This window comes from Bidens hawaiensis, unplaced genomic scaffold (assembly GCF_021521415.1).
Source record: "Bidens hawaiensis isolate Kalapana, Puna unplaced genomic scaffold, B.hawaiensis_p1.1 tig00002442_1, whole genome shotgun sequence".
Lineage (NCBI taxonomy): Eukaryota > Viridiplantae > Streptophyta > Magnoliopsida > Asterales > Asteraceae > Bidens > Bidens hawaiensis.
This window is the reverse complement of record NW_027491135.1, coordinates 2,643,166-2,715,254: the sequence shown is the minus strand read 5'-3', so window position 1 is coordinate 2,715,254 and position 72,089 is coordinate 2,643,166. Positions and strand designations below refer to the sequence as shown.

Genomic DNA, 72,089 nt, shown 5'->3' with positions numbered 1-72,089 from the left:
ACCTCTTCTTTCATCTGATCCTGAAGGGAACTCCGTAGATCAAAATACTATCGATCGATGATCGGATCCCTGATGTATCTCACTGCCAGTCGTCCATACATCATGTTTGTAGTCTGTCAATGCGCGCGTTTCCAGGCTAATCCTAAACTTTCTCATTTAATTTTTGTTAAACGAATATTTAGATATCAAAAAAGGCAACCAAAGCTAGGTCTTTAGTATCCCAAAAATTCAGAATTTGATTTATATGCTTTTGCTGACAGCAATTATGGAGGTGATGATATCGACAGGAAATCTACGTCTGCTGGATGTCAATTCTTGGGTGATCGACTCATCTCATGGCAATGCAAGAAACAAAAAATGGTGTCCACATCGACTATTGAGGCTGAGTATGTTACTGCTTCTGCCTGTGTTCACAGGTTATCTAGATGCAACATCAATTGCTGGATTACGGTTTAGAATTTATTGACACTCCAATCTTTGGTGATAATGATGTTGTTATTCTATTGTTAAAAATCATGTTCAGCATTCTAAAACGAAGCATATTGACATAAAAATTCATTTTATTCGTGACTGTTACGATTGAAATTTGATTCATCTTGAACAAGTTCACACTGATAATAATGTGGCAGACTTATTTACAAAACGGTCGGAACAGCCAGATTTAATGTGATTGTATGGTTTCTTAAAATGCTTCATTTTGACGATTGAGTATTTTTTAGGTTAATTTGTACATAAAAGGTTTTTCTTTTTGTTAAAATTTTTTGCAGAAATTTATTGTGAGAAAATTCAAAAATACATAAAGAGTGTGCGTGTGATCTTATAAATTTAAAAAAAAAACTAAAAATATTTTTGCACTCTTTCGCTTAAAATTTGTCGGTTACTTAAGTATGAGAGACATATACTTGTATATGTTTGGTCCTGTTATCTTCTTGTAGATACACGGGATAACCATTCACCTGAAGACTGAAAGTGACTGGGGGCGACTGTTGTGTGTTTTGTTTGATTCTTTCGCTTAAAATGTGTCGGTTAGTTAAGTATGAGGGACACGTATTTTTTATATGTTTGGTCCAATTTTCTACTTGTAAATATACGGGATAGCCATTTACCTGAAGACTGAAAGTGACTGTGGTGACTGAATTTAATAAAAAAAGGTCTTCTAAATAACTACTTGGGAAGTGATATAATTATTCAGTTAAGAGCTTTATAGAAGCTCAAAATTTTTTCAAATGAAAATTTGATCCAACCTTTGGAAAATGATAGATAGATTGATTATGTGTGCCTAACGTGTGAAGTTACTAGGCTAAAAAGGCTTTTGAACAGTCATTGATTTGTATGGTAGCTTTCCATGATGCGTAAAAGTTGAAGTGATATAAATTAAATCTGCTAAACTTATTGTGGAGAGTCATTTTGAAGACGTGTACATGTCTCTAGATACATCTCTTTGAATGATAGGCAGAAAAGAAATTACCCAGTCATCCACGAGCCCGTTAGTGTCTTGAACACCAAAAATATTATGTTTCTTAGTTATTGCATTGAAATATATATATATATATATATATATATATATATATTATAATATGTGTGTCATAAAATTTGTTTTTTAAAGCTTAAAATGTCAAACTAGAACTACAAGGGTGGGGCATTCACATAAGTCCTAAACACCCTGAATGTAAGGCCAGAAGTCCGGATGGTTCGTAAGTCCAACATTTAACCTTAAAGCTTAAACTTTTTGTTTGTTTAGAGAAATCTTTTGATCAAGAACTAGGGGGGTTGGATTCAAATTAGGGTGATCTGGGGAAAGCCAAATACGCTTTGAGAAAAGATAAAAGACATCACGGGTCCATAAGTGATGTCCATCTAAGCTTTATGCCTAATTGAACCTTATGCGTATCACTGACGCAATAAAAATCATGCTATGTATCTTAATACCTGCTATCAGTATGTTTCTCTATGTCATAATAATGTTGAAAATGAATCATTGTGAAAGCATCTTAATCAATATGATTTCATGTTTGGATCTTTTCATAAAAGTTTGCTCATTTATCGAAACTGAAATCTGATCCCGAAATACGTTAGAACTACTGAAGGCCGGATGGTTAAATTACTTTGTTTTGATTTATTTTTGTCTTTATTTTTATTATTGTTTATTTTATTATTTTTTATTTATTCTTCTTATTTTTACCTCTTATTTACTCTCGTCGAAACAAAGGCGTTAAGAAATCATCTTTTAAACATGGATCAAACTTGTGTTTCAGCCCATGAGGCCTAGTATAACGTAAAATGTGTTTTCGGCCCTGATGATTGTCCCAAATGGTTATCAAAAGTATGGTTCTCGGCCCAGGCCTACATTTTGAAGCTTAAAAGGCATCGATTGTGCATTATTGGTTTTTTCATCAAAACCTGCATATAATCCTTGTCTTCCAAACCTCAAAAACAGCTCTGCTTCTATTATTATCATCTCTGATTATCTAAATTGTTTTTACTATCATTAAAGGTATATTAAACTTGAAAGACTTATTTTCGGGTCATTGTTGAAATCTCTATGGACTGAATGAGTATTTTGGGGGTTAACTGGTTGATTGAACTATGATATTTGATTGTGATGCATGTTTGTAATGAACGATTATTGTGTGTCTGAATCTGTTATGATTTTTGGTGAAGTTGCAGGTTTGTTCATCCATGGAGGTTGGCATGATTGAGAGGATGACACTGTTAAACCCAATGGTTTTCAGTGCAAGTTGACCGAATACCGTTGGTCAACCAGAGACCCATGTTGATCAACCGAGATCTCAAGAGTTCTAGGTCAAACTTTGACTGAGAACCCATCTGGTTACCCGAGAACTCGTTGTTCTCGGTGGTCCAGGGTCACCTATGAACAGTCTTGGACCGAAAACATTTATTTTTGACCGAAAACACTCAACTTGGACTAAAATCTCTTATACTTGGACAGAAAACTCACTTATTGGACCGACAACGTTTTAATCAGATTATCATTAAAGTAATTTGACCTAATTTACAAATAAAGGCTTATAATGTCTATGTTTATCTTTTTGGTCCCTGTACTATGATCAAGTTTTCTATTCTACAATATATATATTCCATATAATAACTTATTATATATTTAATGGGTTGGTTGTTTCCCATTGAATAGGATCATTCAGATCTAGGAATCTGATTCGCTCAGATGTAATGACCATTCAGAGGGTTTGGCTCTGCATCTGAATGGTTTTTCTAACCTCTGATTCGTTAAGACAAGAAATGAAGTTGAATGATTCAGACCTAATTACCCTTGTTGTTGCCTACCTCGTCCCTTCAACTTCAAATGCCACTGCCTCATCATCCCACCATCTCACCTACCACTGACCACGTACAAGATGCTCACCAACGCTGCTTCACCGCCAATGTTAGCGTTCGTCGATTGACGACCCAACAATTAAGGTGATTTAATTGTAATTTTGGTTATGCGGTTCAATTTCTATGTCTTTCAGTTTTGATTTTATGGTTTAAGAATCGATTTTGTTAAACATCTAGTATTTTCCATTTTTGGTTTTAGGTTACATATATTGATTTTAATTGAGTTATCGATTTCATTTTTGTTTTCTTACAAGAACACGAAAAAGGTCTCGTAGATTTTTCAATTGTAACAGGTTTAAACAACATGATTATTTGCAGGGAAACTAGGTAGAAAACGAAAATGAAATATATTGTTATTAAATATTAATAATTGATAATATCTATTATTAAATTATATCAATTATTAATATCTACAAAACAATTTATTTGCAGGGAAACCAAAATCTTGATTATTAAATATTAACAACTGATCGATTCATTTTCTATTTTTTAGCTCTATATATCTTTGAATAATAACATGTTAAAAAGGTAATTGTAAACCATTACTGAAACATAAGGTAAACACCACTGTTAGTATTACTTCCTTAACTGTTTTTCTTTTGACATGTTTAAAACGTCGTTGTTGGCATTTAATACGCTTCGATTTTTTTTTAAAATAAAGTTTTCTACAAGAACATGAAAATGATGAGGAAGAAAATTAGTGTTGGGTTCTTATTTTAAAATAGCAACATGCTTCCTGTTTATGAACTTTTATAGTTAACTTATGCAAGGTGTTTAGATTAGAGTGGATATGCATCCAGGTGTCAAGAAGTTATGCTAAGTGAAATCAGTATCGTTTAGTGGCGTGGCAGGATCGGAGGACGGTAAGCGCGTGGTTCTCTACTTGCAACTTTTGTTGCAGCCAATACGGTGTAATAGACAGATTTGACCAAAATGGGTCAGTTGGTAACGGGACATGGTGACTCTTAATACGGGTAAGAGTTGGGATGACAGGAAACCTTTATTAATAATAAATCACAAAGAACTATAATTAACAATTGACAGGTAAGATCAACTTATTTTGTTCTGCTTTTAATGTGTTGTTGTATTTACCCAGGTCCCAGTTACTTCAAGCACAAGTGCTCTTAAGTTGCAGCTGTGTTTGGGTTCATTTGACAACAAACCAATGGTGGATAGCATGTCTCAGGGTTATACAGCCCAAATAAACAGTCAATGGTCTAAAGAAAGGTCTTGAAATCGTTAGCGACGCAAAAGAGGTAGCCATCAAGGTGGCAGAGGCGCAAAAGAATGTGAAACCTAAAAATAAACTCTAATGGTGTTTTAAAACAACATTCATATTGCACAAGACAACAATATGATGTCGTTATGTAATCATTCGAAGAAGAACGTTGAATTCGCCGTAACGCACGTGGTCATTTACTGATTTTAGTTTAACTAATATGTTGTGGAGCCTTCAGTTCTGTTTTTAATAAATGATAACATTTTTGTTTTGTTTGTATATTGTTTTATTAAGGTAACCTTCATGTTCTTTTTCTAACTACAAAATTTTGGGTCACTATGCCGATTACCTCTTTAATTGTTTTTGTATTGTGCTTCTTCTTATGTGTTGTTTAATTTATTTGATTGTGATTGGTATTTTGGTTCACATAAATTGTTGGTTTGCTATTTTGCACTATGTATTTTGTTTGTTGGTAGTTTGGTTTAATTTGGTTCAACATATTCGGTAGATTGTTTGTTCAAGCGCTTGTTTGCTATTAGTTCAAAAAGGTAAATTAGTCATTCTGTATAGTTATTAAGATTTCCAACCAAACATCACTTGCTCGTTCAACACTTCTTCGTTTAGATACTCTTAACCATTCAGACGTCTTACTGGTTCAGCACTTAATGGTTCAGTGTTTGCCAAATAGCCCCTAAGTGAATATATTACAAACTTGACCCGTTTGTTGCAGTCATGGCTGATCAAGCACCTCTGAAGTTTGTTGATACTCATAATATTGCTGGATGCCTCTTTGATCCTCCTCCAGCTCACAAGGAGTTCAAATAAATGATTGTGGGGCTTAACACGTGCAGGATTTCTCATGCTTTACGAGAAACTCCTGTTATCTCTAAGAAGATGGTGACTGATTTCTGGAATCATGCTTCCATTAATCAAAGAGGCGTTGTGGGAGCTGCGGTAATTGAGTCAAAGATCTAGAAGAAGCCTGTTATTATTTCAAAGGCTATAATTCATGAGATGTTATTCTTTCGTGATCAACTTGATTACCCTACAAAGTATTCTCCCGAAGTTGTTGCTGAGATTTTACAAAAAAATGGATACGAGAGAGCCTACCCTCCATCCATCAAGAAGTTGTTCCATCCATACTGAAGGTTCTTTATTCATACATTTTTTATGTGTGTCTCAGGATGGAAAGGGGGTTTCTGATGAAATAAGCCACACCCAGATGTCGGCTATGGTTGCTTTGATTATGGATTGAAACTACAACTATTCCAAGTTCGATGAAATGATAAGCAATCTCAAGGTCAAGAAGAAGGAGATGTTCTTAATGTACCCGAGGTTTCTACAGATGATTTTTAACTCTTATTATCCTGACCTGATTAAATCTGTAGAGACGCTCGCCTTGAAGGCTATGGGTCCCAATATTTTTGGGTTGCTGAAGCAATAAAAAAAAGGGGCTAAAGTGGTCTATCAGGGACTTCATTAACTGGTTAAGTTTGGAAGATTTGCTAAGACAGAGGTTGTTACTGCTGCTAGTGCCTTTGTTGCTGAGGAACATGTGATTAATGCTCAAAGGCTCATAACTGCCTTTAAGACAATCTCTGATGATGATGAGCCCGATAATTCTCCACTACAACATATGGAGATTGAACACTAGGTACAACAGTCAGTACCTACTTCCAAACAAGTTAAAGAATTTGAAGCCATTAAAGAAAAACTCCAGTTGACTGCATTGAAGCCTCCTCAGTCAGTCACTGTGAAACATAATGAAGATGATGTTTATGAAGAGCCAGCCACCAATCTCATACCACGCAAAAGACGAAAGAAACATCCGAGACCAGGTGTGTTGGCTAGTGATATTCCACCAACCATTCAACCAAAAGTTACTGAGCCAGTTATAGTTGAAGCTCAAACTGATCAAGGTCCGTCTACTGTTGCCCAACAAACTCAAGATCAGATCTTTGATGATATCACGCAAGAGTTTCAGTTCGAAGCACATATTCAGTCCACCAATAAACCATCGGGATCGTCTGACCCGATTAGTCAAGAAAGTTCAAGTGCAGCTGACAAGATTGCTCATATCCTTGCTATGCAAGACAGATTCCAACAAGACAAGGGTAAGGGTATTGCTCTGTAAGTCAAACAGTTGATGTACAATCCTTAAAACGTCGAGTTTTTAAAAGTGATAATGACAATGGTGAGAAGACAGTTGGTGGTTATCAAGATGTACCTACAGACAGTGGTTCTAGCAGACGTCCTGCTTCAAACATTGTTGCCTCTGAGCCACTGGAACAATATTTGGCCGCTCCTCCAAAGACAACTGAACAAACTGAGAGGTTACAAAGAAAGATTTGATAAGAACGAACACCAATCAACTTGTCGTGTCTTCCGATCATCCGGAGAAATTTGTTTTTGAATTCAAGAAAAGCTTCGCTGATAAATATGGTGATCGCTCGGGGGTTGGCTCATTGGGTAATTATGTGGATAAACAAATGTGGTGGGTCAAGAGAAATTCAGGATACATCGAATATTATAAGAAGACGAAAAGATTTGGTTCGTGAACAAAGGTTGACTTGACAGATCTGATAAATGCTCCTTTCCACAACCTGAACAATGATCCAAAGGCCTTTAACTTCTGAAATTATTTGAGTAATCGGGTTGAACGAGGATTCCCCCAACATGTCTATTGCCGAGTCATTTCTCAAGAAAGCAAAGGGGGTACATGTTCCTCACACAAACAAGACCTTGATGAATGTGATGTGGCCTCCTACTGATAAAGAGACATCCATTCTGATCACCAAGAGATTTCCTAAGGGTACTCTTGATGGAATGAAGTTTTGTACGTGTGATGGTGAAACAGCCACTGTCATTATAAGACTCATCCAAGGACACTATCGTCTTATTGATCCAAGGGATTTATCGAATTTTGGCGAAAAGGATATAAAGACAGTTAGTAGCTTCCATATTACAGTTGAACCACTTTACGAGCCAGCCGCTAAGGAGTACACAAGAATGGTGGGGTTGATCATACGAACAGGGTTATGAGCAAGCGCTAACAAGGAAGCTGATGCTGACATACTTGTGCACTAACGATGATCAAGCAGTAAACCAACGGGGAAGATGTTGGGTTATACTTAACGGTTTACGCTTATGTAATTGGGCTGAGTTTTGGGCTATACTATGTAAACCAAAACCAGGGATTTCGGTGTGCTTATCATATGTTTGGGCTTAGAGTTTAGTCTAGACTATATATATGATGTATGTAGGTTGATTTGGGGTTGGTTTTTCACGAGAGAAAGAGACGAGAGACGTTTAATCAGTTTGTAATCATATACAAAGGGCTTAAGCACCCAACGTTATAAACGTGTGTTTTGAAGCATTACTGTGTTCATATTGTGTTTGTTTGCTTTACATTGAATCAATTTGTTGTTAGATTCTGCCTAACAACGGGTTTACGTGATATCACATTGAAAGATCCTCTCACGGGCTTACAACGGTTGTGCACAACTCAAACACGGTTGTGTTCACTTCCCTGCTATACCATCTAACAACGAGCAATCAAGACACTAAGACAAAAAAAAGAGTCAACGCGTTCGTGTTCACTTCCTTTTGTACATTCTGACAGCGAACATTAATTAAAACATGACAAAAAAGTCACCATGGTCGTGTTTTGCTAAACACGGTCGTCTTTTGCCCACCGGATCAGCCTATAAATTGAATGCTTATCTTCCACATTCAATACACCTTACAACCTCATTTACTCCACTTCAACCGCCCCTTTTCACCACCATTAATAAGGAAATTATTCCATCTATCCAACACTTGAATATTAAAGAGATTTAGCTTTTGAAAGAGGTAATTAGCATGAAATTTTATTCATCCAAATTTTTTATTTCAATTTGATTCTGTTTGTATCTATTACTTTGATAGTTAACATTATGTTTATTATTGGCTAAACTTTCATACTATCATCTAGGTTTATAGTGAACCTTAATTAAAAGTTTAATAATGTTAATTAAACATGTGATTAGTTTTTAATAAGTAATGGTTATGTTGCAATTATCACTTGACGAGTAATGTTAAAATGCACTTAAAAGATATACTATGTAAACCGAAATCAGGGATTTCGGTGGGCTTATCATATGTATGGGCTTAGGGTTTAGTATAGACTATATATATGATGTATTTAGGTTGATTTGGGGTTGGTTGTTCATGAGAGAAAGAGACGAGAGACGTGTAATCATTTTGTAATCATTTACAAAGGGCTTAATCACACGACGTTATAAACGTGTTTTTGAAGCATTACCGTGCTCTTATAGTGTTTGTTTGCTATACATTGAATCAATTTGTTGTTAGATTCCGCCTAACAACGGGTTTATGTTATATCACATTGAAAGATCCTCTCACAGGCTTACAACGGTCTTGCGCAACTCAAATACGGTTGTGTTCACTTCCTTGCTATACCATCTAACAACGAGCAATTAAGACAATAAGACAAAAAAAAAGTCAGCGCGGTTGTGCCCAATTTAACACGGTCGTGTTTACATCAACACGGTCGTGTTCACTTCCTGTTGTATAATCTGACAGCGAGCATTAATTAAAACATGACAAAAAAGTCACCATGGTCGTGTTTTTCTAAACACGGTCGTGTTTTGCCCACCTGATCAGCCTATAAATTGAACGCTCATCTTCCACACTCAATACACCTTACAACCTCATTTACTCCACTTCAACCACCCTTTTCACCACCATTAATAAGGAAATTATCTCATCTATTCAAATCTTGACTATTAAAGAGATTTAGCTTTTGAAAGAGGTAATTAGCGTCAAATTTTATTCATCCAAATTGGTTATTTCAATTTGATCCTGTTTGTAACTATTACTTTGATGGTTAATATTATGTTTATTATTGGCTAAACTTTAATAGTATCATCTTGGTTTAAAATGAACCTTAATTAAAATTTTAATAATGTTAGTTAAACATGTGATCAGTTTTTAATTAGTAATGGTATGTTGCAATTATCACTTGACGAGTAATGTTAAAATACTATTAAAAGATAACCCAAATTTCAAGCTTGATGATAAGCCGAAATTGGTAGTCTTGTGAGGCCTTGGCGAACCTTAAAATAGACACCAAGTTCCAAGCTTGACGATAAGCTGGGGAACTGCCACTCTTGTAAGGACTTGGTTATTAAATTAAGAATCTTTAAATGACCCGCCAATTTCCGAGCTTGATGATAAGTCGAGTTATTTTCGTTCTTGTAAGGGCTTGGTCGGGGGGGTACGTGAATACTAATATTGACATGGATCAAGTGGAATATTAGTAGTGATTAATTATGTTAAATGGGAACTATCAACAATGTTTGTGAAAACAGATTGTTGATATCCATCCCCTAAAATCGGTTAATTACTCCTTGTGTGAGTGGGCAACATAAGCTATTTTAAGTGGAGATCATGAAGTTATGCATATCTCTTTCTTTTGTTATCATGGAATAACACGACTTAGGAATAAGGTGTTATTCCAAAATTTAATCACCATAGCAAGCTCATATCACATGTTTACTAATTTATTGTTAAACCAAACTTACGAGGAGTTTAAACCAAGATGATACACTTTTATCTTTGATCTTCCACCTAAAAATATAAAAAACCAAAAATATTTTATTTTCATTTATGTCTTTAATTTCATTTTAGAAAACTTAATATGATATTCACTTCTAGTTAAAATAAATACAACGATGTAGTAGTAAAAATCAAACAAGTGTGTTCGTGGATCGATACTTGGTTCTTATCTATACTTTACTACATACACATTAGGTACACTTTCCTATTTGTGTGTGGTTTGGTTTAGATAATAATCAATTTTATCAAATTTAAAACTAGACATTGTGTAAACAAAACCTTTGGAAAACTTAACACTTTTTCTATACCATCTCACGCACATCAATAGTAAACCAACATAACTTGATAAAACAATTCAAAAGAAGAATAAAACTAACTTGAACCATAATCTTTTTTAGTCGGGCATGATTTGGTTGTTTGGTTAAGGTTGTTATTAGTAATAAATGGAAAAATTAACAATAAATAGTCAATCCAGAATAGTTGGAATGACAACGGTAAATAAGGGCCAGATTCTGATAACTTTAGTGGCTAAGACTTATTCTATTATGGCTAAAGTATATTTAGTTTCAAAACTAAAAGCTGATTCGGTTTTTCGAATTGATCCGAAACTTATAAGTCAAACCTGAGAACCAACCCTAATTACTTCGGTTCAGGTTCGGGTTCGAGTTAGTCTTTTCCCGGTTCATATTTTTCGGGTCGGGTTAGTTCGGGTTCACGTATGGGTTTTCGCGGGTTGGATTTCAGGTTTTGGGTAAAAGTGACAACTCTAAATGTAATTGGTCACCAAGTTAGGGTTAGATCTATTGGTTTGGGTAGAGGATTTAAACATGTGATCACTATAAAATTAAGTAACAAGTTTTTGAGTCAGTTTTCTCTTGCAATATTAATAGTGTTTGATCAATCTTATGCCTTGAAGCGGTATCAGAGCTAATTCTAAAAAGAAAACACCCATCATCAATCAAAGTGTTGATTATTATCAAAAGTCATTTTTTTTCTTCAAATAATAAAGTGTTTGGTCAATTTATGCCTTGAAGTGGTATTAGAGCTTGGTATAGTCATGGAAAAAGCTAGTGGTACCCGGGGTTGATATCAAATTCGAATTATATTTGCTGCCTAAGTTAGTGACAAGAGGACCATTGTTTGATTTTCTTGGTTAATCAATTCAGATTTGGATTTCGAGTAATAAATCATATCTAAATCGTGATAAAGGACTGGATCAAGAATTGAAGACGATCGATGGCTGATGAATAAGAAAAATCATGTTATAGTTTCGCATATGAAATTATGGAGGTGATTGTTCGTAATTCCTGGTCGTATTCACAAGTCGGTGAATATGAAATTACCTAAGCTGACAAGTTGGTCAACTTGGTTTAGTTTCCTAATTGTAACATGATTATTATAGTAATGTCTTAGTTACCAAGTTAGGGTTAGATCTATAAATATGGAACTTGGGTAGAGGTTTTAGACTTGGATCAATATTGTAAGGCCCCGGTCCCGATGCCCTACATTGGACGTTGAATTTACTCATAAACGCAGTTTTAAATATCAGAATTAATTAAAACTTTTCACAGAATAATAAAAGTCAACCATTTCTTACAAACAATAGAATACTTGTCTTAAAACTTCACAAATTGTCTCAACATAAATCATAAAATAAACATCATGTCTTCCATCTTTATATGTCAGCCATTCAAGCAATGCCATGTGTCATCCTCATGCTAGTTCTTTTAACCTATTTACATGCGTGCATACTAAAAGTCAGCTACGCTGAGTTAGTTCTAGTTAATCAGACAACTGATGTGCTTAAAACAGTCAATTAAATATTAACTAAATTAAACAAGTAATAAAAACTAGACCTAAGACTCAACCACACAAAACACCGGCAAGTGAACCGATCAATTGTACTAAAGCTAAGTAAGTCTGGAATATCGAACCCACAGGACTCCATAAATTACGTTAATTAGCTAATTAGACTCAACTTACGACACAACTATTTATTATTGATGTTTTAAGGGGGGGTTTTAAACTAATATTAAACTAAGAAATTAAATAAGCAAATAAACAAGAAGACAAGCAATCAAACACAAAATTGAAACCAATAAGAGAAGGAATCTACCTAGTTAAGAATCTCATGTATCAACAATTATCAAGCAATGGACAACTAATATGATATGGAAACTGATTTCTAAGTATATTCATCTAACAAACCCTAAAGGACCCTCAACCGCATCAAGTAAAATCCTAAAGAATGAATATTAGATTATTAAGCAATCAGTTATATTGATTTCCTCACAGTAATCATATAGGGTTAATTAATAGTATCTAAAGCAAGCAATCTTACGAAACACTAAACCCTATATAACTTGATAAGCTAAACACGACATCATGAACAAGGATCAACACAATAAGCAAGAATATTGTTACTAATCTATCCTAGCATGCGATTGACCAAGACACATAAACAACTCCTCACCTTACAGCTATTGGAATTTAGCAGTACATTTAAAACCCTAACCAACTATCAACTAGATTCTATGATCTAATAGGCCTATTCAAACATAATAATCAAAACATCAAGAAATGATTAAACATAAACCCTAAATCTAAATAACACAATCAAAAGATAAAAGATCTATGTGAAGCAATAGTTAATAATCAACCAAGATAATAAATATTCGTATGCGTCATGAAAAAAAATCAAGTCTTTTACTATTAATATAACAAAACCATAATCAAACAATTGTCCAAAGCAAGAATCAAATTAACACATGTTCATCAAACCTAGGTAGACATTAAGTCTAGCCTCTAATCATTATTAAAAACAATCCCAAACAATAAACAAAGAAGAAAGACATGATAATGAACAAGGAATCAAAGTTAGAGCGATAAAACCCTTAGTAATTGATCCTTGAACACCTCCGTGAAAGCCTTCTTGATCCTCTTTGATTTCTAGCTCCAAAAACCCTTCAAACCCTTGGTTCTCCTCCCAAAATCGACTGCTATATGTTATTAATTCGTCTAGGTTTGCAAAGAGATGCTTATATAAATGAACTGGGCTTTTACTTGCAAAATTTGGCTCATCAGAATCCTTAAGCACCACGCGACCGGGATTGGCCTCCCTCTTCGCGCGGCGCGGAGTGCATTAGAGGGGAAATTCGTTTTTTCGTTTATTTCTTGCTATAACTCGTTTGATCTCTTTCTTGAACTCCAAGAATAGATTAGGAACCTTCTAGGCCTTCTTTTCCTTGACTCTCAAGCTACCATCTACATGAAAATAAATCAAAACACTAAGTGGAGTAATCATGTGATCATCAATGAGTAAAACGAACTTAAACTTCTTATGAAATGATAGAAATAATTAAAGCTTAATATTCAAGACACCAAACGATTTAAAACAGTATAAACATAAAATACTTGACTCAAAACCTTAAATAATAAAAGATAAACAAAACTCGAACTAAAACGAACTCAAAACATTAAATAAACATAACTTTACAAGGGATTCGAGATGTATAAATAGATGTATATCAAATATCCCCACACTTACTCTTTTTTCGTCTTGAAAAACTCTGATGCAGTTGGATCAGAATCGGAAAATTACAGTCGTAAAAACATATAGGTTAATTTTTAAAGCTTAGAAGAGCGCAAAAATCGCGATCACCGATATTGTTGTCCACTTAAACCCGTGCCTTAATCTTTACCAGGACAAATAAGATCTGACAATTAGTACTCCGTGGTTTACACAATTAAGACCCGCTTATTTTCAGCTTTTGCCGGACCAGACCACCCCAACTTGACTTAAAACCTCAAAATTAGCATAATTAAAACTTTTGTTGCTCTATTTTTCATGAATAGTTAAGACGATCAAGGGTATTGTTTATCCACCTAAGCTTAAGCATCAAAGTCTACCAAGCAGCCATAATATATTATTAAGGTTCAATTAATTAATAGCTAGTGTTACCCACAACATGACATACCCCCGTTATCAAGAAATACCCCGAACCCATCATCATAGGTGAGCATGCAAAATTTCATCTGTAGGGCTTACATGTAGCGTGTCCCTTGTGGTCTGTTTCTTAATAGTAATGAGACGCGAGCAAGGGGACCCCACATGGTTAACAGCGTGGATGATCAAGTCTGTAGTGTATTTGTACTTTTGTACTTTTGTGATCATGTTTATAGACTTATAAGGGTTTGCTCTTTTTGGCTTTATTTTAAATATCCACAACCCCACTTAGGAATTGTGAATGCCCAGATGAATAGATTGCATACAGACCCATGGTCTCCGGACATGAAGCATCCCATCAATACAAGATTTAAGGTTATAAAACCATACGCCAATGAGGTGTAAAACACTAAACTAGTAGTTTAATATTTATATCACAGGCTACACGGCATACTCTAACGTTAAATAAACCTAAGCATCATATGACAACGTATTCAGATTTTTAAAATTCTATAATACTTTCACATTTCATACCAATAATTGAGGCTTGAGTATGGCCCGACCTTTCATTACTTATCTTCTACGGACAAAACGCTTTACACACAAAAGATTTCCGTTTTAACCATTTTATCAAATTGCCCTTTTCATTTTCAAGGCTGAGCCTACCGACACATCCTAAGTTAAGTGCGTTTTCTTTTATTTATCTCATATTATTACTAGTTTGAAAAACCTATTTCTGATAAATATCATCATTTCCCACTTTAACACAAAAAACTAAATTCAATGGACATTTTAAAAACATTTTTCATTTTTTTTAAGCAAAATCAATTAAAACTACAACTCAAATAGCCTATCCCCACACTTAAATTTTGCATTGTCCTCAATGCAAGGATAAGGACGACTTGAAATAAAAATAAAATTAAAAGTAAAGTCGGACTAGAAAAAACTAAAACTAAAAATTAAAAACAAAAGCAAAATAAAAAATTAACAAGCTAGAAAAATGAAAAGACTTAGTTGGTAATATGCGAATGAAACATGATGCCAAGGTCTTCTTCCGTGAATGCCCTCCAACTAAGAACGCGCTCAGCAATTGGTAACTCCTTCTCTCACACGAAGGTAAGCGGAAAAACAAAACAAACAATATCTAGATATATATCTTATCAAACTGGTAGATATTAAACATTTAAAGTATTTTACCAACCCACAAACAAAACAAGAATAATTAGCAGCAAATAATAATAAAACATAAAGTATACGGCTCGGCTGCTCCATCCCCACACTTATCTTTTTCAATATACTCTTCCTTGGGGATCGTCTCTCTAGCTCAATCAAACTCTCTACTAGCAAAACTTAAAAATGCAACAACAAAGAAGAACTACAAAAAAAACTATGTTTTCCTTGGGGATCGTCTCTCTAGCTCAATCAAACTCTCTACTAGCAAAACTTAAAAATGCAACAACAAAGAAGAACTACAAAAATACTACGTTAGTGACTCATAGAAAATTAAAAGGAAAGTAGAAATAAAAATAAAATAGAATATACAAACTCTACACTTGAGTTTTCACTCAAGAACCCATGTTATGCGAATCACGTGGCAGACCGAGTGGAGCTTCCTCCACCTCAGTAGAACCCCAATGCCCTTAAAGATTTCGAATCACGATCCGACCATTCGTCAAAATTGGTCTTCTTCTTTCGAACTCCACGAACCTTATCAAACTTACGCTTTCCACCACCTCTTTCAACATACTTCACCATTACTCGAGAACTAGAGACCTCTCGCTCCTTTTTCAAACCAATACTCACCGAACAGGAATCATCAAGACTAGAGCCCATACCCGATATAAATGATTCTATCGAGTAAAATGGGTGACATGGATCAATAAGACCCTCTTGACCACTCGGATGTCTCATGGACTTCTCCAAATAAGTGGCACTATCATCACCGGCTCTAAGAGTGATCTTACCTTCAAACATGTCAGTGATCGCCCTAGCAGTACGTAAAAACGGACGACCCAAAATGATTAGAACTCTCTCATTGGCCTCCATATCTAAAACAACAAAATCTACGGGGGAAACCAAATTATCTACCTTAACGAGCAAATTCTCTACGACACCCCTCGGATACTTAACGGAATGATCGGCTAAAGACAACGTCATACGAGTGAGGGTGAGCTCTCCTAGGTCTAGCTTTTCATATAAAGAATATGGCATGAGGTTTATACTAGCTCCAAGATCGGCCAATGTTGACACGTCGTATCACTTCCGAAAAGACATGGAATGGTAAAAACACCGGGGTCGGGAAACTTTTCTTGTACTTTATTAAGAACTACTGCGGAACACTCTCCATTTAGGGGAACAGTCAAAAGCTCCTCCAACTTATCCTTTCTTTTAAGAAGGTCTTTCAAAAATTTGGCGTACTTAGGCATATGCTGGAGGACTTCGACGAACGGAAGGTTGACATTCAATTGGCTAAATATATTAAGAAAATGCCTGTAATCTTTTATGTACTTCTGATTCCTTAGACGAGCGGGATATGGGACATAAGAAAGGTCAATGGTGTGTGGTGGTGGCCGGACTCCAACCGGCTTCTTCTCGGTGTTTTTCTTAACTTGCGGCTCAATGATTGGTGTTGTACTTTGTGACTTACCCGGAGCCTCTACCTCTATCCCCTCATCTATCAACTCATCATCCCCATCTTTCCTAATTTCTCTACTAACTACCTCCTGGCCAAAAACCCTACCACTACGAGTGGAGATGGATTTCAATTGAGCAGTCGGATTAGTTTGAGGGATACCCGAAAACTAACCTGGGGGCCTTTCTTCTAAACTACGAGTAATATCACCAACAGTTCTTTGAATATCGAGAATAGAAGATTGTTGATTCTTGAAGAGCAAATCGTGTTCGGCAAACTTTTTCTATGTAACTTTATCTCTCTCCAAGATTTGCTTCATCATCTCTTCCAAACGCCCAATTCCACCATTCGAATCCTGCACATTATTTTGACCATTAGTACCATCGGTGTTATTATTATTAAAATACTGACCTTGTCCTTGATTATAAGAATTTTGAAATCTGGGTGGGGCACCCGACGGACGCCAATTAGCATTATTCTGATTCGGGTTCTTGTAGGTGTTCCAACTCTGATTGTTGTTATTATAGTTGTTGGGAAACCTATTCTGACCAGCAACAAATTCGACCTGTTGATTCATCACCGGGCACTCCAACGTACCATGTCCACCTCTACAAAACTCACACATGTCCACCTTGGCCTTCAGCTCCTTAACCTCTTTAGTAAGTGATTCCAAAGCAGCAGCCACACTAGTATCCAGATTAACCTGGTGTACACCTCGAGCGGATGAGGATGTATTGCTAACGGGAGTTGAATTCCCGCGATGTGGCTCTTTGGCATAATCTGATGGAGCAAAGCTCTCAAACATCTGATTACATTCAGTGACATTCTTCTTTGCCAGTAAACTTCCTCCCGCGGCCGTGTTGAACCGAACCTGGGTTTCGTAGTTCAACCCATTGTAAAATTTTTCCACGATAGCCCATGGTGTGAGACCATTCTGTGAGCAACGGGCTAGCATGTTCTGAAAATGCTCCCAAGCGTGACAATATTTCTCCCCCAGTTCCATGTGAAAAGAATAAATTTGATCACGAAGAACAGCCTCTTTAGCAGGTGAGAAGTACTTCTTGATAAAAGCTGAGCATAACGCCTCCCAAGTAGTGAACGTGCCTGGTGGTTGAGTGTCAAGCCAAATAGCAGCTTTACCTGCAAGTGAAAACGGAAATAAATGTAAGAAAAGAGCATCTTCAGCAGCACCTTGTAAATTGAAATTTTTCAAAACGCGGTGAAGTCGGTTAATGTGAGCCGGTGCATCCTCGTCATCACACCCATGAAACTGATTTGTTTGTACGATGTTGTTCATGACGTATGACGAAATTTGCCACGATTTGGGGTTGTCGATCTGGGGAACGACAATGCATGACTGGTTTCCGGTTAAGCCATCGAAGGCTTAAGCAGCAATTGTTCTATCGTTGGCCATCTGAACATCTAGTTGACTTCTCGGACTTTCTGGCGGTGAAGTGGTTGGTGAAGAATTTGGTGTAGATGCGGGTTCTGATGGTTGTTTCTCTGCTGACGAGCTAGCCTCGGTCTTCAAAGGAGAAAATTCCAGATTTTCCAGCGGTGGTCCTTGCGAACGAAGATGTGGCATAAACCTTAAAGACGCAACGGACTAAGTGAGTAGACTAAAAATAAAAACTAAAACTAAATTAAACTAAAATTTAATTAGACTCCTACGACTCAAACGAAAATAAAACAAATAGTACATATATATAAAATAAGTCCAATTAACACAAATAACGCAATTGCCAAGAGTCCCTGGCAACGGCGCCAAAAACTTGATGTGCTTAAAACAGTCAATTAAATATTAACTAAATTAAACAAGTAATAAAAACTAGACCTAAGACTCAACTACACAAAAACACCGGCAAGTGAACCGATCAATTGTACTAAAGCTAAGTAAGTCCGGAAAGTCGAACCCACAGGACTCTATAAATTACATTAATTAGCTAATTAAACTCGACTTACGACACGACTATTTATTATTAATGTTTTAAGGGGGTTCTTTAAACTAATATTAAACTAAGAAATTAAATAAGCAAATAAACAAGAAGACAAGCAATCAAACACAAGATGGAAACCAATAAGAGAAGGAATCTACCTAGGTAAGAATCCCATGTATCAACAATCATCAAGCAATGGACAACTAATATGATATGGAAACTGACTTCTAAGTATATTCATCTAACAAACCCTAAAGGACCCTCAACCGCATCAAGTAAAATCTTAAAGAATGAATATTAGATTATTAAGCAATCAGTTATATTGATTTCCTCACAGTCATCAAATAGGGTTAATTAATAGTATCTAAAGCAAGCAATCTTACGAAACACTAAACCCTAGATAACTTGATAAGCTAAACACGACATCATGAACAATGATCAACACAATAAGCAAGAATATTGTCACTAATCTATCCTAGCATGCGATTGACCAAGACACATGAACAACTCCTCACCTTACAGCTATTGGAATTTAGCAGTACATTTAAAACCCTAACCAACTATCAACTAGATTCTATGATCTAATAGGCCTATTCAACCATAATAATCAAAACACCAAGTAATGATTAAACATAAACCCTAAATCTAAAGAACACAATCAAAAGATAAAATATCTATCTGAAGCAATAGTTAATAATCAACCAAGATAATAAATATTCATATGCATCATGAAAACAAAATAAAGTCTTTTACTATTAATATAACAAAACCATAATCAAACAATTTTCCAAAGCAAGAATCAAATTAACACATGTTCATCAAACCTAGGTAGACATGAAGTCTAGCCTAGAATCATTATTAAAAACAATCTCAAACAATAAACAAAGAAGAAAGACATGATAATGAACAAGGAATCAAAGTTAGAGCGATAAAACCCTTAGTAATTGATCCTTGAACACCTCCGTGAAAGCCTTCTTGATCCTCTTTGATTCCTAGCTCCAAAAACCCTTCAAACCCTTGGTTCTCCTCCCAAAATCGGCTGCTATATGTTATTAATTCGTCTAGGTTTGCAAAGAGATGCTTATATAAACGAACTGGGCCTTTACTTGAAAATTTTGGCTCATCAGAATCCCTAAGCGTCGCGCGACCGGGATTGGCCTCCCCCATCACGCGGCGCGGCGTGCATTAGAGGGGAAATTCGTTTTTTCGTTTATTTCTTGCTATAACTCGTTAGATCTCTTTCTTGAACTCCAAGAATCGATTAGAAACCTCTAGGCCTTCTTTTCCTTGACTCTCAAGCTACCATCTACATGAAAACAAATCAAAACACTAATTGGAGTAATCATGTATTCATTAACAAGTAAAACGAACTTAAACTTCTTATGAAATAATAGAAATAATTAAAGCTTAATATTCAAGACACCAAACGATTTAAAACACTATAAACATAAAATACTTGACTCAAAACCTTAAATAATAAAAGATAAACAAAACTCGAACTAAAACGAACTCAAAACATTAAATAATCATAACTTTACAAGGGATTCGAGATGTATAAATAGATGTATATCAGCAACATACAATACATGCATATACTACGTACTTAACGTACATTACTTTCTTTCGTACATACATAAATACATACCTTCATTCTTACTTTCATACTTCCATTCTTCCATACTTTCATATTCTATCTTACTTTACATACATGCGTACACATTTTAAAGAGCCTTTCGCCCTATAACCTCACATATATTATTAGGGTCTACCACCGCTAAAGAGCCTTTCGTCTTATAACCTCACAGATATTATTAGGGTTTGCCACCCTCCTTTCATAGATATTATTAGGGTCTGCCACCCTTCTTTCACAGATATTATTTGGGTCTGACACCCTCCCTTCACAGATATTATTAGGGTCTGCCACCCTTTTAGCGTCAATTCATTCATACTTTCTTTTTTCCTCTATATTTATATAATTTCATACATACTCTTAATCTTTTCTATATCATCCATAAATCATGCATACATAATTCACATACATTTATATAACATACATACGTCATTCATAAACATTCACATATCATACACTTACCACTTAAGGTAAGTGTATTAACTAATCACATTGAGTATGCACACAGCCCAGAAAACATAAAAAGGAAATGGGGCTAGAAACTCACCTGGGTCCGATTCTTTTCAAAGTTAATGGTAAATCCTTTCCTTAACTGGGTGCGGCTAACTGTATAACAATTACAAGTATCAATTAACTAGCTATATCCATATCATATTTCTAGATTAATAAAACCCTCAACGAACGGGGTTCCAGGGGCAGCGCCCCTAACAGCGGGGTCTAGGGGAAGTAGCTCCTAGCAGGGTCCAAGGGGCAGCGCCGCTGACCATTCGAATCGAATGAAATTTAATCGGATGGGAGGTTCTAATCGAATGGCATATTCTAATCAAATGACATATTCTAATCGAATGACCATTCGATTCGATTACTTGTCGATTCGATTACATTTCCATTCGATTAATTTTCCATTCGATTACTTTTCCATTGGATTACTTTTCCATCTGATTACTTTCCATTCGATTACTTTTCTATTCGATTCGAATACTTTCCAATTCGAATACTTTTCTATTCGATTCGAATATTCGAATACTTTCTATTCGATTCGAATACTTTTCTTTTGAATCAAGTTTCTTAAGGACTCGATTCATATATGTTTTCCATTCTCATCACTTTACAGCCTTCCCTTTTTCCCGTCAATCATAAGAAACGAGCCTTGGTCAATAACGACATCATTTTCTTGCAATAACTCGGTCCAAACGTTACCCGTTTGGCATGTTTCATTCCAAAACACCTACTTTACATTGAAGTTCGTATTTTTCTTGCATAAAAATGCCCGATTTGCCTTGGTATCAAATCTTAGGGCAAACCGACCTTATAAACGTGACCTTTAATATAAAATGTACCTTTTTAGCTCACTTCTAGCTACGGTTTAGCTTTCACACGTGACTAAGGACGTTTTTCTTGCTTGTACGAGGAAAATCTAGCACAAACCCTTCTTGGTTCGGATTAAATTCTGATCCATAAAGGATAGGGGTGTTTGTGTGTGAGTTTTGAGGGTGTTGGGAGGCAAGGTTGGCGGAAATGAGGGTTTTAGGGTTTCAGGGAGGTTTAAGGGGTTTATATACCCTTAAGCCCATGAACATAAGGCCCATCACCATCCATTATTCCATCTTTTATTGACCAAGCCCACACTCTATTATTATTTTTTTTATCTAGCTTAACTAAATAATAACACAGGACGAATTGAACAAAATTCCTCTATTTATTATTATTATCAAAAGTAGGATGTTACAAATAGAGAGATATTGTAACGAGTTTTTTGAGTGGTTTTCTCTTGCAATAATAAAGTGTTTGATCTATCATGTGCCTTGAAGAAATGGGTTTGCAATCTTTAATATGTACCGACCAAAGTGTTGATCGTGATCAGAAGTCAATTTTCTTGCAATAATAAAGTGTTTGATCGATCGTGTGCCATTTCCGTACACTGTCAAGAGGAAAAGAAATTTTTATCATACACACACAAGGTCTAGGGTGTATGATTCCTAAAACAATGTATATGAAACCACAACCACTTCTTAGAAACACCGGTACATGTCATACTCTTTAATAGTTAAATATACCTCGTACCATATTCGAAGATACGATGAGTACGTTAGATGTATCACGTATATATTATATATTGTAAAACTCTGGTTAACACAAGAGCAACACGAACTTCAACTGTGTTCATGAAAAAGAAGAAAACATGATTGTTACACCTAGTACGTTGTTTGAATAAGATGAAGTCCAACATTCAAACCGACGTGAAAATTGTGCAAAAGGAAGACCGATCGTTAACCTTCGATATATCCGATTAAATTGTGAATATAAAATAATATATGATTTTATTTGTCAAAAAGTAGAATAAATATATTTTGTTTTTCAAAATCTTCAATAAGTTTTTAGTGTTTTTAATTACTTTGTAGTTTATTTAAATTATTTAATATTACTTGAATTATCTGTCAAACGATATTAGTTCCAGCTTTATTTAAATTTAGAAAGAGTTAATTGTAAATATGGTTCATGTAGTGAAATCCTAATCACATGTTGCAACCCCATGAAGGCATTTATGTATATGTGGGCCCTTGGTGACACTTTTGTTTCACTTTGGTTCCACCGTCAAGTCACAACGTTAATGCTTCTGTGAAAAGACACTAATACCCTTGCAAATTGTTAAACCAATATTAATCTTCAAATCCAGTTTCTTCCATATTGCATTCCTAACTGTACTCAAATCTCTTCCTTTCAACGTCCTTCCAGTTCCCTCCTGAACAAAAAACGACGTCATTCTCGTCCTCAATAAATAACCATGTGATGGGACCCACTCTTCACCGGAATTATAATCCTCTTTAAAATCATCATCGTCACTACCTATTCTTTGATTATGCGTGTACCCCTCTTTCAATATCTTCAACCAGTCCGGCACACTCACCGACACCGATGTCGGAGTTCCTCCGACCCGTCGATTTACGGCCTTAGACGACAATCGCTTTGAAACCCGTGTCAGCGACACCGGTTTATGTGACTATGGCGAGACGGACACACTCCAGACGTCCAATTCGAAATCGGATCCAGATATCTCGCCCGGGAGATAACGGGTCATGAAGTAGGTGTTTGATGCCCGTCATTGTTATGACTTATGAATCAAATTGTGAATTAGAATGCAAGAGTTTATGGGTTATTTGCTCTGTGTATATAGGGATTGAATGGATAGTGGATAAGGTTTATTCTATGTATCTGTTTTTTTGTTTTTCTTTTTATAAAATATCAATAAGAATGCGGTATTATTTTTGGGAGGTAATTTACGAATGAATTAAAAGATTGTGCTGACTACGCAATAAAGTGTAGCTCAGGTTGCACTGCAGCGGTCAATTTCTTAAACCCTAGTTTATTGCAAGATGAAATTGGTAGTGAATTGAGTCTAGTGTAGGTTAGACGAGTGAAACCATGGGTTGAATTGAATGCTGGTAGCTTTTCATGATAATTAGGGTTACCGAAAATGAAGAAGAAGAATTGAATGGATGAAGGTCAGGCAGTAAGAAGAGTGTCACTGGCATGCTACGGTAGTACGTCGGAGATTGGTGGTCGGAGTTTGGTGTGGTGGTCAGAGATAAGGTGTGGATGGATAGGGTTTTAGGAAAGGAGTTTGGGCCTTTGTTGTTGTTGGTGTTGTTGCTTTGTTGTGCGTGAAAAGACAAATTTGCCATTTATTTTGACGGTCAAACTAACACAAAACCCAAAGTGAAACAAAAGTGTTATCACAGGGCCATATCTGCAAAAATGTCAACACAGGGTTACAAAATGTGTTTAGGGTTCCACCACATGGACCATATTTGCAATTAACTCTTTAGTAAATAAAGAAATACTCTTTTTGTATTAACTAGTGTTTTCGCTAACCCGTTGTGCAGGGTAGATTGATAAAATCTGAACTGTGGTAAAATCCAAGCGTTGTCGGTCTCAATGATGGTTGGTTAATTTGTATATACTTTAGTTCGTTTATTTACTAGTTTTAGCTGTTTAATGTGGAAACTTTGATACTTCAGACGTGTTTATTGTGTTTCAGGTCACGGGTGTTAAAGCAGCTAATTTGGACCCGTTGAGGCACGAGATGGAGACCCGGGATGTTCAGCACACGAAACGAGAAAACAATACAAGTGTTCTGCTGAGAAGGCCCATCGCGATACGAATTGGGCAGGCCAGAAGACCCATCGCGTATCACGATGGGATTTAAATGCATGTTGAATTATGGTCCATCGCGATACGCGATGGACCACAGAAGACCCAATCGTGTATCGCTATGGGTGACACGGACGGGAAAGTTAGGGTTTTAAGTTATTTTGCTCATGCTCGACCTTATCATTCAATATCTGATTCCAGGCGATTTCCAGAGCAAAAGAGAGACGATTCCACCATTCCGGATCATACCGAGACCATGTTTATGTTCCATAACATCATACTTGACGATTCCATGTTGTCGAGGCTCGGCTAATCTCTCCTATTCATTCCCGGAATGTAAAGTTTGTATGTTATTCAGTTTTTAATGTAACCAAGAATAGACTATTTGTAATTATCATTGATTGATCTATGAGCATTGATATATAGTATTGTTGTGCATTCAATCGGTTTAGGTTTACGTTGATCAGAACAATTAGTTTGTCGGTTACTATAGTGATTGCTCATAGGGTTGTTTGACTCGATTGAATACAACGAAGCACATGATTTCTCTTAGTTAAGTCACACTGGCGGGGACCGTTTGATAACCAGTGTCGTGTGTTAGCGATTGTTGGTGCCTAAGGTTTAACTTGTTAATCAGTCTTTAGTCAGTCTGTAATAATTAATCGGTTAGTTTGCATGAGAAACCATTTAATTACATTCTTGAACCTCGGGGATGATTCATCTTTGTTAATTTTTTGAATTTGTGAATTTGATTAATCATTATTAAAACCAACTTAATTGCTTGTGTGATCAGCACTAAAACATATTACTTCATAATACTGGAAACTTGTTTGCATGATTTACATTGACCACATACTCCTTGTGTTCGACACCCTACTTACCCTAGCTAGCTTAGGTGATTAGGAACTGATTTGAATTGTTTTTTACTAGATAGCGACAGTCTAGCATCACTCAAGCGTTGAGGCGGTAAGTCAAAGTGAATTCGGTATGTTTCGGTTACGTGCATTATTGTACCGGAACTAAAAACAAAAATAAAACAAAAAAGTTATAAAAATTGAAGTAAACCAATGGGTGGCAACGGTCAGTAAAACTCGAGGATTGGTAAAGCCCGACCATTGTCAATATCGGGCATTGAGTCAATGAGTCTAGCAAATTCGGTTAGTTTTTTTCACGTTTGTTATGGTAGCAAAATTAAAACAAAAAAAAACGTCATCGATCAGTTTTCGTTACGTTCGTTAAGCTACTGGAACAAAAAAATATATTACACAATAAGGTGTCCGCCAAGTGACCGAATAGGGTCCTTACGACACCAAAACTCTCAATTAATAATAACTAGGAAGATTCCCGGCTCGTTGCGCCGGGTTAACGTTATTGACAGTCGTACTCGTACTACTTATCAAATCGTGCAGTGCCTCTACGAGTCGAGATGAATTTGATCGGTGCCAGGTTACGAAACCAGTAATTACCCCCCCCCCCAAAAAAAACTTTGTTAACGCAAAAATACAATAAAATAACATAACAAAACACGCGTTGAGGTAACGAACCGATGACACTTCGATTGTTATCTGGTTATGACCCAAAAAATAAAGCAAATCATAAATGTGTGCACTCTTAAATATACAAAAGTTGAACATATTTATAAAAAATTAAAAAAGTGGTGAAAAAATACGCGCGTTCTAGTTGCGAATTGATACGAATTCGTTGATTATGGAATCAGGGGATAAAAAAATTTATAAAAAATCCCAATTCATTACGTTTGTGAACTAACGCGAATTCGGTCGGAATCGACGTTGTCGAGACTAAATCGTACATATAAAACCATGTGTTATGGTGGTGAACCGACACGGGTTCGGTTGGTATCAGGTTACGATTCCGAAATTAAAGCAATAAGTTAACTCGTCCAGACTCAAAATACAACAAATTAACATATTTACATAAAAAAGACCATTGCGAAAACCAAAAATATAGGCGCATTGTGGCCTTGACCTGACGCGGATTCGCCCAGACTCTAGAATCGATTGACTAAAAATAGCTCACGAGGAAAAAAACCTTGAGTTGCGACCACGAGCTGACGTAAATATGACCAGAATCATTTGACGGTATCTACGATAAAAAAACCTCGCATTTTCCGGTAGTGAACCGACACGAATCTGAAAATATAAAACAAACTAAAAGCAAATAAGAAGTTTGGCGACCAATTGCACTATTGTGTCGCCAAACTTCTTAATAATAATAATAATAATAATAATAAATAGATTTAGAACCTGCCGCGTTGCGGCGACGGCTTGACGCAAATTCAGTCAGTATCTGTTAAGTCCGTCACGACACCTACACTAAATCAAAAAATTTATGTGAATGCCCAAAATAGTGTTAGCACACGTATAACTTATTATGAAGCGGCCTATATACGATCGGTATCTGATAGAAACATAAATTAGTAAACGTATAGCCTATGATACAAAAAATAATATAAGTAAAATGACGTTCATTTAGTTGGCAAATTACAAGCTTGTGACGAAAATACGGTCGGTATCTATATGTTCGCCACAACACTGGAACTGAACCTAAAAAATAATGTCGTAAAATTGGCATATTCATAAAACAAACAAACACGGGCGTTGCGACGAGTCGACATACATTAGGTTGGTAAAGATTAGGTTCGTTATCATACAAGAAGTAAACATAAAAACTAATTTCGTTATTGGCTAGGTTTGTTACAGTACCAAAACTAATTAAACAATAACACGGGTGTTGCGGCGATTAGGCGTTGCATCTTTAGTTTGCGTCACTTAAATTCATCACAATACCAAAACTAAATCTAAAAATCAATTTCTTAAATTAAAAACCTTTAAAAAAAATCTAAAGGCCTTTAAAAAATATAATGTCAAAACCCACCAAATTTAAAACAATAAATAGTTTAAAGAAAAATTCATGTATACATACAACCACTAAGATTTGAACCTTGGCAACCTTACACCAAAGAAAGTTTAACCTTGGCAACCTTACACCAAAGAAAGTTAGTAAAGCACACCTTAGCCAACACACCATCACTAATAACTTGTTTTAATGATGAAACTAAAATCATAAATACTAGAATAGTTGATTTCTTAAAAGGAATTATGACACCAACATTTGATATTTATCTATAATAATAATAATACAACCAAAATTGGTTTGGTAATCACTAAACATAAAAAGTGGTAGATGATGATGAATTAGAGCTCATTCATCTAATCATAGCACATTAATATATTTTACTAGCTTATAATATCCGTTTAACGGTTTTCTTTTTAATTTGTCGTTTCTAATATTATAAATATATTTTTGATCTTAATTTAATTTATTGCAAAAAGTTTGTAAAATACTTGGACCTATTTTGACCGATATATGTTTAGTTGTGTTTCTTTATGTTCATTTTTTATAAAACATTGAATAAATTATCTACTTTTTATATATTATTCATTTGTGTTCATTTAAGTGTTTTTAATTATATCCGTATATGTTAGTTTGTGTTTTTTTTATGTTTGTTCATATATGTTCATTTATGTTTGTTTACCTTTGTTATATTGTGTTCATTTACGTTCGTTTATGTTCATGGATTGTTCATTTAAATTTTAAATGAATGAATATTTAACCTAATTTGTATTAGAAAGCGTTAACATCAAAAACTAAAACTAAATCATGCATGCTTTTATAAATCTAAGATAGCAATATTATGTTCGTAACTTGTCACCGGTAACAACCATTTTAGGTCAAGGAATCAAGCTTGGCGTGGCAGTGGTGGTATGAGTGATGAAGATGAAAAGGGGTTGACCCGGATAAGGTTTCATAAATAGAAGAGGAAGTACGTGGCGACCAGATCTGAACTGTAACCTGTGTTTATTGGTGATTCATTAGAACTCCAACAAATAATGGGCGATTGATGTAGGTGACGATGGTGGTTGATGCATAATAGGGGAGGTTGACAATGGCGAGTGATAATCTAAAGTCAACCGGTGATAGAGAAGATAGACCGACGACAGAGAATATGTAGATGAGAGAAATTAAATTAGGGTTTGATGATGAAAGGGTTTCACAAATAAATTAGATACTATGACATGTTTAAGGGTTGTCCAAGTTTGTTAAGACACATGACCCGTAAAAATTATTCTTTGAAATGAAAATGTTTCATAAATAAATGAGATGTTATATAGGGCTGGCAATTGGGTACCTGTTTCGCGTCGCTTCTTACCTATTAAAGCTGTTAAGACATGAATTGTCACCCCTAATGTTATAAGTCGTTTAAGAGTTATTGGGGTTTGGAAAGACCATGACCGTTTTTTTAATTAAATAAGATATTAAAATCCTTTTAAGGGAAATCTAAGGTTGGTGAGACCCAAGGCTCACAAATTATTGTTTAATGATAAAAGAGTTTCACAAATAAAACAAGATGTTATAGCCCGTTTAAGGGCTATCCAATTAAGTCACTCAACTTTCATATTTCATTAAATTAGAGGTTTTAAAATGTTTTTTTATCATGTTTTGTTTTTGTTTCAATAAGGAATTATTTTTTATCTATTTTCTTCTTTTTTTTTTCGAACGGTGACTTTCACAGTTAAGTTATCTCACTTCGCGAACACGCCGCGCCCCGCCACCCCACTCAGGCCAACTATGTTGACATGATCGGGATCCACGCTGGCATCCGAGTTTGGCTTGGCGTTCCCGATAAAACCCAGTTGGCTCACCTCGCCCGAAGGCACGACAGGTTATAAGGAACAGCATCTATTTGATGTCGATATCGAGTGCTAACATGAATTTTATTTTTTATTTTTAATATAATTAATATTTTTAAAAATTTTTAAATATAACTACATATATTGTAAATCCTGTCCCTCACATGTTCTCCTTCATTGCTTTCTAGACGAACAAAAAATCCGATGATGCTGGATTTGAAGATTTAGTTACTGATTTGGAGAAAAAAATACATGAATGAACAAATTATAACATTTTTAAAATTTTGTTACTATTTTATGATATGAGATATTCTATTGTTAAAAATGGTTCCATAACTAGAGGTTTACAAATTGGGTATTAGAAAAACTGGGGTTTGGGTATGGAACCGGGTTCGGGTATGATCGGGTATTGGAAAATCGGGTATTATCAATGCACGGGCTGGGATTGGGTCCAATGCCTCTAAAAACAACCCTATGTATCAGGTTCGGTCGGGTATAGAACCGGGTATTTTAAAACCCGGTATTTGAATACCCTATTTCCGGGCATTAAAAAAACAATATTTTTGGGTTTTTTCGGTATTTTACGGGTATAGATAGGAATTTTTTAGGGGTTGCACTTTTTAGGGGTATTTTTCGGGTATTTTCCAGTTATTTTTCGGGTAATTTCGGGTATAGATCGGGTATTGGAAAAACCAGGTTCGCGTATTGGAAAACGGTTTTGGTTTTCGGGTATCACTGGGTACGAATGGGGTCCGGTTCGGGTACGGGTTTTGGTACTAAAATGCATACCCTATCCGTACCCTACGGGTAGGGTCGGGTACAGATTCGGGTATAGAAAAACCGGTTCCAGGTTTTTTTGGATCCGGTTCTGGGTTCGGGTTTTTTGTGCACCTCTATCCATAACTAGAGGTGCACAAATCGGGTTTTTTCTAATACCTGGGTTCGGGTATGGAAACGGTTTCGGGTATGATCGGTATTGAAAAATCGGGTATTGAGAGAAACGGGTAGGGTTCGGGTAGGGTATTATGGAGAAAAACTCGACCCTATGTACCCGGGTAAGATATGATCGGGTTCGGGTATTGGAACCGGGTACGACCGGGTATTAATACCCGGTTTTGAATTTGTAATTTTTTATACATTTTTTAATTTGTTTAAATGTTAAATTTGCTTTGTAATTTATAAAAATAATTTAAATATACAACAGAAACCATAAATCCACTTAATTACAAATTATTTACTTAGTAATATGCATTTTACAAAAACTTAAACATAAAAGTTGTGAAGTAAACATAAATATATATTATAAAAACTCATGTATTATTTCGGGTATTAGAAAATTGGTATCGGGTATCGGGTATGACCGGGTATCGGGTATAGGGCATGACCGGGTCCGGGTATTTACGGGTATAAATCGTGTACAGTTCCGGATACGGGTATTGACCTCAAAATGCATGCCCTATCCGTACCATACGGGTATGGTCGGTTCCAGTTTCAGGTATAAAATACCCGGGTATAAAAAAAACTGGTTCCGGGTATTTTTTTCGGGTCCAGTTGCAGGTACGGGTTTTTTGTGCACCTCTACCCATAACAATATATTCAGTTAAAACGATGAAAACCCAAACGATCCAAATATTAGGCCCGTGAAAGCTAGCGATATTTTTAAGGCCATTTTAGTTTCTGGAGGACCACTTGTTTGGCCCAATACAAGTCTTCAACAAGTTCCACGTGATGTTTTTCAAATCAAAACTTCTACAAACTAACAAATCTTATCATATAAAAGGTAAAAAAAAAAGTGTTAAATTTTTAATTTTGTTCCAGTTTAACATGTGAATTGGCAAAATAATGTTAAAATGAAACTTTACAGAAATAAAATAGGAAAGCATAATAAAGTTAATGGAACTTTACAGAAAATATAAAGTAGTTGATTTTAAGAGTTTTTTTACGAGAAAAACATAAAGCATAATATTTTAGATTTTTTTATTGTATTTGCCATTTGAAGTGGGAAATCAAGCGATCGATAAATTCATTGATGCATTTCATTGATGGTGCATCGATTATTATTCATCAAACATGGTGTGTTAATTAACGACAAGCATAGACAAACCCATAATTAAAAACAATAAACGTTCGTTGTTTGATTGAATACACATAAGAACATGATACCTACAAAGTAGAATTTATCAATTAAATAGATCGCGCCAGCTCCCCACGGTTCCGTACTCTAGAAATGGAGATGATCGGGTGGCCGGTGACCCATTTGTGATCCAAATTGTCATTCAAAAAAAAAGATCGTTAACTAAAATATAATACAATCAATCACAGTTTTGGTGTGTCTTCCGAAAATCTTGGAAGTTGGACAATCGAATTGACTCGGGTGACACCTTCTAACCCTGACCACCCGGCAGCAGTTTCCTCATCCCCGGCTCGTGTTAAACCAACATTGTTCGGTTCAGGTGACCTGACCGTACAGTTTCTCTGCAGTGATGGTTCATAGTTTTGGCCATCATCCGACTCACCGGCTAATGTTGCAGAAGAGAAACCTTGGTCTTCACAATCAGATTCGGAATCCATCCTACCGTCCAAAAATAAGCAAACGACTGCACAATCGTCCATTTTAGATGTCGGGTATTTGGTTTTCCATTCACGGGCAGCCGAGTCAACCAGGTTTCTTGCTGCTGTTGACCGAGTTGAAGCTGATGACACTATTTCAATCACTTCTTCATTGCTTAAGACATCCCAAATCTGCAATTGTTGTCAATGGATTTAGATTTAATTATTTAGTCTAATTAATGGTATACATTAAACTGAAATAACCAACTCATAACTGACATAACCAAATCAAATTAACCCAACACAAAACCGGCGGTTAAGTTTAATGCTTCTTTCATAAACCGAATTTTCAGTATGGCTTTGTTCCAGAAACCCAAATCTGCACATGTTCCAGAAACCAACAAAACCGAACCAAAACATGTAAAAACCGAACCGACTTTTATAACCGAACCTAACCCTTAAAAAGCAAAAAGCCGACTTTTTTTTTTATTGAATTTATGAATTATAGCTTTATATTTTATGGTTAAGTAATTTAGTGGTAAATAAATAAGAAATGGCGTAGTTCAAAAATGTTAGGTCCAAATATATTACAATCAATTAATCATTAATTACCGAAAAAAGTTAAGAACCAAAGTTTCAGGCCTAAGTTCAATATTCTAGTCTCTTTTTGCCCAAAAATTTCAAGCACAAACAGTAAAGTCGAAAAAACTGAAACCAAACTCATTGTGACAACTAAAAACCAAAAAAAAACAACCAAACAGTTTCCAAACACCGAATTTTCAGTTTTTGGTCCAGTTTGAGCCCAAAATCGACCCAAACAACCCATAAATAAATTCGGGATAAAAGTTTTACTAACATACCCCGTCTGAGGCCAGAACAATGAACTTATCTCTATCAGAGAGCACACGGTGAGAAAATTCAGGAACCGATATAACTCCATATTCCTTCAAACAAAAGTCCCCAAATGCGCGTGCCATTGCTAATCCCGGTGCATCATCAAACGGTAACCATACTCTTGAAACCTCGGGTTCATCTTGCAATGCAAAAACCCGACCTTTACAACGTTTAATCCTTTCAGCCTCTCCTATAATACCACAAACATTTTAAATCTTTCAATACCAAAACACTTTTTTATAAATAAAAATAATTGATATATTTACTTGGTAAGTCAGGCTTCAGGTCAACAGTCAACTGAACCGCCACAAGCGAATCATTGCTATCGGTAGATGCCATAATAGCCCGTGAATCTCCTATGCTTCCCATGAAAAGATTTGCTCCCTTTTATTTAAACAAAAATCAGAATCAAATACAAAATTTAAATTTGTAACACGAATAACAATACCTGTTTTACAATGGTGACAGCTGTGCTGCCACTACAAAAGCAATCCAAACGGGGATGAAACCGCAATTCTTTATCCATCGATTTATACGATTTCAAAAACGCATCTTTCCATGATAAGCCCATTTTATCTTCTACTACTGTTTCACAATCGGGCCCTTCGGATACCGAGTCTTCATTACAACAAATATTACTACTAGATTTGTTTTTCTTTGAGTCATAAGAATCAAAAAAAGATATTACTTTTAATGGTAATGTGTCACGAACTTTACGAGCAACAAGATGACCATACGGTCCATGACCATCAAAGACTCCACAGAATGTCACGTTTTCTTCCATGAAATCCTTGTATAAACACACAATTAGTTAGTTAGTTAGTTACATATCATACCTGTCATGAACCAGATAAAAATGTTGTTTAAAAAAAGAGACTTACTTCCCATACGATCATTGCGTCTTGATTTATACCCTTTCGGCCTTGTTGAGTAAAAATGCAAGAACTTTGACTTTTCCCATTTGTGCAAATACGGTTTGGTATAGAAGACATATGCTGCAAGGCAGTTATGTGGTTGGAAAATGTTCTTTTAGACCTTCTTTGGCCACCAAAAACCGCGATTTCAAAGCAAGAAGGTGGAGACACGTTGTCTCCATCGCTCATGCTGCTACAAGAACTCTTGCTACTTGTGGAAACACAACACCCCATTTTTTCAGTTAACCAACATCCGGTTTAAACGCAAAATTGAAGATTTTGTATCAAGAATCAAACCTTTGGTAAGGCTAGCTACACAAATGCAGAAATGAATGTTAAAGATAGCTTGTTATAGACATAAACCTTACTTAATATAACAAGTGGGAACTTTTATATGCATAATTAAAGAATCTTGTGAAACTGTCAACACATAGTTAAGCAATTAGTCAACTGATCAGCTTATCGGATCATGGTTTTTAATTCAAAGTAACACAATAAATTATTAAAGATAAGTCCTATACAACATAGTTGCAGGCTTACAGCAGATATTTGAGACATGACAAAAAAGAATCTTGTTGACCTAAAAGATATAGTAGCATAAAAATCAAATGGGAAAACAGATGATAATGTGATATTAAATTGGGAGTATTGATTTGTAAGAAAGATTGTAATGATGGCATGACAGAGGGCTTTTAGTTGTTATTGCTTGGGACATGATTGGCTTTTATCATGCCAATTAATAATAACAAAAAATAAACTAAACAAATCAAATCCTTTCTGTATGAAATAATTGTACATGGTCATGTGAGTTGTGACCCTCAATCTCCTCTAATCCATTAAAGATTGAAAAAATTAGTACATAAAGGTGAATATCAACATTCTTAGCTCAGTCTTTGTAAATCTTATATTTTTTACATTAAAATGAAAGATTATATTTTTGGGTAATCTTATAATCTTTAACAAAAAAACAGTACACTTACATTTTCACACAAGCCCAAGTTTTCCCATAATCAATCTTCAAAAACAAGCACAAATTCAAGAAAAACCCAAAAAGGTTTAGAAAAAAAGATTGAAAACGCAAAATAACCTGGCAACTCAAGATCAAGAAAGAGAGAGAGAGTTAAGTAGCCATTATGGTTATTGTTGGTGGCAATGACTTCACGGGAAGGAGAGAGGAAAAGGGGTGGGTTATTAATTACAATTGCAGTTAACATGCGGTGGCAAAAAGACACAGGAAGAAGTAGAAGAAGAAGTATAGTATTGGGGAAATGATTTAGAGGATATTGTGGGAACTTAAAACAACGCTTCATAAGATTCAATTTAAGGGTGTTCCTAGGTCACTTAAGTCTTTACCTCTATTTTTAAACTCACACACAAGAAAATGATCTACATTAGTGTCAAGTATTTGAAAGTTTGTTAAATATTTGTAGATCCTATGTTGGAGATGAACTTTGTGGAATATTTGAAACATGCATATAAGAAGCTTGCCAATTGTAATCCTTCGATTTAAGTCTCAGATTCACTATATTCTTATATTTTTAAATTAAGAAGTGTAAACATTCTAAGAACAATTTTGTTATAGGCAAAGCCATTGTTGAATTATTTATGTTGTTTTACAGCTTCATTTGGATGTCACCCTTTTTGTGTTAACCCTTTAACTCAGACAATAGGATTTCAATATTAATCTTTGATTTTCAATTTTAATGGTTTGGATTTTGTTCAGTTTCTTTTGGTTGTATTTTTATATGATTCTATAGATGGTAGAAGCTATATCAATTGAAGGCGTGAGAAGAAAAGTTAAGATATTGCGCGCGCTGACAGGTCATAGCAACTTAGTTAAATTATGAAGATCATCAGAAGGTCTATGTTGTCATGGACTAAGTTATTTCTTTTCTTCCATGTTTCTTCCAAGGAGGGGAGCTCTTAGATAGAATACTTGCAAGGTACCATTTTTATTGCATTTGAAATAACTAAATATCAGTCATTTATAAGGTGTAGTTCACTACGACTTTAAATCAGAAGTGACCGCTCATAGCTTACTTAGTTTAAACATTTATATAATGAGTTATGGCTAATTTTTATCGTTTGTTTAACCATTTTTAATAATTGCATTTGAATGAACGCGACAAATCTATTTTGTATTGAATTTAGCTTTATTACATGAATAAAGATAAGAAACACAATTTTTTATATTTAATATTTATAATTTTTCTAGCTTTTATACCCGTTTATTACACATATAGATCCATCACATTGATAGAAGATTTTAAAGATCATATGTTGTTTGGTGCTAGAGCTGCCATTCCTCAGTTTTATGAATTGTATAAGATTGAGTCCCGAACTTCTAATGATCATAGGTTTATGACAAGTTCAGAAGCCTTGGAATATCTTTTGACAAAACGGGACTGTCAGTACGAAATATTGAAGAAAATATGTTATTTGATCAAATTTAGCAACTCTGACTTTTAATGGGTCACTTTTGACTTCTTGGGTAACTGGGAAGGTCAATGAAACCTTTATATCATAAAGGGTATTTTGGGTATTATTGAAAATCTGCAAAATAACAGTGTTCTGGTATAGTCTGACTTTATTGGCAACTTTGAATTTTTGATGGTCAAAATTGTTGTGTGGCAGTGTTTTACTTTTATGGTTGTTGATGGTTCCGTTTAAAACCGTTAAACTGGTCATTAGTTTGGTTCCACGCCCTTCATTATTCAAATTGGAAAAGCATAAAAGGTGTTAAGTCAAGGAAAGATTTTGAAGAGCAGGAGGAAATTTCGGTTGGAGCTGGTGTTGGAAAAGAAAGCTGAGCACAGAGATAGAACTGGGCAATCTGCAGGATCATTTGTGAGCGAGGTTGGCTGAGGACCAGAGGTGTATACTACGATAAAGAAAAATCACAAGGTGTGCATTTAGTTAAATTTTGTATGTTTGTTTTCATTTTCATTTATAAGTTATATAACCTGTAATTAGGGATCGTGTAGTTTTTTGTTTTTATTAAGTTGGAATATATGTGAACGGTTATGGATCAGTAATCTTATCCGTAGTATTACTGACACTATATTGTTTATAATGTTATTATGCTTAACCGGTAACCATTTGATAAAAAAAAACTCCACTGATTTTTTACTAAAGATACAGCCAACAATTATCAAAATTTTAGCACTTGCATTCCAAACCCCACTTTTATTTACCCCGAATTTTAAAATTGTCTATAAGAAACGTTACACAAATGTTGTTATATATTATAATTATACAAATACAATATCAAAAGTTTTGGAAGGAATTTTCCAAATTACTACAAAATAACAATTGCTTATATAATTTTTTATCAACACTCTCACCAACTATTAATATATTTGTATTATTTATGTATACTATAATAATTTTATCTACTTTTTTTATTGTTATTCAATTAAATTTCATCAAGCCCGTGTATTACACGGGTCCCTAACCTAGTAATAATAATAATTTAAAAGCCTAAACAAAAGAATGGTTAGGAGTGAAGCATGAACTCGATCGTGCCCTCAATCTTGACTAGTGGGAAGCATTTTCTTAACTAAGTCAAGAGTTTTATTAGCTCTTTTAATCTAGAGCGTTCACATGCATCAAACGACGACGAGAGGTCGTCGTCTCTTTTCTTATGTTGAATCTAGTCAAAGGTTTTGCAAGCGACGTCTCTCGCAATCCTCTACTCTTGACGCTTGATCTCCATGTCCGTTTTCTTTTTCTTTCACATCGGTCAAAAGACGTCCTCAATAATCCCACTGGAGGATGCATTTAATTATTTTTAAGAAGTTGAAACTCTAGAGATATCTACCAAGATCATAAGTTAGAAATATTTACCAACATCATAGGTTACACAGTAAGTATATAATATAAAATAATATAAATTTTGCCAAAAACAATTAGTTCGAGTATCCCCTGATAAATGTTAGTATTTATGACTTTATGTACTTTGGTAAAGAAAAGTGTTCGTATTCATTGAATTAATGTGGCTTCTATGAAGACGTACGTTCAAAATGAATTAGCTTTAAACTTGTTCCTAATTTTGTTTTTAAGTCATTTTTTATTTTTCATATCCAGATTCATATTTGTCGGGTATTTGTTACTCTTCACTCATCAGATAATGAGTATACTTGGTTATAATCTTTTGCGGTTAAAAGTTGCATGTGGTTCTCACTACCTGAAACTTAATCTTAAATCACTCGAGAATCAACTTGAAATATCGAATATATTCAACTAATCTTCTATATGTTTACCAATATTTGGATTTCGAACGTTTTAAATTAAATAAAAATTGGTTACATGTTTAATGAAAATAATATATAATAATATCTTAGTTTTGATGCGGTAAATGGGTGTGGAATTACCTTCGGCCTTTCAGATACTTGGGCGATGTTACCTAATAGCATACCCGTCCCAATGTCAGAACAGATGTATAATTAATCACTTATCATATCACATACTTCGAATCCATATCACAAATGTTTTGCTTTTTTCTTGCTAGATTCAGGTTTTTCTAATATCTTTAAGGAGGAGTGAATGCTTAACTCTCTCTATCCTCTTTGTATTTTTGGGTAAAGGACACTAAGATTGCAATGCATTAGTTATGGGAATAATCTATTGCTACTTTAATTGTTGGAAAGAAAGATGGAAACTGGCACTATTGTTTTCACTCTCTATTCACTCTTTTTGATTACTTTTATAGCCAAAAGACGATAGAGGCTTCCTTTTGTATGTAGATAGATCCAAAATTGAATGATTAAAGTTAATAGGAAACTTTGAACTTGTGTTATTTCTGGAAAAAGTTACAAGATTCTTTAAGTAAAGAACCACGATCTGCAGTGCTTATTTGATATGAAATGATCTTGATCAACAAAGCACTTTTTTTTATATTAATTGTGTTACTTGGGATTCAAGAGTTTTTGTGTGTTGTTTTTGGATAAATCAAATCTTGGTTTGATTGCACTTAAAAGGATAAAGCAAATCTTGTTCAAGATTTTACCTTTATGCAACATTTGATATTATTTTCCCCCATTAAAGTTATTGGATTTTAATGTTTTAATTCTTTGGGCTTGCATAGTAAGTATTATTTAGTTATTGGGTCAAACACTTTTTTATAAATGGGCCATATGTGATTAAACTTATATTCGGTTTGGGCAATGAGCCAACAAACCGGGTTAGTGAAGTGTCATGTCCTAGGTTGTAATATTGGTATGATGAAATGACGCTCTACGTGTGGCTATCGTAACCGATTCACGAAAAGGCGCACACAACAAGTCGAGTTGTCGTGGTTTCATCATGTGCATACATATCAACTCACGGTTGAAACAAAAGTGTGTGTTTGGTTTTGTGTTTACTCACTCACTCACTCACTCACACACTCTCTCTCTCTCTCTAATATAAAATTAGGTTGTATTTTATTTGAAAGTCTCCAAGATTGATTATATTCAAAACAATTACATTAATACATAGGCTAAACATCTCCTATGAATATGGACATATAATCAATCCTAAAATAACATGATATACTATCTAAAGTTACAAACAATCATTGATAACAAATCCCGTGAATTATGGTTGATTATTACACCCCGTCAATCGAACAGGTGGGGGACCAACGCAAAGCATAGAGCGAAATCATTCGAAGAGGGGTCTTGGAAGGCTCTTAGTGAAAATATCTGTCACCTGGATATGCTTAGCTCGTTTATGAGAGACTGGATTTTGACTAAGATGGCACTTTTGTTGTTGCATAGTAGGGTCGGGCGGTCCGAGGGCAAAGCATGAAGTTCATGAAGAAGATGTGTGAGCTATATAATCTCAGCTGCAGTATTTTCCATAGCACGGTACTCAGATTCGCAACTTGATCTGGAGACCGAAGGCTATTTGCATTCCAAGAGACTAGGTTCCCACATATACAGATTGAATAACCATATGTTTACCAACACGTTTCGATGCACCTTGCCCAATCGGCATCCGAATAACCAACTAATTTGGTAGTGTTTGGTTTGTCAAAGGTTAGATTACATCATTGAATATTTTCCCGTGAATTACAATATAGCTGATGTGTGGTTGAAAGCATGTGTCTATAGTGTGTAATCTCGTGTATTTAACTTGTTTATATGTATCGAACACGAGTACTTTGAGTGGTTTTATGTTTACAGGTGCTCAAAGCTTAAAGGAACTAATTAGAAGCACTTAGGATGACAAGGAATTGAGTTATGGGCAAAAAGGAAGTAATCGGGGGTGTTTGGAAGTGATTCGTGCGCATCTAAAGTAAAACGAGCATATCTTGGGCTAGGAAAAGAGTTACGGAACCCATATTATATGAATTGTGGGTTTCTCAACGAGAAGAGTATGAAAATGATATAATGGGAGCTTTAAGGCTGAAGGTTGTAGGCTACGGTGGCCTGGCCGTAGGCTACGACCAGGTCTAACGGGAATTACGTTTTGGGCTTGTGTTCTTCCATATTTAAGCTGGGATAAACCCTACGAGAGTTCTTCGTACCCTGACATCCTTGGGCGATTTTGGGGCCATCATACACCATCCTAACACCTTCCAATCACCACAATTTTCCATGTTCTCATCATCTCAACCAAGAATCAAGCATATCAAGATGAAGATGCAAGGCTAAACCATTTGTAACCATCTCCGGGAGTAAGGTTGTGATTGTGGTTAGACTTTGATGTTTTAAAACCTTGGTATTAAATTTGGATTTGATTAACCATTCGATTAGTTAACTTTTGATGTTTGTTTGTGCATTTAAACAATTGTTCATAATTGAATGCTTTGAAGTTTTATCAGTTAACTGATTTGTGGTCATCAACTTTTAGGATTAGGTTCTTAGAGTCATTGACCCGTTTCTCTTTAACCATTAAGCCGATTGCATTTATAAAACCCTAAAACTAGTAATCAAATAGATTATTATTCAGTTGTGCAAATTGTTAAGATTAAGTTCTTATAATCAACAAAGCCAAATATTTAGTCTTTTGCTTATTGATTCAAATAAAGAGATTTCCAAATTGGTTTAATTACTTGTCCAACTTTCTTCGCAACCTGAAACCAGGAGATTTGTTATTTCCTCATAATTATTTACAAATCAAAGTAATAGTGTTTTCACTTAACAAATCTTTCAAACCGCTTGACATCGTCTTTCCGCTTAGTTTAATATTTTATAAATTATGAGTTTGATTAGGACTTTCCATTGGTTCCCTGTGTATTCGACACCTTACTTGTCCTTAAAAAACCCTTAAAAAATATAAAAAACAATACAAAAAATTCACAACTTAAAACATATAAAAAAACAAAAACAATAAAAAAAAGTAAATTGTTTTATTCGTTATTCTCATTCCAAAAAAAAAAAGTTGGAAAAGATTCCAATAAATTTACTTGAATTCCTTCACATTTTGGAAAGATTTGAAAATTCTTTATTTAAAGGAATTAAATTCCAATTTCAATTGTTTGACAACTGAACACACCAAAACGAAATGAACACGTCATACCATTAAATTTTAATTCAAACCTTTGTATTCTCACAAATGTGATGAGATTTTAATTTAAATTACTGTGAATTATCACGAGTTCTGTTAAACGAACGCGCTATTCTTATCCGATTTTCCTAAAAATCAAATATGATAACTAATAATCACGAAAACTCGCAATTCAACATTAACAAACTTGAAAGAATATAACATGTAGCAGCATCCTATCCACCCCATATTAAGCCACATCACACCAAAATCTTAGACGACAAATTCTCAACCATAAACTATGAAAACCAGATAAGCCCCTATCCATATCACACCAAACCTCCATTACCATTACCATTACCATTACCATTACCATTACCATTACTAATTACCACCACCACCCCAACCTTCACTCTCCTCCTCCTCCTCCTCCTCCTCCTCCATGGCATCTCCCACCTCCATGTTACACGTGACTCCCACCACCACGACCCCTAAACCCCTCTTACTACCCATTCACTCCAAACACACCACACCTTCTTCTTCCACCACCACTACCACTCACCGCCGCACCTTCTTATCATTATCTGCCGTCATAGCTCTCTCTACAATCACTGCATCCATTCCGGCTGCTGCATGGGCTGCTTCCGATGAAGAATACACAAAGGAAACACAAGAAGTGATCGCCAAGGTGAGGACCACTATCAACATGGACAAAACTGACCCCAACATTGCAGCTGCGGTGGCTGAGTTAAGAGAAACATCTAACTCATGGGTGGCCAAGTACCGGAGAGAGAAAAGCCTCCTTGGAAGGTTATCCTTCCGGGACATGTACTCAGCTCTCAATGCTGTCTCCGGACACTACGTTAGCTTTGGTCCCACTTCTCCCATTCCGGCCAAAAGGAAGACAAGGATATTAGAAGAGATGGACTCGGCGGAGAAGGCCTTGTTGAGGGGCAGATGATCATCATCATTATTATTATTATTATTTTTTGTATAATTGTTATCATTATGATATATATATGTGCTGTACGTACGTCATCATCGAGGTTTCTTACTTTGTTAACACAATGAGGTTTCTGTTTTCTAAATGCAAATAATCATCATATGTCCATTTGGAGCATCTAACTGATCATTTGGGTGAAATAATGCTAGCTATAGCTACTATGAATTTGGGGTTCTAATCATTGCCAATTTGTTCCAGGTTTCACATGGGTTTAATAATGTTGTCTGCTTGAAACCAGAAAGTAATACGAAATGAGTGGAAGAATTAATGTGATTATAATGGAACAAATGTGGAAATCACAAGTCATGATTAATAAAGAATAACTGGACATGATCATGTACAATAACGTGGCATGTTTGGACTCTTAATCATGTAGATCTAGTAAACTCCAAACATGTAAAACCTTTTCTCGTAAATATGAAGCTTCAATGTCTCTGTTATCACCATATTGATAACAGAGATGCTCCAAATGAATATATGATCTACTATGAACAGCAGATTCTCCCACAAATAATCGCTAAAAAATCAAACAATATTATCAATAAATGACCTCTATTTATCACTCTAATCCCTCATTATAGATCATCAAACACCAATACACTAACACAATCAATTCATGTAATATAAATCTCACAAAAAATGTTCATGAAGCAACAACATAACATGGTCATCCCTGAGAATCCAAAAAAGTTTAGAGGTTTGGACGAGTTAAAAAATAGACACCTAATAAACTTAGTTGAATGAATGGGTTTAGTTAAAAAAAATGGGGTTTAAATGTTTCTTGGACTTGAACTAAATAAAAAATTAATAAATTCAAGTGTTTAACAAACAACTTGAACTTCTAAGATTAATTATACACTTTTATATAAAATATAAATACTTTTTTTAAACCACCACCATCATCCCCGCAGGAGGGGAAGAGTGGGCTATGCACGCCGCCCACCTTGCCCCTCCCAGGGTCGGACATAAGTTTAACTATTGTGTATGAAAGCTATACATGAGTGGTGATCTTCCTCATGATCGAATCTCCTAAATTATTTGGACGCATAGGTGTGTAATTTTTACCCATAATTTTATGAAACAGATAATATAAAGTTGAGGATGATCTTTTGTTTGGGTAAGTATAGGCAGCGTTGAACTCAGAGACCGTGGGTTTGTTGTGGGTCAGGCTGCGTTGAAGGCTGAATCGGGCAAAGTTGCTAAACACGAGAAAGCTTGTTTAGATAATCAACATGTCTTTCTACCATTTGCCTTTGATACATTTGGTTTTCTGGCCCCAGAGACTGTGAAATTTTTGAGTAGGGTTCAGCGCGTCGTACTCGGAACCTCTTCAGCTTCTAGGTCCAAAGCTTCGTTTTTAGCAGGACTGGTTTTGCTATTCAAAAGGGGGTTGCGGTGCAGCTTGTTGCCCGTTTGCCTGCCACTTTATTGTAATCGTTTTATAGTAAATTATATATAAAACAGTATAGGCTCTCCTAGACAATCCGGATAATTGGGGCATTTGATGGTGGATGGACTTCAACCTTAGTTCTTATGCAAGACAAAGGAGCGTCTTTGCTTACCACAAGATGGGGGTGTTTTTCTTGTGACCAAAATCAGGCGTAAGAACAAGAGTCCATTGATTGGGAGCAAGTAATGAGTGTAAATTAAATGCCACATACTTGGATGGATGTATCATGTTTATAGTGATAAACGATAGTGGTTACGATTTTAAATGTGAATAATATTCATGTCCTATGCGGTCATTGCCTTACTCCAGACATAGGTCATTCAAGTTATGGATTATGGATTTGAGTATTATATATGTTTTGTGCTAGATGAACAATGATTCCCCTAATTATGAATCAATGTGAAGGTCACTGAAATGGATTGATACGAGATTGACACAAATCTCTAAGGGTGCGAAATCCCCTTAGTATCCGGTTAGTAATATAAACGAATATAGAATGATTAGAAAAAATGTATAATGCAAAAGATTCTTCCATTGATTCTTTTATTTTAGTAAAACAATCAACACGAGAACTATAACGCTATACAAAAACGGTCAAGAGATTACCTTAAACCCTAGGCCGAAGATATTTTTATATACTACATATCTTCGCCTATTACAGACCAAGTGAACTTAAGTAAGTTCGCCACTGGAAAGTTCGTCCCAGCCAATACAAATCAAAACTGAAATAACCACGGAATAATGTATTTAATACAGACTCGATTACATCCAAGTAACAAATGAACGACTTACACAAAACATGCACGAACACAATGCCAAACACCATATCATGGACATGATTCGTTGAGCCATGTTGTGCAGAAATTCGTTATTGATGAAACAGAGTGTTTAGCTATTTTCCGAATCACGGGTGTTGATCAAAGTCTTATATTACGTCTAGATTGTTCCTAGATGGTACAATCGCCATCCACTACTACAAAAACCTCTATTAGTACTAGCCAAAGAAACAATGTTTTACGACAATGTGAAAGTCAAGCTTGTATAAGATATCATCCACTGATTGCTAAAAAGAACAATTTTTAAACCCGTTGTAAATAAGATAAAAAACTAACGTTGTATAATTAAACAAAAGTTATAACACCGGTCAAAAAAAATATTTTACAACGATGTGAATGTCAACCTTTGTAAACAAGAAGAAAACTAGCGTTGTTTCTTCTTTTTGAGCAGTCTTTGTTCTAATTTTTCCTCCCACCACTTTATAATGATTTTCTTTTCTCCTTTTAAAAATTTCATCTCCTTTCTTTAACCTCAATATATGGTTTTCCTCCCAATCTATCTATATCCACTCTTCAAACCATATTTGCATTCGCCGGATTTTGTTTAGATTTAGGTATACTTCGTTGATTGTGTTTGTAATTTCAGTTAGAGTATATATGAGGCTTGATTTTGTTATGTTAAAGCTGTAAATATCAGTTTACTTTATGTAACTTCCAAAAGGATTTGTTTCTTCTGTGGCTATGTTTAGCGATTGGAATATTGCACCCGCCTAGGATTTTTCGTATGTTGATCTTGTTGATTGTTTGATGTCTCTGATTTAGTTACATAGATACAAATCCATTCCCTTATTGTCTTCATTCCTGAAACATAAATTTGTTGATTTACGGAAGAAGCTTTTTCTGTTATACTACACTACATGCATGTCTCTCGTTCTTCCACTTTTTGGAGTATTTTTGTTTGGATAATTAATATTTAGAAAAAAGGGAGTGATATACATTTTTTTGGAGTTTTCTGAAAATGAAAGAAGCATTAAGTTAAAGGAAAGCATAATGCACACAAGTGTTTGATAAAAATCTTAAACGAGGAGTTTATATTGTTACACCATGTAAAGGGGATGTTAGTAATCAACATTGTCTGTTTTGAAAATAATGATTTAAGTTATTGCATATTTTATATCGTTTTTGGGAAAACATCTTGAGCGTAGGAATAACTCAGAGCTGAAAAGAGTGAATAATGATTGATGAATATACCGGGAAAGAACATGTAAGTGAATATAAACAATGCTGAAACTGTGATTCTTTTTTGTTTGTTCTAATCCAATATAATATGACTTGTTAAGCCACACAAAGTAGCTTTCGTACCTTAATTTGTGTTGTAGACAAACTGAATTTATTATGTGTCGTAGCTTTCATATATTATGTTCTCAAAAACTTGTTTAATGTTTGTTTTATATAGAACTTATAATTATTCACACCAATTAGTTGAGAGAATGATTGAACCAAAACCAACTTTATTAAAGTTGTGGTCTCATGTGAATAACTAAGTGATCCATTTTTACATATATTATAGAGTTGGTTTTGTTATGTTGATAGATATTCTAATCTTGATAAGTTTTGTGGAATTGATCGATATGTGTTGCTTTTATCTTTAGCTGGACCGAAAATGGACATAATTATACATGAAGAAGAGAAGGAAATAGGGCTTCTTGCTCAAACTGTTGAAGAATATGCATATGCAAATTTTAAGATATTAAGGATGTTATTCGAAAAATATTTTGAACGAATGCGGGAATATAGAAATAACATTGTATACATATATATAGATAGATAGATATAAATTTGTCTAGTTTTTATTTATGGCATAGACCATTTTTGTATAAATATAAGATTATTTATGTATATAAATTGGATTTGAGGTTTTTGGTTGCTACATTGTGTTGGTTAATACAAATATAATTTTTATTTAAAAGAAAATGCCAAATATGTAGAATCGTTGTTTTTGGGATAATCAAAGAACCGTTGTTTTTAGGATAATCAAGAACCGTTTTTTCGGATGTCTTATATTTTCTTACAACGGTTTACGCATCATGAACAACACACTATTTGCATCGGTTTTTGAAACTGTTTTAAATAACTTTTGCAACACAAGTTTAAAACGGTTTTGAAGCACTTTATTAAAACACTATTTAACCGTTTGAAAATGGACCATTTTTATAGTAGTGATCATACCTATCCTGGAACTCGTATATGACCCCTAGTCACATTTCATCCTATCATTGTTGTGGAATATGACCACTTACCATAACAGTAACAATGAAGGTGTCCCAATTTATTTCAGATTCTATGTTTGATGTTTTACATTTTATATGTATATATAACAACAACAATAATAATAAAATTTGTAATTTTACGGTTTCTAAAAGTATGCACCTAAATCTTTAATGCTAGAATGAGATACATGTGAGGTGAGGTGAGGTGGAAGAGATAAGAGAGCCATAATACACATGAAGAATAGAAAGTGACATAGGGTTAGTTTGTCATCTTGGAGAGAGAGAGAGAGAGAGAGAGAGAGAGCAATTTACGACCAATATCATGATAGTGTTGACATGTAACCATCCTCCTCCCGCCATGGAGCCGACCTGGGTACCAAAAGGAATCAATAATTTTATAGTGTCGCAATATAAATTCATATGTGTGTGCGTGCACACAAATGTGATTATGTGTGATCACATCAGAGAGTCGATTAAAATAAAGATACCTGGTGTCGAACCATGAAGAATTATAGTGATTGGTATGTGACATGAGTTGATTGCAATACATAACTAAAAATTGATTTTAGAGATTGGTTTTGTTAATAATCAAATGCATAAAGTATATAGTAAACATACATTGGATTGTATATACGTAAAGAGTATACACAACCAAGTTCGGGTTTGAAAGCAAAAATAGCGACTTAAGTTACTTATACAAACTAGAAAGTCATATATACATAATTTTGATACCACATTTAAGTGATGGGTAAATGACTAGATGCTTGAATTGTACAGCCAATATGTAATGAATGAGACCATGAAGTCAGATGACACGAAGTGATCATAAGCAAGCACCGCATATTAACTTCACGATGAAACCGTATATATGTAATCTGCAACAAAGGAGCTCCATAACCATAACCACTCGGAAAACTCGGACCATGATGTCAAAGAAAATCAGGAAAACCAATATCAACCCATTCGTCAAATGCCTCAAAGTGTCATCTTGTCTCTATTGATTTTCTCTAATAATTCTCCTTAAATCATCACACTGCTCATTATTATATGCCCTCATCTGATCGAATCTCGACTCTATGCGATCATATAACTAGTCAAGTGTAAGAGACTCGGGACGGGGCTCTAACTAGAAACTGCATACTCGACTTCTCAGAACGATGCAAAGGCCTCTGATGTCGTGTAGGAAGTTTGGCTCGCATAGCCGCAACAGCTTCAGATTCTGGTGGTGGGTGTACTTATGGACTCACTTTTATTTCTTCCCAAGCAAGCGGGTCATGAAGCTTTAAAATCTTGGCATGCCTCAGATCATTAACACCAACAAACTCTACCCCGGGTCCTTTTCTCATGTATTCTGGTTTAAGCGTCGTAAAACCCCCAAATTCTGAGAAATCACAGTAATATATGGGCCCATATAAAGTTTAGCCCTCTTTTTCGTGCCCCCCTCGTCTCGCGTGATGAAACTACTATGGCAACACACTCACCAATTTAACTGGCTTTTTCTCAACCATAACCAACAAACAAAATATATCCAACCAGTTAATCTTGTTCTCACCTGAACCTCTTCTAATTAGTGTGGTCACTAAAATCTTATGAATGTAGCAAAGAATCATGTCTCGAATTTCTGAACTCAACATACTCCCCAAAAATAGAGAACTCGCAATCGTCTCCCAAAATGCGGCCAAAGGAGTATTAGACAAACTCACCGGTTTCTGGTGTTTAAAAACACCCCTCAAACTTGTTTGAAATTCAGGCGACTCGACCTCCGCCCTCGTATAAAAATCACTCGTCTCTCCAAATTCAGCAATAGTCATCTGATATGTAGTACGACCCAAAGGAAAAGACACCACATCCGACTGACTAAAATACCCATATTTACATTGAAAAGTGCAAAAAAAAATTCCAAAGTCATCTCTTTATACAGTGGCTCACTTAGACATAACACTTCTTTGAATTTGGGCCAAAAAGTTCTTCAACCCGTTCTCTCTACCTAATAATATCCAACAAACTCTAATCAATGGTCTTAAAAGTAAGCAAATCAAAAGAAATAAGATTATACAACTTGGCATATTTATCCGAATCTTCTGAAAAGTAAAGTAACGGGCTCTCACGAATATTAGAACTTTTACTTCTAAGGATGATACTTTATCCTGATAATTAATAACCTGTCTCTTTGGTGTAGCAATTTCAACATCAGTCGGCCTGCCTTGTGGGAGTGGAACCGGACCTCTTCTAAGTTTTACCGCTTCTTTTGATCCTTCACACGACACCCTGAATATAAAAACGGATAGGCAAACAAACAATGGGAGTAAGTACACTAAAAGTAAAAATAAAATAAAATAAAATAAAATAAAATAAATCTTTTTTGTATTTTTTTATATTTTTTTAACTAAAAATAAAAAAAAATAAAAAATTTGGAAATCAGGGCTACAAATTATTTCAAACCGAACTAGTCCGAATGGAAATTGAGTAAGAACGAGTGGCTATATGATCAAATAAAGTAAACGGAAATTCCAAACTTTAGAATAAAGTTAAATTAAATTACCGACACTGCAACAAAGAGTCAATGTACACTACCTCCTCACGACATTTTAATTGTCCCAATTAAGCCCAACTGACAACCAACCGAACATTGAGTTAAAATCGAGTGGAAAACCAAAAATTTTCAAAATTTGTGTTCAGTAAAAATCTTTTTCCATCTCGTTTCGACCTCTAAGAATTCCATGTCCAATCTCCCAAAACAAATCCCAACAATAAATATACTCGGTATAGCCCAAACCAACCCATCCACAACCTTGAGAAAAACTTTCAAAAACAACCAATCATACCGCCGACACCCTAAAAAATGAAACAAAATCCAAACCATTTCAACCCGCAACCATGAACCAAAATATCTCAAGTAGCAACTTTAAGAAAACCCGACAACCAACTATAAAAATAAAAATAAAATAAAACTAAGAATCTGAAAACAAAACAGAGTACAATAATACAAGAAATTATACCTAAAAGTTGAGTAATTTTGGAATAAAGATGCAAATAATTTGTTACTGTGAGAGATTCTTGTGACCCGTGTGATGATGAATGAGCGAAATTGGATGGTGGGTAGTAATAATGTGAGATATTATGATCATTTAGTGGTTTAATTTGAAGAAAAAGAGTGTAACAATGGTGGATTTGGTGAAAAAGGGGGTTAGGGTTCGTGGGTTTTGGGTGAAGGAGAAAAGGGGATTTGAAAATTTTGGAAATAGTATGCATAATATGGTAAAAATTAAAAACTGAAATCTGATTGTTGTTCTAGTCGCGCCGCGCGACCAGGAGTGACGGTCTGGCCGCGTGACGCGGCGTGTCAAGTTTCTCTAGTTCTTGGCCCCGCTGCATGGCTTGGTCTCCATGCCTCGTCGCGCCGCACGACGAGGCATATTTCCCGAAAGTTTCGAGTTTTGGAAGCCTTGATGCCTTCCTATACCCAAGCCCTCCTATACCCATTTTAAGTCATTTTTTGACGTGCAAAACTTACCTGGACATCCGAATTCTCATAGATTCCTCTCTCCATGATGATAATGATTCCTTGAAATAACTCAACAACACAAACAAAAACTACGTAAAAATATTGTTAGCGACTCAAAGAAAAAATAAAATGAAAATTGAAATATAAATAAGATAAAATATATAAACTCTACACTTGAGTTTTCACTCAAGAACTCATGTGATGATTCAAAGTGATGGATCGAGAGGAGTTTCCTCCATCTTGATCGAGTCCTCTGGCCCTCCAAGATAGTGCTTCAACCGATGGTCGTTCACATTCCAAGAAGTTCCGTTGTCTAGATTCTCTATTTCCACCACTCCGTACGGGAAAACTTCTTTCACCAAATATGGTCCCATCCACTTTGATCTTAGTTTACCTAAAAACAACTTCAAACGAGAGTTAATAAATAAAACTTTATCAACTTTCTTAAACTCTTTACCTCCCTTCAATCGTCGATCATGTAAAACTTTCGTCTTTTCTTTGATATTCAACGATCGATAATATGCTGCATCAGGAAGCTCTTCCAACTCATGAATATGAAAGTATCTCATCTTAGCAGCTTCGGTAAGATCAAGATTAACCATCTTCAACGCCCAAAATTCATGGTGCCCCAACTCAACGGAAAGATGACACGATTTACCGTACACAAGCATGAACAGTGTGGTACCGAAAGGTGTTTTATATGCAGTTTGGAATGCCCCTAACGTGTCATCCAACTTCTCTGACCAATATTTCTGACTTATTCCCACCGTTTTCTCCAAAATCCACTTCACCCCTCTATTTGCATTCTTGGCTTGACCACTCGTTTGAGGATGGTAAGCGGTAGAGGTACGATGAGTAACTACATAACAAGCCAATGCCTTCTCCATGACGGTGTTGCAAAAATGAGTGCCCCGATCACTAATAATAGCTCTCGGAGTAACGAAACGAGTAAACAACTTCTTGAGAAACTTTTACAACCACCCGGGCATCATTAGTAGTCAACACTTGGCCTTCAACCCACTTAGAAACATAATCAATCGCCACAAGAATATACTTATTACCACCGGAAATAAAGAACAGTCCCATAAAAATCGATGCCCCAAACGTCAAAAATTTCAATAGTTTGTATGGGGTTTTGGGGCATCTCATTTTTCGAAGAAATATTACCGGTTCGTTGGCAAGCATCACATATCTTCACAAACTTCATAGCATCGTTCACAACCATCGTCCAATAAAAACCACAGTCAAATGCCTTTTGCAATGTAGCAAGCGCACCATGATGACCTCCGGTCAAACCTTCACAAGATAGGACCGAAACTTGTCAAATGCAAAAATGACGGAAAATTTTTTTTCGGTGGTGGTGTAATTATCTTGGGCATCATTTAACGTCTTGATTGCATAATAAATTGGACGAAAATTTTACTCTCTCCTTTGCCGCAAAACCGCCAAGACTTCATAATCGCTAGCATCACACATGAACTCAAAAGGCAAGGTCCAATCGGGTTAAACAAAACTGGGAGCACTCATGAGTTTCACCTTCAAATACTTAAACGCCTTCAAACATCTTCATAAAAAACAAAAGGGAAATCTTTCTCAAGGAGTCAGGTCATGGGGCTGGTAATCTTGGAAAAATCTATAATGAACCACCAATAGAAACCTGCATGACCAAGAAAACGTTTTGCCGCCTTTACACTTGTTGGTGGAGGAAGTCTGCTAATCGTATCAATCTTCGCCCGATCCATCTCTATACTGTCTCTTGAAATCTTATGACCCAACATGATCTCTTCCGTCACCATAAAATGGCGCTTCTCCCAATTCAACATCAAATTTGTGTCAATACATCTCTTCAACATCTTTTCAAGATTCCCCAAACACTGATCAAAAGAATTACTATAAACTGAAAAATCATCCATAAAATAAAACCTCCATGGACGTCTATATCATATCCTAAAATATGGCCACCATACATCGCTAGAAAGTGGCCAGAGTGATACATAGCCAAACGGCATGCGAAAGTACGCAAACGTTGTAAGTCCCAAGGTAGGATCTTCTTAGCAGCTTCGGTAAGATCAAGATTAACCATATTCAACGCCCAAAATGCATGGTTCTCCAACTCAATGGGAAGATGACAAAATTTACTGTACACGAGCATGAACGGTGTGGTACCGAAAGGTGTTTTATACGCAGTATGGAATGCCCCTAATGTGACATCCAACTTCTCTGACCAATATTTTGACTTATTCCCACCGTTTTCTCTAAAATCCTCTTCACCCCTATATTTGCATTCTCGACTTGACCACTCGTTTGAGGATGGTAAGAGGTAGAGGTATGATGAGTAACTACATAACAAGCCAATGCCTTCTCCATGACGGTGTTGCAAAAATGAGTGCCCCGATCACTAATAATAGCTCTCGGAGTAACGAAATGAGTAAACAACTTCTTGAGAAAATTTTACAACCACCCGGGCATCATTAGTAGTCAACACTTGGCCTTCAACCCACTTAGAAACATAATCAATCGCCACAAGAATATACTTATGACCACCGGAAATAAAGAACAGTACCATAAAAATCGATGCCCCAAACGTAAAAAATTTCAATAGTTTGTATGGGGTTTTGGGGCATCTCATTTTTCGAAGAAATATTACCGGTTTGTTGGCAAGCATCACATATCTTCACAAACTTCATAGCATCCTTCACAACCATCGGCCAATAAAAACCACACTCAAATGCCTTTTGCAATGTAGCAAGCGCACCATGATGACCTCCGGTCAAACCTTCACAAGATAGGACCGAAACTTGTCAAATGCAAAAATGACGTAAAAAGTTTTTTTCGGTGGTGGTGTAATTATCTTGGGCATCATTTAACGTCTTGATTGCATAATAAATTGGATGAAAATTTTTCTCTCTCCTTTGCCCCAAAACCGCCAAGACTTCATAATCGCTAGCATAACACATGAGCTCAAAAGGCAAGGTCCAATCGGGTGAAACAAAACTGGGAGCACTCATGAGTTTCATCTTCAAATACTTAAACGACTTCAAACATCTTCATAAAAAACAAATGGGACATCTTTCTCAAGGAGTCAGGTCATGGGGCGGGTAATCTTGGAAAAATCTATAATGAACCACCAATAGAAACCTGCATGACAAAGAAAACGTTTTGTCACCTTTACACTTGTTGGTGGAGGAAGTCTGCTAATCGTATCAATCTTCGCCAGATACATATCTATACTGTCTCTGGAAATCTTATGAACCAACATGATCTCTTCCGTCACCATAAATTGGCTCTACTCCCAATTCAACATCAAATTTGTGTCAATACATCTCTTCAACATCTTTTCAAGATTCCCCAAACACTGAACAAAATAATTACTATAAACTGAAAAATCATCCATAAAATAAAACCTCCATGGACGTCTATATCATATCCTAAAATATGGCCAACATACATCGCTAGAAAGTGGCAAGAGTGTTACATAGCCAAACGACATGAGAAAGTACGCAAACGTTGTAAGTCCCAAGGTAGGATCTTCTTAGCAGCTTCAGTAAGATCAAGATTAACCATCTTCAACGTCCAAAATGCATGGTGCTCCAACTCAACGGGAAGATGACACAATTTACCGTACACGAGCATGAACGGTGTAGTACCGAAAGGTGTTTTATACGCAGTTTGGAATGCCCCTAACTTGTCATCCAACTTCTCTGACCAATATTTCTGACTTATTCCCACCGTTTTCTCCAAAATCCTCTTCACCCCTCTATTTGCATTCTCGACTTGACCACTCGTTTAAGGATGGTAAGCGGTAGAGGTACGAGGAGTAACTACATAACAAGCCAATGCCTTCTCCATGACGGTGTTGCAAAAATGAGTGCCCCGATCACTAATAATAGCTCTCGGAGTAACGAAACGAGAAAACAACTTCTTGAGAAACTTTTACAACCACCCGGGCATCATTAGTAGTCAACACTTGGCCTTCAACCCACTTAGAAACATAATCAATCGCCACAAGAATATACTTATTACCACCGGAAATAAAGAACAGTCCCATAAAAATCGATGCCCCAAACGTCAAAAATTTCAATAGTTCGTATGGGGTTTTGGGGCATCTCATTTTTCGAAGAAATATTACCGGTTCGTTGGAAAGCATCACATATCTTCACAAACTTCATAGCATCCTTCACAACCATCGACCAATAAAAACCACAGTCAAATGCCTTTTGCAATGTAGCAAGCGCACCATGATGACCTCCGGCCAAACCTTCACAAGATAGGACCGAAACTTGTCAAATGCAAAATGACGTAAAAAATGACGTAAAGAACAGTCCCATAAAAATCGATGCCCCAAACGTCAAAAATTTCAATAGTTCGTATGGGGTTTTGGGGCATCTCATTTTTCGAAGAAATATTACCGGTTCGTTGGAAAGCATCACATATCTTCACAAACTTCATAGCATCCTTCACAACCATCGACCAATAAAAACCACAGTCAAATGCCTTTTGCAATGTAGCAAGCGCACCATGATGACCTCCGGCCAAACCTTCACAAGATAGAACCGAAACTTGTCAAATGCAAAATGACGTAAAAAGTTTTTTTCGGTGGTGGTGTAATTATCTTGGGCATCATTTAACGTCTTGATTGCATAATAAATTGGATGAAAATTTTTCTCTCTCCTTTGCCCCAAAACCGCCAAGACTTCATAATCGCTAGCATCACACATGAACTCAAAAGGCAAGGTCCAATCGGGTTAAACAAAACTGGGAGCACTCATGAGTTTCACCTTCAAATACTTAAACGCCTTCAAACATCTTCATAAAAAACAAACGGGACATCTTTCTCAAGGAGTCAGGTCATGGGGCGGGTAATCTTGGAAAAATCTATAACGAACCACCAATAGAAACCTGCATGACCAAGAAAACGTTTTGCCGCCTTTACACTTGTTGGTGGAGGAAGTCTGCTAATCGTATTAATCTTCGCCCGATCCATCTCTATACTGTCTCTGGAAATCTTATGACCCAACATGATCTCTTCCGTCACCATAAAATGGCGCTTCTCCCAATTCAACATCAAATTTGTGTCAATACATCTCTTCAACATCTTTTCAAGATTCCCCAAACACTGATCAAAAGAATTACTATAAACTGAAAAATCATCCATAAAATAAAACCTCCATGGACGTCTATATCATATCCTAAAATATGGCCACCATACATCGCTAGAAAGTGGCCAGAGTGTTACATAGCCAAACGGCATGCGAAAGTACGCAAACGTTGTAAGTCCCAAGGTAAGATCTTCTTAGCAGCTTCGGTAAGATCAAGATTAACCATCTTCAACGCCCAAAATGCATGGTGCTCCAACTCAACGGGAAGGTGACACAATTTTCCGTACACGAGCATGAACGGTGTGGTACCGAAAGGTGTTTTATACGCAGTATGGAATGCCCCTAACGTGTCATCCAACTTCTCTGACCAATATTTCTGACTTATTCCCACCGTTTTCTCCAAAATCCTCTTCACCCCTATATTTGCATTCTCGACTTGACCACTCGTTTGAGGATGGTAAGAGGTAGAGGTATGATGAGTAACTACATAACAAGCCAATGCCTTCTCCATGACGGTGTTGCAAAAATGAGTGCCCCGATCACTAATAATAGTTCTCGGAGTAACAAACCAGTAAACAACTTCTTGAGAAACTTTTCAACCACTCGGGCATCATTAGTAGTCAACACTTGGCCTTCAACCCACTTAGAAACATAATCAATCGCCACTAGAATATACTTATTACCACAGGAAATAAAGAACAGTCCCATAAAAATCGATGCCCCAAACGTAAAAAATTTCAATAGTTTGTATGGGGTTTTGGGGCACCTCATTTTTCGAAGAAATATTACCGGTTTGTTGGCAAGCATCACATATCTTCACAAACTTCATTGCATCCTTCACAACCATCGTCCAATAAAAACCACACTTAAATGCCTTTTGCAATGTAGCAAGCGCACCATGATGACCTCCGGTCAAACCTTCCCAAGATAGGACCGAAACTTGTCAAATGCAAAAATGACGTAAAAAGATTTTTTCGGTGGCGGTGTAATTATCTTGGGCATCATTTAACGTCTTGATTGCATAATAAATTGGATGAAAATTTTTCTCTCTCCTTTGCCCCAAAACCGCCAAGACTTCATAATCGCTAGCATCACACATGAGCTCAAAAGGCAAGGTCCAATTGGGTGAAACAAAACTGGGAGCACTCATGAGTTTCACTTTCAAATACCTAAACGCCTTCAAACATCTTCATAAAAAACAAACGGGATATCTTTCTCAAGGAGTCAGGTCATGGGGTGGGTAATCTTGGAAAAATCTATAATGAACCACCAATAGAAACCTGCATGACCAAGAAAACGTTTTATCGCCTTTACACTTGTTGGTGGAGGAAGTCTGCTAATCGTATCAATCTTCGCCCGATCCACCTCTATACTGTCTCTTGAAATCTTATGACCCAACATGATCTCTCCCGTCACTATATAATGGCGCTTCTCCTAATTCAACATCAAATTTGTGTCAATACATCTCTTCAACATCTTTTCAAGATTCCCCAAACACTGATCAAAAGAATTACTATAAACCGAAAAGTCATCCATAAAATAAAACCTCCATGGACGTCTATATCATATCCTAAAATATGGCCACCATACATCGCTAGAAAGTGGCCAGAGTGTTACATAGCCAAACGGCATGTGGAAGTACGCAAACGTTGTAAGTCCCAAGGTAGGATCTTCTTAGCAGCTTCGGTAAGATCAAGATTAACCATCTTCAACGTCCAAAATGCATGGTGCTCCAACTCAACGGGAAGATGACAAAATTTACCGTACACGAGCATGAACGGTGTAGTACCGAAAGGTGTTTTATACGTAGTTTGGAATGCCCCTAACTTGTCATCCAACTTCTCTGACCAATATTTCTGACTTATTCCCACCGTTTTCTCCAAAATCCTCTTCACCCCTCTATTTGCATTCTCGACTTGACCACTCGTTTAAGGATGGTAAGCGGTAGAGGTACGAGGAGTAACTACATAAAAAGCCAATGCCTTCTCCATGACGGTGTTGCAAAAATGAGTGCCCCGATCACTAATAATAGCTCTCGGAGTAACGAAACGAGTAAACAACTTCTTGAGAAAATTTTACAACCACCCGGGCATCATTAGTAGTCAACACTTGGCCTTCAACCCACTTAGAAACATAATCAATCGCCACAAGAATATACTTATGACCACCGGAAATAAAGAACAGTACCATAAAAATCGATGCCCCAAACGTCAAAAATTTCAATAGTTTGTATGGGGTTTTGGGGCATCTCATTTTTCGAAGAAATATTACCAGTTTATTGCCAAGCATCACATATCTTCACAAACTTCAAAGCATCCTTCACAACCATCGACCAATAAAAACCACACTCAAATGCCTTTTGCAATGTAGCAAGCGCACCATGATGACCTCCGGTCAAACCTTCCCAAGATAGGACCGAAACTTGTCAAATGCAAAAATGACGTAAAAAGTTTTTTTCGGTGGTGGTGTAATTATCTTGGGCATCATTTAACGTCTTGATTGCATAATAAATTGGATGAAAATTTTTCTCTCTCCTTTGCCCCAAAACCGCCAAGACTTCATAATCGCTAGCATAACACATGAGCTCAAAAGGCAAGGTCCAATCGGGTGAAACAAAACTGGGAGCACTCATGAGTTTCATCTTCAAATACTTAAACGACTTCAAACATCTTCATAAAAAACAAACGGGACATATTTCTCAAGGAGTCAGGTCATGGGGCGGGTAATCTTGGAAAAATCTATAATGAACCACCAATAGAAACCTGCATGACAAAGAAAACGTTTTGTCACCTTTACACTTGTTGGTGGAGGAAGTCTGCTAATCGTATCAATCTTCGCCCGATCCACCTCTATACTGTCTCTGGAAATCTTATGAACCAACATGATCTCTTCCGTCACCATAAAATGGCTCTACTCCCAATTCAACATCAAATTTGTGTCAATACATCTCTTCAACATCTTTTCAAGATTCCCCAAACACTGATCAAAAGAATTACTATAAACTGAAAAATCATCCATAAAATAAAACCTCCATGGACGTCTATATCATATCCTAAAATATGGCCAACATACATCGCTAGAAAGTGGCCAGAGTGTTACATAGCCAAACGACATGAGAAAGTACGCAAACGTTGTAAGTCCCAAGGTAGGATCTTCTTAGCAGCTTCGGTAAGATCAAGATTAACCATCTTCAACGTCCAAAATGCATGGTGCTCCAACTCAACGGGAAGATGACAAAATTTACCGTACACGAGCATGAACGGTGTAGTACCGAAAGGTGTTTTATACGCAGTTTGGAATGCCCCTAACTTGTCATCCAACTTCTCTGACCAATATTTCTGACTTATTCCCACCGTTTTCTCCAAAATCCTCTTCACCCCTCTATTTGCATTCTCGACTTGACCACTCGTTTAAGGATGGTAAGCGGTAGAGGTACGAGGAGTAACTACATAACAAGCCAATGCCTTCTCCATGACGGTGTTGCAAAAATGAGTGCCCCGATCATTAATAATAGCTCTCGGAGTAACGAAACGAGAAAACAACTTCTTGAGAAACTTTTACAACCACCCGGGCATCATTAGTAGTCAACACTTGGCCTTCAACCCACTTAGAAACATAATCAATCGCCACAAGAATATACTTATTACCACCGGAAATAAAGAACAGTCCCATAAAAATCGATGCCCCAAACGTCAAAAATTTCAATAGTTCGTATGGGGTTTTGGGGCATCTCATTTTTCGAAGAAATATTACCGGTTCGTTGGAAAGCATCACATATCTTCACAAACTTCATAGCATCCTTCACAAACATCGGCCAATAAAAACCACAGTCAAATGCCTTTTGCAATGTAGCAAGCGCACCATGATGACCTCCGGCCAAACCTTCACAAGATAGGAACGAAACTTGTCAAATGCAAAATGACGTAAAAAGTTTTTTTCGGTGGTGGTGTAATTATCTTGGGCATCATTTAACGTCTTGATTGCATAATAAATTGGATGAAAATTTTTCTCTCTCCTTTGCCCCAAAACCGCCAAGACTTCATAATCGCTAGCATCACACATGAACTCAAAAGGCAAGGTCCAATCGGGTTAAACAAAACTGGGAGCACTCATGAGTTTCACCTTCAAATACTTAAACGCCTTCAAACATCTTCATAAAAAACAAACGGGACATCTTTCTCAAGGAGTCAGGTCATGGGGCGGGTAATCTTGGAAAAATCTATAACGAACCACCAATAGAAACCTGCATGACCAAGAAAACGTTTTGCCGCCTTTACACTTGTTGGTGGAGGAAGTCTGCTAATCGTATTAATCTTCGCCCGATCCATCTCTATACTGTCTCTTGAAATCTTATGACCCAACATGATCTCTTCCGTCACCATAAAATGGCGCTTCTCCCAATTCAACATCAAATTTGTGTCAATACATCTCTTCAACATCTTTTCAAGATTCCCCAAACACTGATCAAAAGAATTACTATAAACTGAAAAATCATCCATAAAATAAAACCTCCATGGACGTCTATATCATATCCTAAAATATGGCCACCATACATCGCTAGAAAGTGGCCAGAGTGTTACATAGCCAAACGGCATGTGGAAGTACGCAAACGTTGTAAGTCCCAAGGTAGGATCTTCTTAGCAGCTTCGGTAAGTTCAAGATTAACCATATTCAACGCCCAAAATGCATGGTGCTCCAACTCAACGGGAAGATGACACAATTTACCATACACGAGCATGAACGGTGTGGTACCGAAAGGTGTTTTATACGCAGTATGGAATGCCCCTAACGTGTCATCCAACTTCTCTGACCAATATTTCTGACTTATTCCCACCGTTTTCTCCAAAATCCTCTTCACCCCTATATTTGCATTCTCGACTTGACCACTCGTTTGAGGATGGTAAGAGGTAGAGGTATGATGAGTAACTACATAACAAGCCAATGCCTTCTCCATGACGGTGTTGCAAAAATGAGTGCCCCGATCACTAATAATAGTTCTCGGAGTAACAAACCAGTAAACAACTTCTTGAGAAACTTTTCAACCACTCGGGCATCATTAGTAGTCAACACTTGGCCTTCAACCCACTTAGAAACATAATCAATCGCCACAAGAATATACTTATTACCACATGAAATAAAGAACAGTCCCATAAAAATCGATGCCCCAAACGTAAAAAATTTCAATAGTTTGTATGGGGTTTTGGGGCATCTCATTTTTCGAAGAAATATTACCGGTTTGTTGGCAAGCATCACATATCTTCACAAACTTCATTGCATCCTTCACAACCATCGTCCAATAAAAACCACACTCAAATGCCTTTTGCAATGTAGCAAGCGCACCATGATGACCTCCGGTCAAACCTTCCCAAGATAGGACCGAAACTTGTCAAATGCAAAAATGACGTAAAAAGATTTTTTCGGTGGTGGTGTAATTATCTTGGGCATCATTTAACGTCTTGATTGCATAATAAATTGGATGAAAATTTTTCTCTCTCCTTTGCCCCAAAACCGCCAAGACTTCATAATCGCTAGCATAACACATGAGCTTAAAAGGCAAGGTCCAATCGGGTGAAACAAAACTGGGAGCACTCATGAGTTTATTCTTCAAATACTTAAACGACTTCAAACATCTTCATAAAAAACAAACGGGACATCTTTCTCAAGGAGTCAGGTCATGGGGCGGGTAATCTTGGAAAAATCTATAATGAACCACCAATAGAAACCTGCATGACAAAGAAAACGTTTTGTCACCTTTACACTTGTTGGTGGAGGAAGTCTGCTAATCGTATCAATCTTCGCCCGATCCACCTCTATACTGTCTCTGGAAATCTTATGAACCAACATGATCTCTTCCGTCACCATAAAATGGCTCTACTCCCAATTCAACATCAAATTTGTGTCAATACATCTCTTCAACATCTTTTCAAGATTCCCCAAACACTGATCAAAAGAATTACTATAAACTGAAAAATCATCCATAAAATAAAACCTCCATGGACGTCTATATCATATCCTAAAATATGGCCAACATACATCGCTAGAAAGTGGCCAGAGTGTTACATAGCCAAACGACATGAGAAAGTACACAAACGTTGTAAGTCCCAAGGTAGGATCTTCTTAGCAGCTTCGGTAAGATCAAGATTAACCATCTTCAACGTCCAAAATGCATGGTGCTCCAACTCAACGGGAAGATGACAAAATTTACCGTACACGAGCATGAACGGTGTAGTACCGAAAGGTGTTTTATACGCAGTTTGGAATGCCCCTAACTTGTCATCCAACTTCTCTGACCAATATTTCTGACTTATTCCCACCGTTTTCTCCAAAATCCTCTTCACCCCTCTATTTGCATTCTCGACTTGACCACTCGTTTAAGGATGGTAAGCGGTAGAGGTACGAGGAGTAACTACATAACAAGCCAATGCCTTCTCCATGACGGTGTTGCAAAAATGAGTGCCCCGATCACTAATAATAGCTCTCGGAGTAACGAAACGAGAAAACAACTTCTTGAGAAACTTTTCAACCACTCGGGCATCATTAGTAGTCAACACTTGGCCTTCAACCCACTTAGAAACATAATCAATCGCCACAAGAATATACTTATTACCACAGGAAATAAAGAACAGTCCCATAAAAATCGATGCCCCAAACGTAAAAAATTTCAATAGTTTGTATGGGGTTTTGGGGCATCTCATTTTTCGAAGAAATATTACCGGTTTGTTGGCAAGCATCACATATCTTCACAAAATTCATTGCATCCTTCACAACCATCGTCCAATAAAAACCACACTCAAATGCCTTTTGCAATGTAGCAAGCGCACCATGATGACCTCCGGTCAAACCTTCCCAAGATAGGACCGAAACTTGTCAAATGCAAAAATGACGTAAAAAGATTTTTTCGGTGGTGGTGTAATTATCTTGGGCATCATTTAACGTCTTGATTGCATAATAAATTGGATGAAAATTTTTCTCTCTCCTTTGCCCCAAAACCGCCAAGACTTCATAATCGCTAGCATCACACATGAGCTCAAAAGGCAAGGTCCAATTGGGTGAAACAAAACTGGGAGCACTCATGAGTTTCACTTTCAAATACCTAAACGCCTTCAAACATCTTCATAAAAAACAAACGGTATATCTTTCTCAAGGAGTCAGGTCATGCGGTGGGTAATCTTGGAAAAATCTATAATGAACCACCAATAGAAACCTGCATGACCAAGAAAACGTTTTATCGCCTTTACACTTGTTGGTGGAGGAAGTCTGCTAATCGTATTAATCTTCGCCCGATCCACCTCTATACTGTCTCTTGAAATCTTATGACCCAACATGATCTCTTCCGTCACCATAAAATGGCGCTTCTCCTAATTCAACATCAAATTTGTTTCAATAAATCTCTTCAACATCTTTTCAAGATTCCCCAAACACTGATCAAAAGAATTACTATAAACCGAAAAGTCATCCATAAAATAAAACCTCCATGGACGTCTATATCATATCCTAAAATATGACCACCATACATCGCTAGAAAGTGGCCAGAGTGTTACATAGCCAAACGGCATGTGGAAGTACGCAAACGTTGTAAGTCCCAAGGTAGGATCTTCTTAGCAGCTTCGGTAAGATCAAGATTAACCATATTCAACGCCCAAAATGCATGGTGCTCCAACTCAACGGGAAGATGACACAATTTACCATACACGAGCATGAACGGTGTGGTACCGAAAGGTGTTTTATACGCAGTATGGAATGCCCCTAACGTGTCATCCAACTTCTCTGACCAATATTTCTGACTTATTCCCACCGTTTTCTCCAAAATCCTCTTCACCCCTATATTTGCATTCTCGACTTGAACACTCGTTTGAGGATGGTAAGCGGTAGAGGTATGATGAGTAACTACATAACAAGCCAATGCCTTCTCCATGAAGGTGTTGCAAAAAAGAGTGCCCCGATCACTAATAATAGCTCTCGGAGTAACGAAACGAATAAACAACTTCTTGAGAAAATTTTACAACCACCCGGGCATCATTAGTAGTCAACACTTGGCCTTCAACCCACTTAGAAACATAATCAATCGCCACAAGAATATACTTATTCAACCCAAAACCAAATACATAAAGTACAAACCATCTAATCTAGGCCCAACAATCTCCCCCTTGGTTTGTAGCTTGGTTCTCAGTCATGCTCCATATAATCAATGTCAGCTTCTTTCAAAGCACCTGCCCAAAACTTGCATCTGATAATAGAGGGTGCCATACTTGTGAATTCTTTTGCAGCCGTTTCAAAGATAGGATCGGCTATTATCTGAAATGTACTGAGGGTCTTGATGTCTTTCTCTCCAAGCTTTAGCAAATCTCTTGGATCAACGAATCTGTACTGCGCTTTGCCCTTCTGTAAACGTATAACAACGGTGGCAGTCTCACTATCATACATCCAGAATCTCATGTTATCCAGAGTACCATCTGGAATATCTTTAGGCACAAGAATATATATGGCCTTCTTTGTAGCAAGCCACATAAAGTTGACCATTGTCTTTCCTGTCTTTGGATCCTTGACCCCCTTTTCTTTCTTCAAAAAATATTCTGCAGATGACATGTTCGGAAAGCCTTTATAAACTTGGCTTCCCAGGAAGTTCTAGAAATCTCTTCCTCGTTTATCATTGGTTGGGTTGTGGAATGGAGAGTTTATCAGGTCACTGAGATCCACCTTAGTCCAAGATCCAAAATCTTTCATCTTCTTATAGTACTCAGTGGTCCCAGACTTCCGTTTAACCCACCACATGTTCTTTTCAACATCAAAACCCCATGATACAACTCCAGATCGATCCCCGTATTTTTCTGAAAATCCCTTTGGAAAGGTGACAACGAACATGTCTGGAGATCGGATGTGTCAACATTCTGATTTGAGTTTTTCATCACCAATAGCTTCTTTTGAAATCTATCTGATTTCTCTTTTGACATTTGAGGAGCAGACATGTATTGTTCCAGCGTCTCAGATTCATCTATGTGGACAGTTAGACGACCGCTGGAACTACCTCCTTGATTCACACTGGGCATCTTTGAAGTTACATCATCACTGCTCTTGAATTCATCTCCAAACTTCTGAACAAGTTTTTGTTGTAGGTCTAGATAAACAACAGTTAGTTCTCCCATGTTGGACTGAAGCTCTTTAATCTTGTAATCTTTATCGGAGGTACTAGCTTCCAGTTCTTGAATCCGTACATCTTTGACAACAGAATCTTGTTCGAGTTCAAAGACTCGTCGTTGAGGAGCATGTACATCAATGGGAGCATCCTCAAGTACAACTCCTTTACCTCTGTTCTGTAGATATTTTTCTTGCATGGCAAGAATCTGAGCAATCTTATCAGAAACACCAGAACTTGACTGACCCTGATCGATTGGGTCAGATGATCCAGAAGGAGCATCAGTGTATGGAATATAGGCGTCATCAGTGTGTGGAATATCTGTCTCAAAATCAAACTCACAAGCATGTCATCAAAAATTTGATCTTGAGTATGAGGCTCGGTGGAGGATGGATTTGGATCAACATGAGTCTCAGGAGCAATCGACTTAGTCTGATGTGATTCTTGCTGTGGGCTTGTTGTTGTTGACGGTGTGGTTATTTCATCTTCAGTTACCAGCACTCCAGGTCTCGGATCTTTCTTCCTTCGTTTACGTGGATTGAGATCGGCGGCTGGTTCCTCAGGGATATCTTCATTATCTTCATTTACAACAACTGCTTGAGGAGGCTTCAATGCAGTTGACTGTAGTAATTCTTTAAAAGTCTCAAAATCCGTTAGTTGCTCAGCAGTCGGAGCACTAATGGTATTTGATCTTGAGTATGAGGCTCGGTGGAGGATGGATTTGGATCAACATGAGTCTCAGGAGCAATCGACTTAGTCTGATGTGATTCTTGCTGTGGGCTTGTTGTTGTTGACTGTGTGGTTATTTCATCTTCAGTTACCAGCACTCCAGGTCTAGGATCTTTCTTCCTTCGTTTACATGGATTGAGATCGGCGGCTGGTTCCTCAGGGATATCTTCATTATCTTCATTTACAACAACTGCTTGAGGAGGCTTCAATGCAGTTGACTGTAGTAATTCTTTAAAAGTCTCAAAATCCATTAGTTGCTCAGCAGTCGGAGCACTAACGGTATTTGATCTTGAGTACGAGGCTCGGTGGAGGATGGATTTGGATCAACATGAGTCTCAGGAGAAATCGACTTAGTCTGATGTGATTCTTGTTGTAGCCTTGTTGTTGTTGTTGACGGTGTGGTTATTTCATCTTCAGTTACCAGCACTCCAGGTCTCGGATCTTTCTTCCTTCGTTTACGTGGATTGAGATCGACGGCTGGTTCCTCAGGGATATCTTCATTATCTTCATTTACAACAACTGCTTGAGGAGGCTTCAATGCAGTTGCTATAGTAATTCTTTAAAAGTCTCAAAATCCGTTAGTTGCTCAGCAGTCGGAGCACTAACGGTATTTGATCTTGAGTATGAGGCTCGGTGGAGGATGGATTTGAATTAACATGAGTCTCAGGAGAAATTGACTTAGTCTGATGTGATTCTTGCTGTGGGCTTGTTGTTGTTGACGGTGTGGTTATTTCATCTTCAGTTACCAGCACTCCAGGTCTCGGATCTTTCTTCCTTCGTTTACGTGGATTGAGATCGGCGGCTGGTTCCTCAGGGATATCTTCATTATCTTCATTTACAACAACTGCTTGAGGAGGCTTTAATGCAGTTGACTGTAGTAATTCTTTAAAAGTCTCAAAATCCATTAGTTGCTCAGCAGTCGGAGCACTAACGGTGTTACGGGGTTCTGTCTCTTCATCTTCATCGTCAGAGATCTAAAGTGTAGCAACACGCCTTTGAGTTGGCGCTACATGTTCTTCAGCCACTTGAGCAATAACAGGAACAACTTCTGTTTCGGTAAACTGGCCAAATTTAACCAAAGCATGAAGGCCCTGATAAACGATCTTTGATCCTTTCCTGGACTGTTTCATCAACCCAAAAGTGTTGGGCCCATCGACTTCATATCTAATGTTTCAACAGATTTGACAAGGTCAGTGTAATGTGAGTCAATAATCATCTGTAAATATCGAGGTTACATGAGAAACATCTCCTTCTTCTTCCCTTTCAAGTTGCTCATCATCTCATCAAAAACGAACTTGGAAAAGTTGAAATTTCAATCCATGATCAGAGCAACTACAGCCGACATCTGCCTGTGGCTTATTTCATTAGAACCTCCCTTTCTTCCTGACACACATGTGAAGAATGTGTGTATCAAGAATCTCCAGTACGGGTGAAACAATTTCTTGATTGCTGGAGGATAGGTGCCCTCATATGCCATTCGTGTAAGAACCTCGGAGATTTCAGCAATTGAATATTCCGTTGGGTAATCAGGTTGATCCCCAAACAAAAGCACATCCCGTATGATGGCCTCTGTAATGACGACCGGCTTCTTTTGCACTTTGGAGTCTATCGACACAATTCCACCTGGCCCTCTATGATTGAATGAGGCATTGTTCCAAAAATCAATGATCATCTTCTTGCAAATGACTGGATTTTCTCGTAAGGCGTGTCAAATCCTGCAAGTGTTGAGACCGACAATCATGGATTTGAACTCCTTGTGAATCAGCGGTGGATCAAATAGGTGTCCAACTATATTATGTGTGTCCACAAACTTTAAGGGAGCCTGATCAGCCATCACTGCACCAAACAAGTCAAATTAGTAAATATGTACTTTACTAGAGTGACATTTATAAGTATGGAGTTACAAATATTTTAATTTTTAAACATGAGGGGCAACGATGGCAAAAACAAATTAGGTGGACCATAACAGAAAATTAATAACAATACTATAATGGATTTCGGTCCATCAAGAGTAAGCTATCCCAAAAGAAGATTTCGGTCAAACAAGGGGGTTTTCTGTCAAATGATAATGTTCTCTGTCAAGATTAGCCAAGAACATGAGTTCTCATCAGGACCAGCGATTTTGGTCTACGAAAGTCAACCGAGAACGGGAGTTCTCGGTCAAACCCAGGAGATCTCGGTCAACAAAAGTCAACCGAGAACCCTTTGATTGGTTGACAGCTGGAGACAGAAAACCCTTTGTATTCCCTTCTTGAAACATGTGCTATCTTCTTCGAGAATGGCCGAAAACCCCATTAAACCTGCAACAAACACTTTTGGATCCCCAACAAATAACCCTAACACATCCAACGAAATCTCAATCAACAGTTTAAGAACTCAAGATCCTTGTTTGCCGATGAGATTCGTCTATCCATCTATTCATCAATCCATGAGAATACAGCTTGTTAGGTCTCACAAAGACATTCAGTTTGAACTTGTGTTCATTACCTATGAATCAATCATGGAGCAAACACCAATTAAATCTTGTGATTAGTATAGAAAGAGGAAGTTCTCGGCTGGATGGCTTGAGAGAAATAGGTTTTTTTTTAATTTGAATGTGATGAAGACAATAATTGAGGTTAAGAGGGTTATTTATACCCTAATTGATATGGGCTGAGAACCCGTAGACAAACCCAGATCAGTGGTTCAGCCCAAAATCATGTTAACATATAAACAACAGATCAGCCTAAGGCCCAAATAAGTTTTAACACATTAAGAAAAAAAAAAAATAAATCACACGAGTCGAGGAGAGTGGTTTCGAGATAAAACAAATAGAACATAAATAAACAAAAATAATAATATTAAAAATAACACGAACAATTAATCCTTTTGAATTTTTGCAAATTGGGATCAAATTTCAGTTTTTACAAAAGCGCCGCCTTTTATGTAAAGATCCGAACATGAAATCATATTGTTTAAGACGTTGTCACAAGGATTCTTGTTCAACGTTATTATAACATAAAGAAGCAGGTTGAAAGCAGGTATAACAAACTTAGCATGATTTTCATTGCATCAGTGATATGAGTTAGGTTCAGTTCAACATAAAGCTTAGATGGACATCACTTATGGATCTGTGATGCCTCCTATCTCTTCTCAAAGCATATTTGGATTTCCCCAGATCACCTCAATTTGAATTCAACCCCCTAGTGCTTGATAAAAAATTTTAGGAAGCAACAAAGCTTTGAACTTTAAGATTATTGAAAGACACCGACACAAATTATATACAAACTTAACTAGCATGAAGTTTTTTTTTCACATATTAATAACAATAACAAATGCCTGTAATTCCCGAATCTGGATCACTACAGTAAGATAATAAAATATTTTTGGTGATCAAGACACTAACGTGCTCGTGTATGATTGGGTAATTGCCTTTCTGCCTATCATTCGGAGAGATGTATATGGAGACATGCACATATCTTCAAAATGACTCTCCACAGTAAGTTCAACATATTTAGTTTATATCACATTTACTTTTACGCATCATGGAAAGCTACCATACAAATCGATGACTGTTCTAGAGCCTTTTAAGCATAATAACTTCACCCGTTAGGCACATAAACAATTTATCTATCATTATCCAAATGTTGGATCAATTTTCATTTGAAAATATTTTGAAGCTTCTAAAAAGTTGATAACTGAATAATCATATCACTTCCCAGTGAGTTACATAAGACACACATGTTAAGAACTCAGTCACCCCAGTCACTCTTAACTTTCAGGTGAATGGCTATCCTGTATGACCACAAGTGGTTAACAGGACCAAACATGTATGAAGATACATGTCCTTCCAACTCAGAGTTACTGACATAATTTTAAGAGAAAGAACTCAAAACCCAAAGAACATATCACAACTACCCCAGATGCTTTCAGTCTTTAAATAAATGGCTATCCTGTGAATCTACAAGTAGATCACCGGACCAAACATATACAAGTATATGCTCTTCAAACTTGAGCAACCGACATAATTTTAAGCAAGAGTGAATGTTGAAAAACGTAGTCAAACCCCCTCCCTTTTAAATAAATTTTCTCCCCCTAAATTTGTGCAGATTTATAAAATATGTACAAATTTATTCATAAAAAGACTCAATCCTCGAAACGGAGCATTTTAAGAAAAATCACAAGCACATTAAATTTGGCTGTTCCGACCGGTTTTGTAAATAAGTCCGCCACATTATTATCAGTGTGAACTTGTTCAAGGTGAATCAATTTTCGGTCGTAACAATCACGAATAAAATGAATTTTAATATCGATGTGCTTGGTTTTAGAGTGTTGAACCGGATTCTTAACAATTGCAATAGCAGCATCATTATCATAAAAGCTAGGGGTATCAAGAAATTCCAAACCGTAATCCAGTAGTTGGTTTTGCATCCAGATCACCTTGGAGCAGCATGCTAACGCAGCAATATACTCCGCCTCTGCGGTCGAAGTGGACATCGTTTGTTGCTTCTTACACTTCCATGAAATGAGACGATCTCCTAGAAACTGGCTTCCGACAGATGTGGATTTCCTATCAATGTCATCTCCACCATAATTGATATCAGCAAAAGCATAAAGATCAAATTCTGAGTGTTTGGGATACCAAAGACCTAACTTCGGCTGTCCCTTCAGATATCTAAAAATACGTTTAACAACAATTAAATAAGAGAGTTTAGGATTAGCCTGGAAGCGAACACATTGACAGACTGCAAACATGATGTCGGGACGACTGGCGGTGAGATACATCAGAGACCCGATCATTGATCGATAGTAGGTTTGATCTACAGGACTCCCTTCCGGATCAGATGACAGTAGAGGCCTTTCCGCCATGGGAGTGTTAGCACTCTTGGAATGTTGAAACTCAAATTTTGCGAGCATATCCTCAACATAATTCCCTTGATGTAGTAAAATTCTCGCAGAGCTTTGTCGAACCTGTAACCCCAAAAATGTAGTCATTTCAGCCAACGAACTCATCTCAAACCTTTTCTTCATTACTCATTCAAATTCCGCACACAACTTAACATTTGTGGATCCAGAGATAATATCATCCACATAAATCTGGACTAGAATCAAATCTTTTCCGACAGTTTTACGGAACAAGGTTTGATTAATGGTCCCTCGCTTGTAACCATGATCTAGAAGATGTGCGGTCAATGTAGCATACCACGCCCGAGGAGCCTGATGAAGCCCATACAATTCCTTGTCCAACTTGTAGACGTGGTTTGGTTTCTTGGAGTCAACAAAACCCGGTGGCTTATCCACGTAGATCTCTTCTTTGACTTCGCCATAGAGAAATGCGGTCTTAATATCCATCTGAAATACTGTAAACCCCATGAATGACGCGTAGGCTAGAAAAAATTCTGATGGCCTCAAGTCTAGCCACTTGAGCATAGACTTCAGTGTAATCTTACCCTTCGACTTGACGAAAACCACGAACTACCAATCGTGCCTTGTTTCGAACAATAACCACGGTGTCATCTTGCTTGTTTTGGAAGACCCATCTTGTATCAAGTGCTTTCTTTCCTTCCGGTAACTCAACCAATCTCCAAACTTTCAACTTATCAAACTGATTCAATTATTCATGCAAAGCATCTACCCAACTTGGTTCCTGAAAGGCCATCTCTACCGTCTTTGGCTCAATTTAAGAGATGAAATAGGAAAACAAACAGCTGTTTATGTGTCCTGTTTGACTTCTGGTGGACACACTATTTCAAGAGGACCTATGACATTCTCAATTGGATGATTTTTCTGAATCCTCGATGGAACTAATTGATCGAAACATCACCGGTAGAGTGCAAGTTTGACACATTTACATCGATATCAGCAAGAGGGTTCTTCCATCCAGAGGTCGCTGTACTATGTGAGTACGAGGTACTGGCGACATATTTATTTGGAATGGCATCGGGAAATTGCGTGCTCCTGAAAATCTGACGAATAGGACTCCCCCCTTAACTGTTGTAGCATCATGAGACGAATTTTGCGAGTATTCAGTTTCTGGAATTTCGTTAGGCTGGGTGACGGACGCGGGTATGTCGGCATGAAGTGGTTATGTGACGTCATCATCCAGAAGTGGAGAGATGTGAGATACTGCATGTGGGTCATCTTTCTCAGTATCCACTGTAGCACCACCTGAAGGTTCTGTGTTGATGACCGGAAGAACATTGAACGGTTTTAATAGTTCATTGTAATCCAATGACAAGTCCGGACCAACACGAGCATCCATCTCATTTTCTTCCAACCAACGAACATCATAGGTTTCTAAAATTTGCTTTGTTGACTTATTGTAGACCCTGTAGGCGGTATGTCCCGCATAACCAACAAAATAACAATCATCAGCTTTGGCCCCAAATTTCGGAGTAGACTCGAGATTCACTAGAGTACACAGACACCCAAATGCTTTTAAATGTGCAACATTAGGCTTGTGACCATAGACAATCTCATATGGGGTTTTCATTTGTGATTTGTTGATTATCACCCGATTCTGAACATAACAGGTCGTATTAATAGCTTCTGCCCAGAAGAACAATGGCAGCTTAGAATCACACAACATAGTCCTTGCCGTTTCGATAAGAGTGATGTTTCTCCTTTCAACCACACCATTCTGTTGTGGTGTCCGTGCTGAACTGTACTGACGAAGCACTCCTCTTTCTGAACATAAATAATTCAATGACGCATTCTTGAATTCCGTACCATTATCACAGCGTATTCCCTTCAGCTTCAAGTTTAGTTTGTTCTCCATAAGCACTATAAACTTCTTGATCAAATCTGCAGTTTTACTCTTATTTGACAAGAAAAACACCCAAGTAAAACGTGAGTAGTCATCAGTAATAACAAGACAATAAAGACTCAACACATGAACCAGACCAAAAAGATCCATGTGAAGTAATTGAAAAACTGATGAAATGGGGTTAATCAATTTTGGCTTATGAGTTTTTCAATGATGTTTACCCAAAGCGCAGGCCACACATTTTTCAAAAGTCACAAAATATTTAATAGGTAAGCCACGCACCAGATCATTTTTAGAAAGACGATTCAAATTCTTTGTATTAGCATGACCAAGACGACGATGCCACA

The 72,089-nt window shown here is 36.6% G+C and overlaps 3 protein-coding genes across 3 annotated transcripts; 1 reads left to right on the top strand and 2 right to left on the bottom strand.

Moving 5' to 3' along the window:
* Nucleotides 1-31,407: 31,407 nt before the first annotated feature.
* LOC143619478 (putative protein phosphatase 2C 52) lies at nucleotides 31,408-34,132 on the bottom strand. The gene is made up of 5 exons (XM_077091402.1): nucleotides 33,527-34,132; nucleotides 33,094-33,435; nucleotides 32,912-33,029; nucleotides 32,612-32,835; nucleotides 31,408-31,943 (listed from the first exon to the last, which is right to left on the bottom strand). Exons 1-5 carry the CDS (start codon nucleotides 33,791-33,793, stop codon nucleotides 31,518-31,520), a joined length of 1,377 nt encoding a protein of 458 aa, XP_076947517.1. The 5' UTR covers nucleotides 33,794-34,132; the 3' UTR covers nucleotides 31,408-31,517.
* A 7,335-nt stretch (nucleotides 34,133-41,467) lies between these two features.
* On the top strand, nucleotides 41,468-42,044 carry LOC143619474 (photosystem II repair protein PSB27-H1, chloroplastic-like). The gene has a single exon (XM_077091400.1). The coding sequence runs from the start codon at nucleotides 41,475-41,477 to the stop codon at nucleotides 41,991-41,993; it is 519 nt and encodes a 172-aa protein (XP_076947515.1). The 5' UTR covers nucleotides 41,468-41,474; the 3' UTR covers nucleotides 41,994-42,044.
* Nucleotides 42,045-50,242: 8,198 nt separating this feature from the next.
* LOC143619463 (uncharacterized) lies at nucleotides 50,243-50,923 on the bottom strand. Its single transcript, XM_077091392.1, has one exon. The coding sequence runs from the start codon at nucleotides 50,921-50,923 to the stop codon at nucleotides 50,243-50,245; it is 681 nt and encodes a 226-aa protein (XP_076947507.1).
* Between the last annotated feature and the right edge of the window lie 21,166 nt (nucleotides 50,924-72,089).

Coding starts and splice junctions, on each gene's coding strand:
- LOC143619463 (XM_077091392.1), bottom strand. CDS start 50,923: ATGGAGAAGGCATTGGCTTGTTATGTAGTTACTCATCGTACCTCTACC.
- LOC143619478 (XM_077091402.1), bottom strand. CDS start 33,793: ATGGGGTGTTGTGTTTCCACAAGTAGCAAGAGTTCTTGTAGCAGCATG. Junction 33,436..33,526: donor ACGCAATGATCGTATGGGAA/GTAAGTCTCTTT, acceptor TGTTTATACAAG/GATTTCATGGAAGAAAACGT. Junction 31,944..32,611: donor TTGTTCTGGCCTCAGACGGG/GTATGTTAGTAA, acceptor CAACAATTGCAG/ATTTGGGATGTCTTAAGCAA.
- LOC143619474 (XM_077091400.1), top strand. CDS start 41,475: ATGGCATCTCCCACCTCCATGTTACACGTGACTCCCACCACCACGACC.